We start from the raw sequence: 72,089 nt of genomic DNA on the forward strand, positions 1-72,089 counted from the left end.
TGCACATACCTGTCCACCTCTTTTTGCACAGACTCTGACCATGTCTTGACCACATGCAGGTGAACTGGGACATATCTAGACTGTTGCTCTCTTCAACCTTTAGTGACTTACAACACTCTTATACAGGATTTCCTACACAGTTATATTATGTAGCATAATGTAGGTTACAGTGATCAGTGTGATCAGTGATACCCTATTATTCAGAGCAACTGCAACACACAATTCCATACAATACCAGAGTAAACAGTACCAGTACAGTATTAAACTTATTTCTCGGCACAGTGTTCATATCTGATATACCTGTGGGAGCAATGTTTGTTAACACTACCTGAATGTTGCCACACACAGTACCAGATTTCACATTAGTATTATGCACATACATCACACTCTTTTACTGTACTCACTCTGGTCACAGCTTGGCAACATAGAGGTGTAGGTAGGACATACTTGGCTTATTACTCTCAACAGTTTCGGGAGTTGCTAGAGTAATAGGTTTGTTCTCATAGATGTGTGGCACTCAGTTGTATTCCCTGTTTGCTGCCTAAACATCTGGGATCATCCCACTGACTTCCCAGCGGGACAGAGTGACAGGCAGCAGATACGGACCCATATACTGGACATTCTGGTCTTATCTGTGCAATTGTGGGGTATGATTCTGTATGCAGCCTACATCCACTCCCAAAATTCAGACCATGGCTGTGTCTGCTAAAACTAAAATACTGTCCATCACAGTTGTGTGTGCTATATAGATATTGCTGTATATCTCCTATCTGCTTTCTGTCTTGTAATTCTCCTGTAGTTTTACATTCTGACCTTGTATTACAACACTCTTATACAGGATTTCCTAGACAGTTATATTATGTAGCACAGTGTGGGAGACAGTGATGAGTAATACCTTATTATTCAGAACAACTTCATCAGTCACAATGCCATACAATACCAAAGTAAATAGTACCAGTACAGGGTATCGTTCTTTTATTTCTGGACACAGTGTTCGTATCTGACAGACCTATGGGAGCAATGTTTGTTAGCACTACCTGAATTTTGCCACACACACTACCAGATTCCACATTACTATTATGCATATACATCTCACTGTGTTACTGTACACACACTGGTCACAGCTTCACAACATGGGGGTGTAAATGGCACATACGTGGCTTATTACTCTCATAAGATTTTGGGGAGTTGCCAGTGTGCCAGCTTTGTTCTCATAAATGTGTGACAATCAGTTGTATTTCCTGTTTCCTACCTATACGTCTGGGATCATCCCACTGATTTCCCAGGGGAACAGGGGGACAGGCAGCAGGTATGGGCCAATTTACTGGACATTCTAGACCTATCTGGACAGTTGTGAGGTATGATTCTGTATGCAGACTACTACCACTCCCAGGATTCGAACCATGGCTGTGTGTGCTAAAAATACAACAGTTAACGTCTCAGTTGAGTGTGCTATTTGGATTTTGTTGTCTGGCTTTTCAATGTTTTCTTTCTGTATGTCTCTCAGTTGTACTAAATGACCTCTGGGGATTACTCCAGTCATATACAGACATTCCTACACATTTTATTTATGTTGCATGGTGTGGATAACTGTGCTTAATACAACAGTACTATTAAGTGATTGCAGATCTACATTACTATATGATACCAGAGTATACACATGCAGTCCAGCAGTTAGACCTTTGTTAGGCTATTATGCTTCTATTTACATACAAATTATATGAGACTCTTCCTGCCATATTCCCTGGTGAATGCTGTACTTGCCTTAAACAATTCAGATTTTACACTGTCAATTACCTTACGAATGATTTTAGATTTATTTCCTATGACAGTACACGCAAGAGTATTACTGACCTGCCTCGTGTCGCAACCTCTGCAGGAGACAGCCATGGGCTTCCTGGTTCGCCACCCGCTCACTTGCCTCTGTGAAGGACATAAGAGGAATATTTAGACATACCTATCCATGATATACATTAGCAGGCAATTATTACACACATAGTGGAGTGATACTTACACACAGCTGGGACAGCCCCTGTCACTCTAGCCTTTTGGATCCACTGCTCCAAGAGGTCCCCCGTATGCCGCTTCAGGTTGGCATAGTAATGCCTGACCTGCTCACCAGTTCAGGGTATGCCAGTGGCACTAATGAGGTCACGGGTGCGACAGTCCCAGGCTTCTGCCTTATATTGGGAACCCTGGTACTGGCCCTGCAGCAGTCTCTGCTCATGGTCTTTGACAAGGAGTCCTGCCATGACTCTGGACTCCTGGATTCCCCAGCGCTGTGCCCGGAAGTGCACTCCCTCTCCCCTTTCTGCCATGGTGCCTGCAAGGGGAAGCCACAACCAGCTATGAGATGTATTCACACCTGTTGGGTTTAAGTAGGGCCGAATTCCCGCACTTTGCTGTGATTGGCCGGTTTTGAAAAGGCTAAGCTATGGGCAAACCTGCTTACCAAAGGTTGGCATTGTTTAAAGGGGTATTCCACTAGGATCAGAAACTGTTTCGTTGTAGGAAACTACAACTAGAAATTTCGTATCTGGTGGAGTGTTTGAAAAAAGAGATCATTCCTAAGGGCCTCAGGCAGTGGAGGTACCCTGTTGGACTAGTTAATCAATCCGAGTTTCATTACAAACTTTTAGACTTATTTAATAAGCAGGGGTATGAGTTTATTAAAGCGTTAATTAACTATTATAAATCACAAGTTGTAACACTTAAAAGTGAACTGGAAATCTTGGAACATGACATCAAGTCCAACACTGACTTTCCTCGTTATAAATATGAATACACGAGGATTTTTAACAGCATTGAAGCTACCATGATTAAATTAGCTAACGCTAAGAAAAGAAAAATACTGAGGGATGTTCAGTAGTATGCCACTAGATCTGCTTACCCCCTGCCGCCACCTGTTTCTTCCAATAGGCCTCAAGTTTTGTCTAACGAACATGTTAAATATTGGGGAAGAAAGTGAGGCCAATGACCCTGGTATGGAGACAAATTCTCTACCTAGCCAGAATGATATGCTACGAAGGAGTGAAAGAATAAGAAATAATGGCAATAACCACCCTTCTCCTAACAACCAGACTGTTGGTAACAACAATAATAACAACAATTTTAATAATAACCAACCTACATCAAACTCCCATCAGGTTTTTCCAGTGCATCAGTCCAACTCATCGAACAATTTGAGAACGCCCAAATATCAAGGGCGCACACGGAATCGAAGGAACCAGCCCAAGAGATAGTAGCACCCGATGTACTTAATCCAGAAATTCTTTCTAACTCTGGTGGTGATTTTCACATATATAACTATTCTGATTTAATGTTTCCCCAGGAGATTATTGACTTTTTTGAATTGGGTTTATCTTTTGTCCCAGATTCAGGAATGAACTTAGTTAGCATGATAGTTGATCTTAAATTATTTGTTCGTAAGGTTAACCTCAGTGCTACTATGGGTTCCAATTCTGCTTTTACCAACTCACTCCGAGTCTCTAGTTTATTTAACCCACCCCTTCTCCCTAATATTCTTGCTTTCGAAAAAATGTGTGAAATAGACTTCAGGTCTTTTGCAGGCTTTAGAACTAGGAGAGGATGCTTTAATATTAGCGAAAAGGAACGTGATTTCATTAAACTTTTGAAGGATTGCAAGATTAGGGTGATGAAACTGGATAAGGGGGGTGGCTTGGTCTGTATGGACCACAATACATATGTTACTAGTATGATGGAGCATCTAGACAATTCAACTTATCAATTAGTTAGTTTAAATGAAGTCAACATAGCTTATAGTAAAATTAGGTCTACACTTGACAAACTTTTTATTGAAAAAGCTATTGATTTAGATTTGTTCAACTTTTTATCAATGCCAGCTCCTAAGATGGCATCATTGTTTGGCATACCTAAGATCCACAAGCAAGTTGTTAATCCACCTTTTAGACCCATTGTTGATGGGCGTGGATCTATTACATATGGTTGTGCTAAATATGTTGACAAGATTTTGAGACCCTTAGTTGAGCAGGAGCAACAAATATGTAGAGACTCGTGGAGTTTTTTAACAGAACTTAATAACATTCCCTTCCATCAGGATTACCAACTATTGACGGTTGATGTTAGGGACTTGTACATTGTGATCCCCCAAACGTTGGGGCTTGAGTGGATCAGGGACTTTTTGCAACTAAGGAAAATCAACAACAACACTATTTATGTTGTAGAAACCCTCCTAGAGTTAGTTCTTGTTAACAACTTTATGTGGTTTGAAGGAAAAATGTTACTTCAAAAATCTGGGGTTGACATGGGTTCTCCCTGTGGTGGCAGTTTTGCCAATTGTATAATGGCACAATGGGAGACTACCCTGCTTTTTGATAATCCTATTTTCAAGAACAATGTTGCTTGGTACACTCGTTACCAAGACGACATGTTCATATTATGGAAAGGCCCTATTGAAGTAATGCAGGACTTTATTAATTTTATAACTGCCTCAACTAACCTTTTGGAGTTTACTTTTAACCTGCAAAGTGAGACTATCAATTTTCTTGACATTCTTATTTATAAAGATCTTGTTAGAGGCAGATTTAAAAGCACTATTTGCAGGAAGCCCACCTACTCCAACTCATTCCTCCATTTTTCTAGCTGCCATCCCTACCACCAAAAGAGAGCAGTGGTTAAGGGTCAGATGGTGAGGGCAGCTAGAATGATTTCAGATGATTCTGACTTCATGGATGAATGTTGTTTGCTTGAGAAAATGTTTCTTAGGAGAGGCTATCCTTCAAGTTTAGTTTCTGGGATTTCCACTGAAGTCATTACTAAAAGACATTGTGGACATTTTAGGCCTTTATTACCTTTGGTTATTCTGGCGGAACAGGAAACCCTGTTAAACGAGGTCCAAGACTCTATAACCAACAAAACCCACTGTTACACTACTACTTTTTTATGCACTTACAACCTAGATTATTCTTTTATTAGGGAGACCCTTAATAAGAATTGGACTCTTGTTACTGAGGATAACACGTTGCACAAGCTTCTTGGCAACAAACCAAAAGTTACTTTTAGACGAGGTTGTAACCCTAAAACTTTATTACAATACTCATTTAAACCATCTGTTGTTAAGAACAAGGGTATGTTCAAATGTGGAGTGTGCCATCAATGTAAGCATTTAAGTTCTGCTTACCAATTTAAGATTAGGGACACCCTTTATAAAGTTATGGGGAAATTTTCATGTGACACAAAAGGAGTTGTTTACTGTGCTTGCTGCCAAGATTGCAAAGCTTTCTACATTGGAAAGACTGAAAGAAAGCTGAAGCAACGTATATATGAGCATCAGTATGCCATAAGTAGGGGGGATAAGACCAACGCTTTAGCTAGGCACATTATTGAGTTTCCAAACCACAGTTTTAAGTTCACTGTACTAAAGCAGATAGGGGTTGATGAGAGAGGTGGCCCTTGGCAAATTAAACTTGAAATTGAGGTGGCAAATCAATACTGCAGCCTACTTGCCCCCAGGTCTTAATGAAACAGTTTCAATTAAATGTTTCCTTAAGCTCCTGGCTTTAAATAGATGAATTTTAAAAAGATGAAATTATGTATGGCCATTTTTATCAATTTTTTACTTGTCTGGTAACCCCTTAGGGATTATTTATTGGTCATATGTTTATTAGTATTTTCACCTAGTTTACTTAATAATAATGATGCAGTAGGTTGTTACTTTATTGTTTTTTATTGCAAGTTGTTATTTTTGTTGTGGCAAATTATGTGAAATTTATAATTTGTTTAAATTGGGGGTTGTTTTGATGTGTTTGACTTTGGCTTTATTGCAAGTCTTATTTGGTTTTTAACTTTTTGGAAAGTTTATAATATATACATTTTTTCACTTTAAATGGAGTATCTTTTAACTTAATTGTTTAATTATTACGTAGATTATTAAGTTTAAAAGTATCTCGAACTGTTTCTGGTTTGTCTGAAGAAGGAAAAGCATTGTCTATTTCCGAAAGTGCTAATTAAATTGGATTTTTTTCACGCTGCTCCAGCTTGTCTTGGTTTTTTGTTTTTATCAGTTTGTTAAGCTTGTAATTCGTTTTTCGTTTTGTTGAATTCCACTAGGCACATTGAGTCAGCTAAATATATGTCACAAACATTTCTGACCCAAAAGAAACCACTGACTGTGGTAAACAAAGAGGCCAAATAACAAAGCAAGACTTTTTATTCTTTTTATTCTTCTAGCGCTTCGGTGTTTCCACCTTCAAGGAATAACAAATTCTCAAAAAAGCACACACCTTTATATACCACATAATTAATTACATTCAATTAAGATCCCTGGGATCTCTTCTGTGTCCCTGCTTGACAGAGGTACAGTAAACTAACCTTAAAAAGGCTACCTTCTGTGACCTACTATACAGAGGCACAGTCAACTAATCTAAAAGGGTGGCAAAAGCCAAACACACTCTGGCTAGGCTTATAAATACCCTAGGGCAGATAGCCTAGTATCAGCCTATGAACCTATGAAACCAACATTATGTAGAAAATATTTGCAAGCTGAGATGATAGGTCTACCAGGAAGATTATCCATGTTCTTATGCACTTTAGGCAGGCAAAAGCAAACAGCTATCTCACTGTTTCTGTTAAATAACCTATCCCTAACAGCCTTCTCAGTGAAATAGCCTAGCCTAACACGTTTTCTAACATTTTTTCATATTCAGTCACTGCTTGTTCATATTTAATCCTATCACATTTCTCATACACGTTAACATTTTCCAGATGCTCCATACACATTCTGTAATATTGTAACGTGTTCATGATCACTATTTTATTCCCTTTATCCGATGGTTTTATTATTATATCCTTCCTATTTCTCAACACTTTCAATACCTGCCACTCTTTTAGAGTTAAATTATAAAGTATTTCATGTTTATTTTGCAAAACCCTATCACAAATATTCTCTCTTCCAAATCCTATCATAGAACTAAACTGAGAAATATGTACATTTTCAAATGGCGGCATGAATTTGTTGAACACCAGTATAGCTGATACATCAATTATACAATATGCATTAGGAGACATAATCTCATCATCATTAACATCAAACATTTTCTCAGCTTCTTCATGACAAGAAAAAAAACTCTCATCAGATTCACAAAGCAAAGAATTGTTGCTCACATTATTATTTTTTGAATGTATAGCAAAATGATATTTTAAATACAATTTGCGTATGAATTTAAACATTTCTTGCTTAACTATATGCCCTCTGGGTAGCACAGTGGGCACAAACTTAAGCCCCAAATTCAATACTGACACTTGTTCTTGTGTTAAATTACATTGTGATAAATTCAACACTAAACTTGGTTCAGTACATACCTCAACACTAAACTTGGTTCAGTACATACCTCAATGTCTAAACCTTTTGTTATGGTAATGTCCGTTACTATGTCCCTATTTGAAGTCTGTTCTGTAACCTGCTTCTGGATTACCGCCATTGGTTCTGTAATTCCTGTTCCATTTCTGCCCCTGCCGGTACTGCTGCTGGCTCCGAAACATCTATCGATGTTCTTCCGTATGTTGTGACTGAGGTAACTCGGGGAATTCCTGTACATCTCATAATGACTCTCCCATTCTGAAGATGCAAACGAAGTAGAAGCAGCATTTTAAAGCGAACGTGCTGACGTCACCGATTTCCTACTTTTGGATGGAAATGAAAAAGCACGCCCTACTTCATAGTCATTAATGTCCCTTATTAACTTGGAGTTTTTCTTTTCAACAAGATCCGATTCTAGAGAGAGAAATTTTTTATTAGTTTTCTCTAAAAAAGCATTGATGTTCTGCATATTCATATAACTGCTCATAGTCTGTGAAAGTGACGCCAGTTCCTGCTTCAATTTTTTATGCTTTACTTGATCTCTTTCCAACAAAATGTGTACCCATTCTATTACACATTTATGTGAAGCTTTTAGCCAGTGCTCTTTAAACTGTTTGTCTATGGGACAGTTCAAGTCAAAAGGGGTACTTGGATTTTTAATAAACCGGAGGCCTTTAGGTGTAATATCAAGGTCAATATAACATTGTAGTCCCAAAATATTCAAATAAGTTCTTGTTTCTTTCTCCAAAAGCTTTTCATATTTATCACATAGTTCCCTGTTCTCCGAAGGTATTACATTCAACATCTGCCCTACTGAATTAAAAGGGTCAGATACTCTTTTCGCCCTTTCCTTGATAAATACCTCAAACAAAGGACCAGTACCTGTATTAACTTGCCGGTTCACCATAATTGGTCCCAATACTTGCACCGAACCATTCAGATAATATTCCATAGTTCTCTGGGAGCCCACCTGGGATCCCAAACTTCCAGCTACTCCCAGCAAAGACGCAGACTCTTCTCGGGATACTCGAGGGACATCCACATTTGGATCAGAAGACATACCACGAAATGGAAAATGCAAAAACACTCTCTCCTGCCAAATATATGTCACAAACAACTCTGACCCAAAAGAAACCACCGACTGTGGTAAACAAAGAGGCCAAATAACAAAGCAATACTTTTTATTCTTTTTATTCTTCTAGCGCTTCGGTGTTTCCACCTTCAAGGAATAACAAATTCTCAAAAAAGCACACACCTTTATATACCACATGATTAATTACATTCAATTAATAATTAAACAATAAATTACCCCCTTAAAGTAAACACTTCCAATTCAACTCATTGTTTAGGCCTTTAGGCACTAATGTTTTATATTTTAAAATATAAATACTTTCCTTATACAATAACTTCTGTTTCAATACATCTTCGTTAATATATAAACATTCCACTCTCTCTAAAATTGTGCATTGTAATAAATTAATATCATTGTTACGCAACATTTTAAAATGTAAAGCAATCATTTTATCTTCCCTTATATTCTTTATATCCCTCAAATGCTCCATGAATCTGATGCAAAATTTGCATTTTGTTTCCCCTATATAATATAACTGACATGGGCACCTCAGGGCATATATAACTCCCTTGCTTCTACAAGAAAAAGTGCCTCTGGGTTCCATCTTAACTCCATTCATGCTGTGAAACACATTTACAATATGTGTACATATACTGCATTTGTCACAACATAAAGTTCCTCTGACTGACGGTGTATCTGGTACTGTATTGGGTTGTTTGTGACATATATTTGGCAGGAGAAAGGACATTGAGTCAGCTAGCCTACACATTGCTTACACCTCCTAAGCTGGCATGTGCAATGCTTAGCATTGCTTAAAATTGACTTTGCATTATATTTGCTTTTTGGCATTGATTTATTATTTATTATATCTTATATATATGTCTGGTATCCATGATTCATGTGTACGTACACTGTATGGGGTCCTTGTGTTTAACTGGGGACTTCAACACTCTATTACATTTACATCTCCCATCTGGGCTTACTGCTGTACTCCAGTTCACATATTTATGTTATGTAGTGGGTTATAGAACATATGTCTGTATACTGATTCCTTTCACATGTTCAGTTTGATTTTAGTATAGTGAGAATTTGTTTGGTGATACCTCATTCTTATGTACTGCTGTGACGGCTTGGTGGTTAACTACTGTGACTATAGTGTATAGGGTCCTGGGTTCAAGACCTGCAAGGCTGTTTATTTTGTTGCTGGGCAGAACAAGGGCCATTGGATATAGAGTGATTAAGGCAATTTTAAGCAGTTGTAAGCAGGTTTGCACGGTGGTAAGCACTGCTATCTTCCGGTTAATGATGCTTACCGAGAGTTAGCTTCAATATTGCTTAATCTGTGTTCGCATTGCTTACCCCCACGCAAATGGGCTTAAACTCACTTACCAGTGCTTACATATGCTTACTACTGCTTAGTAGTGCTTACATTTGCTTACTAGTGCTTATTCCCGCTTACAACTGCGCTGATTTAGACAGTAATGTCTAATGGTTCTTGGGACTGGGGGATTTGGAAGGTGTATGGAGTTATCATTCATTACACATTTTACCTTCCATTTGTATCCATGATTCCTGTGTACATATACTGTATAGGGCACATGTGATTTTCTGTGGACTTTGCAACATTATGACACTAACACCTCACATCTGCATTTAATGCAATACTCCAGTTCACAAATATGTTATTTAGTAGGTTATGCAACTAAAATATTGGTCATAACATGATTTGACATGGAAAATGGAATGTGCTACAGTGGGACTCGAACTGGGAATGCCTGCTCATAAGGCGAATGCTCTGCCCACTACATTATTGCTATACTGCTTCATTTGCATATATCTTCCTTATTATCCTCTTCAGCCATTTAAGCTGCATTAACCGTAGCTAAGCGATGGGCAAACTCGCGCACCTATGGTTAAATTTAATCAGATTCATCAAAAAAAATGGTATGTTTATTTTGTTTGTATTTACTATTTCTGTTGTACACATGGGAGGATGTTGCTGAGGGTATGCGGACACCTATGAGTGGTCTCGCTCATTCTTTGGGCCTTTCTGCTTTTCTTCATTGCGGGGGCATGTATATTCTGAAAGCTCTGCTCTCTGACATGCCCCCTGCACTCTTACACGCTCTGTATACGATATGTAGCTCAGGCAGAGCGCCTTCATTAATATGCATTGTGTGCTGCCGTCCTGCTCCTAAATGGCTGCTTCTTTGCAGGGCTAAGCTAGTCCTGCATGGAAGATTAGTAAATCCAGGAGGCAGTGTTTTTTTTTTAATTGGTTTTATGATTTTTATGCTGTTTAATATTGTGAAAGGGATTGTTCACTTCTTGAGATGCCATTATTATAGTAAACCAAGAAATACATGTTTTGTCCTGAATACAGCTACTGAAGCAAGTATTTATAGCAATGAGTACTTGCACATCAGGAGCTGGTATGAAAAGATAGAAAGAGAATTAAACTGCCAGTATGCTCCTTATAAAAAAAAAATAAAGGTAGTGATGTTTCGAGCCCCTTTCATGGGAACTATAAAAGTAAGAAAAAGTGTTACTTTTTAAGGCCATGGAAGGCAAGGAATGGAGCATGAAGTCACAGGCTGCTTTTTGACAGCAATGTAATAATAAATAACACAATGTTACATAGTGTGGTTAATGAGTGCATGAAATATCTTTTCTAATTAGGAGGGTGAGTCAAACATGAGCCCACCTTCCCTAATTATGGTTGCATTTATTTGTTTCCCTAAAAGATACAACAGCCATCACAAGGAGGGGATGCCATCACTTAAGCCCATAGCCGGCTTTAGGCACCAGAAAACCCTATGGTTGCTGGGATCTCCCCAACTACAGCAAGTTGTCTTATTTTAATATTTTGTAACATGTTTTTCTTCATTTGCACATCTGTCAACATGGCGTACTTCCAAAAAATTACTAGGCAAGCTTTAACAACCACTGAAACATGACTTTGTAATGCACAACTCATGCTCAACCCCAAAATAGACCAAATTACTACTTTTTTCCCCAAATCCCCTTCTCATGAAACAAACACAATTTAATGTCTTCTCTCTTGATAATACAACCATTGAAGTCACTTCTCATAGAAAATTATTAAGGGTGATAATGGATGATAATTCAACCTGTATATACAAAATTGCTTAAAAAAAGTCTCCTCAAACTAGAAATGCTTTACAGAGCCAAAATCCTTCTCACTGATGCAACTGAAACTACACTTACCTCTACTGATCTCCTCCCCACACTTCTTTATGACCTCCCATCCGTACTAACCTCCAGGCTTAAAAAAAAATAAAATTTGAACAGTGCTGTAACAAAATTGCTAAATTTTCAACAAATACTCCTTTCATAACCTACCACTGTATAGCACTGTTCTTCTTTCGGCTTTTCCCGGTTAGGGGTCGCCACAGCAGAAATCCGGTCCGCTAATGATTAGCAGTAGATTTTTACAGTGCCGAGGTGCAAGCTCGACGCCCAACCTACAATGAAGGCACGCCCATTCACGCATGTCTTTCCAAGGCCACTCGACCACGGGGAGGACATGCAGACTTCACACAGAAGGCGCTCCAACCAAGAATCGAACAGGAGAACCTCTTGCTGTGAGGCAACAATGCTGTCGCTGCACCACCGCGGCTGTACCACTGTATAGCATACTAGTACTGCCACACCAGATCAATGGTGGTAAGAAGCTGTGTATATGTTAGTTCATGAGGCAGTTCTAACCAATTTAGGCTTTTAGGGCTACCTCTGTATAGCACTAAATGCCTAAATTGGTTAGAACTGCCTCATCAGCTAACATATACACAACTTCTTTCCACCATTGATCTGGTGTGGCAGTACTAGTATTGCACAGCGTATTGCTGTTTGGTGAAATCAGTGTAAAACTGGTATTGCTATGACTTGTGCTTGTGTGTGTTTTGCAGTGCAGTAAGTAACAAGCTAGCTGTAATTTCGTTGCTAGCACAAACATCACCCTTGTGTGTGTGTGTGTGTGTGTGTGTGTGTGTGTGTGTGTGTGTGTGTGTGTGTGTGTGTGTGTGGAGGGGTGGTGGTGGTTGTAGTTCATTTAAGAGTAATAAGCTAGCCATATTTTCATTCACTTACGATCACAAATTTAAACGACCTTGCATGTGATAGTTGTACATCTTTGGTGGTATGGCTAGAAGTGGAGGTGTGAGTGTGAAAGCAACTGTTCATTACCATTATGGTGCAGTGAAGAGCATTGCTGTTTCATGGTGCTTTGCTTTCTTTGATGACTTGACTTGTTTTTTTCTGTGTGAAGTTTGCATGCCTTTCCTGCCTGTGTGTGTCTATGTGTTCTGCTTTCTTCCAGAGTATCAAGAACATGTAGCAGGTGAATTGAAATTCTTCCAGTTTTACTGAAGGTGGACATGCAGTGTATGTAAAATAAATACAACTGTTTTTTATCTGTGTACACATACATTAATGCCAGCCACATATATAACCCTTCTGGATGGCAGTAAAAATGCAGTTAACAAGTAGTCATATTTTAAAAGTAAGGCATAAAATATATCATAGAGCATTTAAACACTTAAGCTTCTACAAGACTAGTAAACCCCCATAGCCCAGACTGTATAAATTGATTTTAACATGGACTTGGTGGGTGCCTTTACCCTCAAAAGCATCAGTTCTAAAACCAGCCTTGCTCAGAGGTTTGTACAGAAAGTTTCTGAAAGTTGTGTGTTTGGGGAGGGTGGCTGGGAATAGTGTTTTAATTACTTTAATTTTCATCACAATCAAACCTCAAAGATGTGTGCAGTAGGTCATTATAGCTTGTGTAGGGTCTGGGAACAGTGTGGTTATTGCTTCTTTTACTTTTCTAACAGACCTCAGAGGTGTACGAAGAAGGTTACTATAGCTTGTGTAGGGGCAGTTTACTGTCTTGGAGCAACTCCATTGAATACATTACAGAACTCATTATATTTTCACTTTCTTCACAATCACACATTAGGCATGTATATAGGTGGCTGCCTTTGGGAGGTAGGGTTGTGGAGTGAGTAGGCATACTGTGTATTTGTATGACAGTGGTCACTTGAAATACATGACTGTGGCCATTTGAACCTCTGCTTACATCCAAATGTAACATTCGAGGGATGCACAGTCCGTGTCTGTCTTTTATTTATTTATTTTTGGGAGTGGGGGTAGGTGATATTCCCAGACAGGATTTGTGAAGCCTACAACAATTTTCCAGCAATTTTCTCAGTTTATTGTGAGCTACTATTTTGTCACATTAAGCCTTGGACACAACTTATGTCTTCCTTGAAATAAAATAACACTGAAATTCTTTTCTTCCTCATGATTTTTTTCAGGCCATCCTTGGATTAAAATGTTGTGAAAATGTTCTAAAATATACCTTTCAACACCTAGAACACTATGGCTTCTGGTTGCCCCATCTTGAGTTATTTTCTAAATGGTTATTACTTTGGTGTCTTTTTTTTTTCAAATACCTTCATTGAATTATCAGTTGTGACATAGGCAAATTTACATTCACATGAAAGGAATCACACTATAATTAACCAAACAAACTCCCTCTCTCCCCAACCTAAGAACAAGTCAAACCAAACAAATAGTATAGGGTACAGTATTAGTCAGGCCTAATTTTAATAGTAAGTCTCAAGCAACCAGAAATTGCAGATGTGAAGTTGTTCAATCTCGCCGTTCATTCTTCACTGATGGGTTCGAAGCCGATCCTCGGCTCCAACACGGCCGACTAGCAAGCTCAAAGTTCTCCAGTAGCTCGAGACCCAACCCCTTATCCCACAATGCACTGCTGGAATTACCCCAGATCTAGTTTGCCATGGCACGAATCTCTTGGTTTCCAGCATTGCTAGAGAGTATTATTGGGAGTTTTCAACTTTCAGCAAGTTTTATATTTCAGTTTTTATGTATCTTTGATTATTATATAATACTAGATATTACTAGCTAGTAAATAGTTGTTTTCTGTGTTCACACCCCTTTCCTCAGTAAAATCTTTCTTTGCCTTCGGCCCTTTGGCCTTAGGATCTCTTCTTATAGTTGTTAGTTAGTGTTCCCTTTTTGGGATTTTTGTTATTGGATTGCTTAATCCTGTTTATCTTGATATAGCTATTAGTTGCCTTTTTGGGCTGAGTATGTATTGTGTGAGTTAGTTAGATTTCTTCTTAAATAGCTCATAATTAAACAATGTGATCCATTTTATTGTATTTTGTGAAATGTCTGAAGAGAAGGGAAAACATCCAAAGTCTGGGTTTAAAAAATGCCCAGACTGTGGACAGAAAATGTCCATCATGGATGCCCATGTGCTGTGTGTTTACTGTTTGGGTGAGGTGCACCTGCAAGAGTCATGCAGTATCTGTCACTCCTTTTCCACCAGAGTGCTTGCAGAAAGGAAGAGGAAGTTATTGTCTGACCAGGATGGGGCCAGCAAATTGTCCAAATCTTCCTCTGAATCCAGGACTAAAAAAAGAAAAAGGTCAGAAAGTGTGATGACTTCAGCTCCACTGCCTTCGGAGCCGACAGTTTGTTCTTTTTGGAACAGGGACACTGCTCTGTAACCGGTTGTCGAAAAACCTCCATCGATACTGCTCCAATCGGCTCCATCTGTTCACTCTTCCAGGTCTTCTGTCAGCCTTTCTGATCTGGATATGGACTGATTGGTTCAGAAACTCTTAAAGGCACCAGGCATAGCTAAATTGCTGTTGGCTCAGACCAAACTGTCAGAGCCGAAGACCACTACTCTTGAATTGTCTGCTCCTCCTCCGAGCCATACCAGACCTTCGGAGCTGGAGGAGGCTGACCTGATGATTGTGGATCCCTTGAAGCCGACACCTGCTCCAGTGTCGTCGGCTTCATCTGCTCTGATGTTCTCTGCACTGACCGGGGACTCTAGGAGCCGACACTCTCCGGTCGGGTCCAGGGAGGATAGTCACACCGACTTGTCGGTGCTGACTCTTCCTCTCGGGGCCTCGGCTTGGGTGAGTTCAGCTTCTACCTTGGGCTTGGAGCCCATGGCTTCGGTGCAGGAGGAGATCATGGCTCCATCAGATCCGTCGACTCCTACTCATCGGAGCCGAGGTGCATTCGAAGCCATGAGGAGAGTGTTGTCTCCTAAGACTTCCTCATCTCAAGGTCTCGCCTCTTCTTCCCCTAAAGTGCCTGTGTCAGTTTCTGTTTCCTCCGGTCATCCCAAGTGTAGAGACCCTGAGCCTCAGGTAGTCCCACAGGGTGCTCCCTGCTCATCTGATACCTTTCCAGAAGTTCCCCCTGAAGATGTTCCCAGGAAGAGATTATGCAAGAGGAGGCATTTGGACTCCCCACAGGAGTCTCTCACATCAGACACCGACCTGGGTGAATCAGAAAGGTCCCCTAGATCCCCCTCTGAGGACATCTTCTTTGCGGAGATTCTTGAAATTCTTAGGCAGAGGGGTGATTGGCAGTCCAAGGGCCCCACTGAGGATGAGTTGGTTCTCCTGAAGGTGTTCAGATCTCAGACTTCCAATTCTTGAGTATCTCCGCCCTATGATGAGCTTATGGATCTGGTCTCTTGTAGGGCATGGGAGTCTCCAGAATCTATGGAACCTGTTTCTAGGAGGCCTAATAAGTTTATTTCTGCCCCCGTGGATAAGTCCTTTTTGACCAAGGGAGTTCCTGTTGATGCCATGGTGGTGGTGGCAGCCACCAAAAAGGAAATGTCTGAAACTTCCTCATCTATGCATCCTCCTAACAGAGAATCTAGGATCATGGATAGATATGGGAAATGCATGTTCAGTTCAGTGACTTTCTCACTCAGATCACTGAACTACTTGACACATTTTACCAGACTGCAGAGAGATCTCCTTAAGGAGTTGGGAGAGAGATCTCCTTAAGGAGTTGGGAGATACTCTTCAGGGTGCTGTAGCTAAAAGTGTATCCGACAAGATTGCCACTCAGCTCTCTACCCTCAATTCGATAGTCAACTCGTCCATGCGTCTGGTATCTTACGCAGCTGATGGTTCGAGTAGAGCTGCAAGTACAGGAATTGCTCTTCGTAAGCATGCCTGGATGTGACTCTGTTCCTTTGCGGAACCCTTCAAGTCCTCCTTTACGAATACCCCATTTGATGGCTCATCTTTGTTTGGGCCAAAGGTGAAGGAGACTTTGACCAGTTGTGAGCTAGAGGGAAAGACTCTATCTGCAGTGGGAGTCTGTTTTTCCACCCCCACTCGACACTTTCCTAAAGGTCAGAGTGGAGGAAAGATGTGGTTCCAGAAAGCCCAAGGAGCCTTTCAAGACACATGTGGAGAGCCCCCCCTCCAGAGGCAGAAGAGGGGGTTTCAATGGAAGATGCTGCCCTCACGGTAGAGGGGGTTCACAACACCAGGATGACAGAGATCACTTCTCCGGTCAGTCCTACCAGCACTTCTGAAGGGAGGCCCGGCTGTCCTTCTCTGGAGGCAGTCGGGGGTCACTTGTCATTGTACCCAGAAGCCTGGCTAAATATAACAAATGACATTTGGGTACAAAGTATCATTTCCAGAGGGTATTTCATATCATTCTCCACCCAGTCCCTTCCCATCAAAAAAATCCCGGACATTCCACCCAGTCACATGGGACAAGCAGCAATAGAGGTACACTGATTGCTAGAAAAAAAAGAGTCATCCAGCCAGTCCCAGCAGACCAAACAGGATTTGGAACTTACTCAGGATTCTTTTTGGTTCCAAAGAAAACAGGGACTGGAGACCCATTTTGGATCTCAGCCGACTCAACCAATTTGTGAGAAAAGAGAAGTTCCAAAAGGTCACGCTACAGTCCATACTCCCGTTTCTAGGGAAGGACCATTGGATGTGCTCAATCAATCTCAAGGATGCGTACTACTGCATAAAGATGGCCAGGCCATCCAGAGATCACCTGTGTTTCCGGCTGGGAGCCAATCATTATCAATAATGAGCTGTGCCCTTTGGTCACACTACAGCCCCCAGAGTGTTCACCAAGTGCATGGCAGTAGTCACAGCTCACCTGAGGCGTCTAGGATTCCAGGTGTTTCTGTATTTAGATGATTGGCTCCTTACCTCCACTACCAGGCATTAACTTCTTCAAGTGAGAGAGGCTACTCTGACACTCTGAGATCAGCTAGGCATTACAGTCAACTTTGAAAAGTCTGCCTTGTTGCCATTGCAGCATATCGTTTTTATAGGGAAAGAATTAGACACGTCAACCACCACTCTTCGTCTTCCACCAGAAAGGATTTGTATTCTTCGCCAACACATCATGTCCCTGATATCAAAGAAGAGAGGGCCAGCTGCAGAGGTATTGAAAGTTCTAGGATTGATGGCAGCAGCAATTTTAGCAGTCCCATTAACAAGGATGCATATGAGAATCCTTCAATGGCTTCTATTCATGCAATGGTCTTACCAAGAACGTCCAATGAGTCATATGATCCTGATAATGAATTCCTGCAAGAAGGATCTTCAGTGGTGGTTGACGTCTCTTCATGTCACAATAGGACGTCCCTTTATGCTCCCCCCTCCAGTTGCCACTGTAACCACGGACACTTCCCTGATAGGGTGTGTGTGTGTGTGGGGGGGGGGGGGCTTTTTCAGGGAAAGACTGCCCAAGGCACATGGACAGATCAAGAATCACATCTGCATATCAATGTCCTGGAGATGAGAACAGTACTTCTAGCGTTGCAGTATTTTCAGGACTCTCTTCCTCTAGGGACAATTACAATACAGACAGACAACATATCAGTGGTCTGGTACCTGAACAAGCAAGGTGGGACCAAGTCTTATCCCCTTTGCTGAGAAACCCTCAGAGTATGGGTACACCCCTGGTAGCTAGGATTTTCAAATTTGTACTGACAGCTCTCAAACTGCTACCCCCCTCCCCAGCCAAGCTACGGCCATTCTCGTAATTCACGGTTTGCTCTTTTAGTGTCGATGAAGAGGCATTCGCTGTAATGCCTCTTCAGTAATATAATATAAATTCAGTCAAACTCGGTTCCTTAAATTAAAAATTAACCTGAAATGTCAGTTCTTTGAAAAATGCAGCATGGTAGTTGGGGTAGAGACTTTATGCTTTTGTTTTCTGTAACTAAGGTACAGGTTTTGAGCTTGAGTAAATTACTAACCACCTGCTACCACTAACTAGGATGTTTCATTCACACACACACCCCTACCTACCTCTTAGTGCAAGAAATATGGACAAAGCCTAAAATAAACAGGGACAGATATTAAATAATGTTCTCGTGAACTTAGAAAGTTGCTAGAATAACAGGATTTGTGCTAGTATGAATTTTTCTAAAGGACATGAAGTCTGAAGCTCAAATGTCTGTCATTATTTAGCAACTTCAGCCTTCAATGATTTTCTAGAAAATCACAAAATTTATGAGGAACAGACAAAAAATATGGGGCAAAAATCTAGACATTCTGCAAAATGTGGACAGTTGAGAGGTATGCTACCTACCACACACACACACACACACACACACACATACACACACACAACCTCTCAACCTCTTACAGCAACAAACTCATAAATAAAACTGAGGCAAAGGCCCAAAAATAAGGACATTTTTTTAAATATTGCTCTTATAAACTTAGAAAGATAATAGAATAGTAGTAGGTCTTGCATCAGTACGAATTTTCTGAAAGGTATGAAATCTGAAACTGAAATGTCTGCATTATTTTCTAACTTCAGTCTTTAACAATTTGCCACTAATTTGCCAGAAAACTGCAATTTTATGAAAAACGGACCAAAAATGTGATGCAAAAATATAAAATTGCCAGACAATATAGCTGGGAACCTGTCAAAGGAGGGACACCATTTTAATATGAGCACAGTTAACTTAGAGCAGCTGACAAAATTAGAGAATCTACATGCATTTCTGAAATAAAAGTAATGTATAACTCTGATCATTACAGTTATTTATAAAAGTAAAGTAAACCCTCTATGTTTTTGTTAGAAAAATCTATACATGCTGCTTAGAAAATATATTTACATACATGCTGCCTAGAAAAATATATTTACAATGTGTGCTGCTTAGGAAGATGTGTTTTTAAACATTCAAACACATATAAGTTGTATGATCAAATATATAGAGAAATGTGTGCTTTAGTTAGGAATAAATGTACTTAAATCCATAATAGAGAACAAAGTTTATGTAATGCATTTAATTCTGTCTTACTAGAATAATAGTAGAAATGAACCTGCATATTATTGCTTGAAGCACAAGCTGCAGTGTAATCAGGAATTTGGCCTTGGCAGCGTGCAAGCACAGCTTGGCTCATGTCTTTCAAGTAAAGATTATTTTGCAAAGTTAGAAAATAATAAATCTGTTCGCACGTGTATCTTCTTCCTGCTTCCACCAGGAGAATAGCCTTGTGCTCACTATCTCTGATAGTGCGCAGCTGGTAAAACAAGAAAGACAAAGAGAAGTATTAAAGAAAAACTGCACCCATTGTATTCGAACTAATCTGAGAGCCTTGAATTGGCTACATCCTCAGGAGGTCATCGTGACTGACCAGATGCTTACAAGGCTGTAACATTCTCATGGGAAAGAGACTTTTTTGAAAAACACAATGTCAGCACTTTTTACTAAGTTACTATGATGTAAAGACCCTGTCACTGACCACGTCAGTGAGGTGGGCAAAAGCTGATTGTAAATGATATAAAATGGCAAACACTGTACGAATAAACTAGTCAAAATTCTATACAAACTTTGTGTATGGTTTTTTGCCTCCTAATGTACATTAGAGCTTTAAGATATCTGAGATCTCCTGCATTATTGTTTGTTATTAATTGACATTGTGTTTGAATAACTCAATGATTTTTACAGTCTGACTCTAACAAATTTATTTAACATTTTGGTCCTTCGAGCCGGAATTCCCTTGGTAAGCTGCAGGTCACAGAGTGCATAAGTGCTAATAAATCTGCGCAGGAGAAGCTGCCGAAAAGAATGGTTCTTCTTAAAGTGAAAAGACCTCCGACTGAATTGTTGTGTGTAAAGAGGCTGTCCACTTTCTGATCTGTGGCTGAAAAGCGGAAGACTGGGCCCCAAGGATAAACAGTAAGAGCAGGAGGCTCAGGTAAGAAGAATTTCCCTCTTTGTCTTTGTTTTAGATCAGGGACCAGGTTACACTGTGCTATTGCTAAGGTTTGTGATAGCAGGGAGAGAGAGTCAAGTATTGTATCTTGAGTCATAGATCAGGGAATAACAAAGCAAAGTAAACAGTCATTCTAGACACTACTGTGGATATGGGGAAATAAGATACCACGTGGTACAAGAGAAGGGTTACGTAACAGTCTTTTTAAGACATGGGAAATCAGTGCACTAAGAGATCACGAGATCCGCCCTAACGGATAATGTGAAGCATATGCAATTACAGTAAGCAAATAATGTGAGATATTTTGCAAAATGTGTTAACAACTATAAATTTGATAGTAAACTAGATAAACTTTCACTAGTTAAACTCCTTAAACAAGCTTTAATCTGATGCAGGGCGTCAGGCAAAAGAAAAACAGAAGCTTAAAAAATTCTGAAACATTTTTAGACAACAGAGTGAAAGGTCTAACAGACAGAATCTCTGAAAAATGAAAACTTAGAGCAGACTGGACTTGCATTAATTAATGCATACAACAGGAAAATAAGACAGTAGATGGATATTATGCTAGATTATTAAAATGCTTAAAATAACAATTAAAAAAAAATATATATATACATTTTTAAAAGGTTGCATTGCCTCTGTTAGTAGTTTTATTACAAGGCATATGATAAATCACTGAACAAGCAGGCTGCAAGCCTTACTTGAGTATGCTAGACGTACTGAAAGACACCTTAATAGTAAAAAAAAAAAAAAAAAGGCACAAGTCTTCACTGCTGAAGACGGAGCTGAAGTATTTGTATTACAGTCAGGTAAAAAGGGCATCTAGCTGGGGACTATAAACAAAATAAGAAAGCAATAACAGAAGATAAAGGAGATGTGGGCTGACTATATAATAGTGATAATAACCAAAAATCATCAGGAAAGGTTAATAAACAAAAAGAAAATGTGAATGTAGTAGAGGGAATAGAGGAAGTACAAACAGATGTAGAGAATAAAAATGAAAATAAAATTTTAGATTTAGCATTGTTGAGCCTGGAGCTCTACCTAGCAAATACAAAACCAGAAGTAACACTTCTGGTGGAGGGAAGAAAGGTCAAATTCCTGTGTGACTCAGGAGCGTCACAGACTTTGATACACCCCTCCAAGTTACCAAAACATTCTAAATCACCTGATTATATATTAGTAAAAGCAGCAAATGGACAGCTATACAGGGAACCACTTTCCCATAATATAGCAATAACTGACCCTGTTTCAGGTATGACTCAGAAAAGTAAAATTGTAGTTTCTGCAAAAATATCCAGTAAACTTACTGGGAAAAGACCTTGTGCAGATATCTGGCATAGCAGTAGTTCCTACCATGCAGGGTATGGAAGCACAAAGACAAATGAATGCTCTTGTGGTGTGATCAGAGAGGGAAGCCTATTATTGGTACAGCCAGGACCTAGTTATAATTGGTCCAGGGGCAGTAACCAAAGAACTGATAAACGTAGCCATCAGTAAGGTACCCTCCCTTGACACTGATCAGCAGCACTTGTTACATTGTACTCCATACTACTGTAGCACACCAGGACCTAATAAGAAATATAAGTAAAAATCCTGCTGACAAATTAATATTACAAACTTTATGCTGGGATACTGAGGGAAACAGTGTAGTAAGCTGTTCATTACCTCAGGAGTTCATGAGATTGTATAAGTCCAATAGACTGCCACATGTCAGCTTGACAAAAAAACAAAAGTGTTAAATGGGCAGACTTAGAGAAAAAAAAAAGGGTAACAAAATGGGAAAACAAAACTGAATTGGTTGACACAGACACATACAGCTGTACACTTGCAATCTAGTAAGGACAGCTGATTAGCATTTTTATTAAAAGAAAAAGAAAAGGCCTTGTGTAAAATTCCAACAACTCTGTGGTCAACAGGCAAGTTAAATGTAGGGCTTATTCAAGCAGCAGGACCAGTTACAATTACCCCAAAGTCAGCTTTTAAACCACAGAAAAAAACAATACATTTTGGAAAAGAATGCAAAAGTAAAAATTAAGCCTATAATAAGCAGCATTACTCAAAAAGGAGTACTGGTAGAATCTCCTGATTCACCATGTGATACACCCCTATTTCCTGTTAAAAAAAAAAGCAAACGGGGAATGGCAGATGGTACAAGATTTATAAGCTGTGAATAATGCAGTAATACCTAAAGCACCTACGGTGCCAGACCCACATACCTTGTTAAATTATTTAAAGCCACAACAGAAGTATTTTACTGTGGTAGATATAAGCAATGCTTTCTTTTCAATACCTATACATCCTGATAGTCAATATTGGTTTGCATTTACATTTCAGGGTAAAAGGTATACATATACTCGACTACCACAGGGATATTGTGAGAGCCCAATAATATTTGCACAAAAAATGGCTAGCAATCTGGCAGGGTCTACCCCACCAGAAAGTAGTCAAATTTTACTTTATGTAAATGACATCTTGCTAACAGCACCCAGCAGCAGTGCAGGGTGAATACAGTAGCATTGTTAAAATTTTTAGTAATACAAGGACACAAAGTAAACAAGAGTAAGTTACAAACTTTGGGAAAAAACACAGGTTAGATACCTGGGATATGTGATATTCAATAAAGGTAAAATACTAGATAGTGGGAAAGAGAAAAGAGAAAAAAAAAAAAAAACAGCAATTTTGCAAGCACCCAAACCAACAACTAAAAAAGAAATAATGTCTTTCCTAGGTACAACTAATTTTTGTTGGAACTGGGTACCAAATTATTTTACAATGAAAAACAAAAGCAGAAATGGCTTTCTGCAGGTTGAAGCAGTTAATAGCTTCTTCATTAGTTTTAACACTTCCAAGTTATCACAAACGTTTTTTTTAGACCATAGATTGTAAGCAATGGTACATGACATCAGTATTAAAGCAACAACATGGGGATAAGCAATGCCCCATAGCTTACTATTCATCACAGTTAGACCCAGTGGTGCAATCTTTGCCTCACTGTGTACAAGCAGTAGTTGCAGCAGCAATGGCAGTACAAGCTTCAGCCTCAGTGGTGTTATTCCACCCTCTCACATTGAGAATGCCTCATGCAGTTGCAATAATTCTGCTACAAGAAAAAGTTGCATACCTTTCTGCTGCTAGACATCTTTCATGTATGACCATACTGCTGAGTCAACCTCATATAAACAGTTAGCTTTACCTAGACAAGATCTTACAGATATGCCCTTGGATAATGCTGAGGTGACATATTACGTGGATGGCTCATGCAGAAGGGGTCCTACAGGAAAAAATCTAGTGGGGTATGCAGTAGTTACAGACACTAAAAATTTAGAAGCACAAACTTTGCCACACAACTAGTATGCTCAAGCAGCAGAACTGGTAGTTTTGACAGGAGCATGTATTTTAGTAAAAGGCAAAAAAAAAAAAAAAAAAAAAGTAAACATATATGCTGATAATCAGTATGCTTTTTCTACAGTGCATGTGTTTGCACAATAATAAAGAAAATAGAGGGATGATTACATCCAGTGAAAAATCTATTAATCATGCGCAATTTATTTTGGAGCTATTAGAATCTATTCAGTTGCCTACCAAAGTAGCTATTTGTAAATGTGTAGCTCATACAAAACAATAGGATAAGATTTCAAAAGGTAATGCACGAGCTGATGCAGCTGCAAAGCAAGCAGCCTCAGACTCAGAAACTTTATTTTTAAATGAAAAATTACAACCCTTTAAGATTTTAGATTTAGACATGTTAAAAACAATGCAAATGCTTACTACAAAAGCAGAAAAACAAAACTGGGTAAAACAAGGTGCAATTTTTGAGAATGGACTGTACATTTCCAAAGGGAAAAAAAAAAAAACAATATTACCGTCTAATTTATTTAGATATGCAGCTTTGTTGAGCCATGGGCAGAGCCATGTCTCAACAGGGGGGATGGTACAGTTAGTAAATAAAATATTCCAAACATATGGATACATAAATTATACAATAAAATTTTGTGCAGCTTGTCATACTTGTAACAAGCACCATGCACAAGGAGCATTTAAAAACAAGCAAGGGAGTTTCCCTACACCACCATATCCATTCCATACTATTTGTATGGACTTCATAGAGTTGAATAAATGTGAAGGAAAGAAATACTGTTTAGTGATCATAGATATGTTTTCAAAATGGGTAGAAGCTTTTCCAACCAGGAATCCAAATGCAGCAACAGTGGCAAAGGCCCTAGTAAAGGAAATAATTCCTAGATTTGGCATACCGGAAAGAATCTATAGTGGCAATGGGACATATTTTGTCAATCAGACAATTCAACAACTTGGGAGATTTTTTTGGGTTTTCCTTAAGGAATCACTGTACTTACCACCCACAGTCAGCAGGACTGGTGGAGAGGTACAATGGGATTTTTAAAAAAAACAAGTTAAGAAAGTTAATGAGTGAGACTCAGAAGAATTGGATTTGCTGTTTACCTCTAGCATTGCTGAGCATGAAAACAGTAACAAATGTAAAGGGTTTGATCCCCTTTAAAGTAGTATTTAGAAGGGCATATTATGTGCCTCAGTAAAAAGCCCTCATGCCTGCAGAGCTGGAGGCTGACGGTTCACTAGCTAATTAAAGAAACTGTTATAAATAAATCTGTTTTGCAGTTTAACTCTTTTTCAGACAAAAGAACTTTCAGCTGAATAAAAACTTTGTGACTGATACACAAGGGCAAAATGGCCAAGAGTAAAGAAAACAAAAAAGCAGAGCAGCCCAAGAACTATTGCATAATTATTTTAACTGTGTATTTGTTAACTATAAGTGTGACAATTTTTCTCTTATTGTGGTTTTTTCCTGCACTCAACCACACAAGTGAAAGTGAGAAGACGTGATGAACTGTTTATAGACTGGCATCCAAATTTTAACACGTACCTGGCCATGAAGCAAGTGTATACAGAAACTATGCACATTTCAAATTGCTGAGTTTGTACAGCTATACCAACAAAATATAATAGACTTTAACGTCCTCTGTCCCTCTGGGGATAAAATAAGACTTTGGAAAGTTTTTTTTTATACAGAAACTGTGAGATCACAGGACAAAATTGCTTTATTTTTACCTGTTCACACAAAAAGGAGTTGTATGTCTCTACAAAAGTAATACCCTCCAGGTGGGCTGGAGTAATGGTAATATAACAATGTCTTATAAATGTTACATTAAAGTCAAAAGTGGGGGTACTGTTTGTAATACTAACCATGATTCATATCTGAGTTCAATGAAAACTACATTAAATGTAGTATGTGACAATCCAGTCTTAACTAAGCAATTGTCTATTAAGAATAGAAAAATGTTTCATGCAGGGATAACACGTATCAGTACCAAAGTAATGATTTTATTTGTGGGAAAAAGGCATATAAATGGTTACCTGAGAATTGGTCCGGCAGTTGTTTTTTGGGTTATCTGGTTTCAGCAATAAGACATACTGCAGAATTACCTTTGGGTAAGATACGAAACGTAAGGAAAACAGCTTGAGAATCTGAAGGTCCAGTGAAAAAAACCTGTGAATCCAGTTGGTAAAATCGAAGCTGGTTGAAAAGGCCATAATTCAGTGAAAGACAAAAGTAAATTGACTCATATGAACTTGGGCAACAGTGTTATATCCAGGGCAGAAATACCACCAGCCTATGGAGCAGTCAAATCGATCTGGGAGCTGAGGAAGCTGTCAAGAAGTCATGAGCAATGCAACTTTTTCCACCCTAGAATTGGTGACTAATGAACTGAATGCAATAAAACTGTTGTGCTACAAAATCGAATGGCTCTTTACTTCACCCTAGCGGCAAGAGGTGGTACACGAAGAAGAATGCTGTGCGTACATTCCAGACAACCAACATGAAATCAATGACCACCTAGAGGTAATTCAGCAAGTATCAGCAATGACTAAAACCAGGCCCAAACCCACTGACGGACTTTTTCCAGAATCTGTTTGGGGGGGGTGGGGTTCCATCCTATTAAACATTTAATTGCTATTTGTGTGGGTATACTCCTAATAGGAACATGTGTTTACTGTGAAATTCCCTGCATGAAAAGATTAATCAAAAATTTGTTGATATATCTGCTACTGAAACTTTTTACCAAAGTGTTGAAATTAAAAGATTAATTTCAAATGATGCTTTTTCTGAAATATAAAACCAATGACTAACTTAGCTGAAAGTCCTTGAAAGGAAAAGGCTAAGAAATGAACTAATACTGTTTATGTTTCAAATAGCATTAAATGCATTAAGAGGAGGGAGAATGTTAGAAAAATCTATACATGCTGCTTAGAAAATATATTTACATACATGCTGCCTAGAAAAATATATTTACAATGTGTGCTGCTTAGGAAGATGTGTTTTTAAACATTCAAACACATATAAGTTGTATGATCAAATATATAGAGAAATGTGTGCTTTAGTTAGGAATAAATGTACTTAAATCCATAATAGAGAACAAAGTTTATGTAATGCATTTAATTCTGTCTTACTAGAATAATAGTAGAAATGAACCTGCATATTATTGCTTGAAGCACAAGCTGCAGTGTAATCAGGAATTTGGCCTTGGCAGCGTGCAAGCACAGCTTGGCTCATGTCTTTCAAGTAAAGATTATTTTGCAAAGTTAGAAAATAATAAATCTGTTCGCACGTGTATCTTCTTCCTGCTTCCACCAGGAGAATAGCCTTGTGCTCACTATCTCTGATAGTGCGCAGCTGGTAAAACAAGAAAGACAAAGAGAAGTATTAAAGAAAAACTGCACCCATTGTATTCGAACTAATCTGAGAGCCTTGAATTGGCTACATCCTCAGGAGGTCATCGTGACTGACCAGATGCTTACAAGGCTGTAACATTCTCATGGGAAAGAGACTTTTTTGAAAAACACAATGTCAGCACTTTTTACTAAGTTACTATGATGTAAAGACCCTGTCACTGACCACGTCAGTGAGGTGGGCAAAAGCTGATTGTAAATGATATAAAATGGCAAACACTGTACGAATAAACTAGTCAAAATTCTATACAAACTTTGTGTATGGTTTTTTGCCTCCTAATGTACATTAGAGCTTTAAGATATCTGAGATCTCCTGCATTATTGTTTGTTATTAATTGACATTGTGTTTGAATAACTCAATGATTTTTACAGTCTGACTCTAACGAATTTATTTAACAGTTTTCTTCCAAAATTGCTATTTTGTGGAGGGATCATTAGGGGAAAAGCAACATTTTGAGCCAAAATCAGGGACAGTTGAGGTTTGGCTATGCCTAATTCTATAAAGCAATTTATTTGCATGTACCTCTCAACCTGTTAATGCAATAAATCTGGACAAGGCCAAATATATTGAGGGAACATATAAACAGTACTAAAAATTGCTCTTGTATAAACTGGGACAGTTGATAGAACAGGTCTTATTTTAGCATGCATTTTTCTGAAGGTTATAAAGTCTGAAACTAGTGTGTCATTATTTAGTGACTTAATTCCTAAATCATTTGCCGGAAAACCACAAATTGAGGAACAAACCAAAAATAAGAAGCAAAAAATCTATTCATTCTTTGAAAATCTGGACAGTTGGGAGGTATAGTTCAGCTGGGGCTGTCTAAGTTTGCCGCCCTTCCCCCTCACAAAACCATGGTCGAATGGATCCTCCCCCTGCAGCCATTCCAATGATCCATTACTTTGCTATTTCACTCCATTTACCATAAACACTAATGTACATACTGATTTACTTCTATGATGATTTGAACTTCATTTGAAAGTTTTATTTTGCATTTTACAGCACAAACACTAAGACATCTGCTAAACAAACTTGGCATTAAAACTTCTCTGCCCTTAAAACTCACATTCACTGAAACAACATTAAAACCCACATTCAAAGAAAAATACATTTTACCCGTAGCAGATAAGAATTAATTCTGGGCTGCTTTTAAATCATAGGCCCCTTGCATATGAAGCATACATGTGCTCTTTGATACACCTTCCTATTGCTTTGAACATTTTTCCAGTAAACAATGAAACAAAACTGCCCAATTCAGAACATTTCCATCATAAAAGTCTAGTCAAACTTTTACAGTCCACCATTATCAGTAAATAATATGCACAATCTCTGAAGTAGTAAAAAAAGTAATCTAAATAATTCCACGTTAAATAAATCTAACTAATGAAGAGGTTGCTGCTAGCAATCACCTTTATATTTCATGACTTCACCGAAAAATAAAGTGTCTGATGCCCCTGAGGAATAAATTGCCTAAATTACATTAATAATAAGCTAGTAATATTGCAATAGGAAATGGATGGCAAACTGATAACAGGCTCATAGTTAGTGTCTTAACTTTCAGTACAGCAGCATTCACCCCTTATGGGAGTAGAACCAACAACCTTCTGCATTAAAAGCAAGTACACAACATTTTGTGCTACTAGCAATGTGAGCCAACTTAGCATAATCAGCACTAAACTTCTCTTCCCCTGCAGCTCTCAGCTCCTTGTAAAATCTACGCAATACTCAACTACATCTCAACTTCGCAGCACAAGAAGTCTGGAAAAAGCCAAATTTATTGGGGTGGGTCAAAAGGGCAAAAAACAGGAACATATTAAACATTGCTTGTATAATCTTGGAAAGCTGCTAGAATAAAATGCTGTGTTACCATCATACATTTTACTGCCAAGGTCACTGTGCAAAATAGTCAGAACAACATAGTTTTCTGGATTTTTTGTGGCAAATCAGTGGGGACTGAATTCAATAAATAAAGGCAGGCATTTGAGTTTCAAACTTCATATCCTTCAGAAAATGCAAGATAAAACAATACCCTTTTATTCTAGCAGCTTTCTAAGTGCATAACAGCAATATTTAAATGTTTTCCTTATTTTTGTTTTGTCAAGAACACAGATTTTGAACCTAATCTATGTACGTCATTCAAAACATAATATAAATCCAGTAGCACATCAGTACAACTATGTGAGTACACTATAAAACAAACAGCTGTGAACAAGACTGAAATTAGCAATAATCTGTGCATTTTGCAGATTATACAGCAATCAGGAGAGGAGTAATATTTACTCAAATTATGCATCTTAATGATTCATTACTAAATGGTTATGTTACCAGTTCTAAATAAAGTTATTTTTGTCTGGGTTTTATCTGTAACTGACTGCTATAACACTTAACATGAGTAAAAATAATGGGATTAAATTGCTGGAATTGTGAGTTATGAATTTAAGTATTTAGACTGTACACAAAGCTATAGACATTTTGTTCAATTTTTTAAGCATAATCATCACAAATTATATCTTTATGAATTATACTTATGAAAAATGTCTTTCCCAAAAGAAAATTTCAAATAGTTGCACAGACAATACATTTCTATACTGAACTGTGCAATATCTGAATAGCTCATATGGCTGAAATCAATGGAGTATGTACTAAAAACTTTAGGTGAAAATTGTGATGTTAGGCATCTGCCAGATTTCTTCCCAACTCTTCTGTAAGTAGGAAAGTTAACTGAAATATTGTATGATTCACTAGTTTGTGGATTGTTGTGAAAGAATGATGGTGCTGATGATGATGATGGTAGAGCTTTGTAAGGAAGATATAGTTTAGAGAGGAGTGAGGTGGTAGGTGTACAATCAGCTAGCCTGATGATGGTGGGATTACAGCTAATCATGGACAACTTTGTTTAAGGAATAACAAATGTATAAGAAACTGATGTACATTCACTGGCAGCTTGGGATACTGCAAGTGCCATAATGTGAAGAAAAGAGGTCAATGGGGAATCGGACATCCCTCAATAGTGGCTCAATATAGAAAGGTACTGGATGATGAAAAATGCAAAAAGGGAAAACAGTTCTGCCACCAAAGCAGTACAAATAACCACCCACAAATCTTAGCACAACAATGTATGAGCAGCAAGCAATTAAGGATGACAAATAAGGTGAAAATCCGTCGTTTAATAAATATGAACGCTCAACAAACAATCCACATTTTCGTCCTGAATAAACGGACTTCATCAGATAAAAAAACATACTCATAAGCCCTAGTTTAAGTATATTTTCAAAACATTTCCAGAGAGACACACACACACACACACACACACACACACACACACACACACACACACACACACACACACACACACACACACACACTACTCACCAGCCCCTTGGTTCTAAATAAAGTCTTTGACGTGAGACCAACAAATCCTCCTGCTTTAAGTCCTTGAAATCCTCCCGCTTCGACCAACATAACGCTTGCATCCTAAACCGCATTTTGAACTGACGCGCGGTGAGCTCCATTCCGACTGGCTGCCCTGATGTGCTGACGTCATCGTCGTGCACTAGTAAAGCGCAAAAACTTTAAAATGCTAAAGCGCGAAAACTTTGAAATGCTACCCCCCCTTCTAAATACGTTGTACTGAAATCAGTACAGTGCGTATGCCTTCCGACGTCCCTGCTTTGCATCATGTCTCTTGAGCTTCAATTTAGTCAGTAGGTTGAAACCTTTGTGAGTATCTCCTTTTCTACATGTTTTGTTAGTGTTAGTATAGGTCCGCAGTGGAAATATGATCAAGAATGTGGTTTCCCAGGGTGAGGTTCATCCATTGTACACCTGGGTGGGTTGACTCCTTTGGAATACTCAAATGTGTGAAATGCAGCTGCATAATTCTTGGTAGTCCGGAACAGTCTTTGTGCAGTTCTGTGAGATTAAGTTAAACAACACATTTATTTTTGTTTTTCTAGCACATTTAGCTTATAAGCCCATATGTCTGGCCAATGTTTTACATACATTTCTGTAAGTCAGAAATAGTAAATTGTTTACTCTTATATACAACACTTTCCTTTTAACCAAATGTACTCCTTTTCTCTCCAAACAGGCCATGCTTCCCTTTTTCTACATTCCATACTGTCTTTCCTTCTGTGATGATTGGGGAGAGATGGGAGAAGGCTGCCAGCCTAGTCAAATAGAATTTGATATATAACTCTGGCATTTGTAAATAAATGTAAAATACAGGCATGTTTTCTTGAGTGTAAAAGAATACTGTCAAATGTGGAACTGCAAAATATGTGACAACATTGCACTCTACTGGTCCAGTGAAGCATGTTGTGACCCTTTCATGTTAGAATTCGGCTCCAGTGAGTCTAGATGAAGGTTTTATGCCCATTGTTTTAAGGCTAAAGTTTATGACCAGAATTTACATGTGGATGGTGCTTTATTGCTCTAGTTTATGTTAGAGTATACATGTGAAATGTCTTTTATTGTTGTAAGTTTCTGAGCAGGTGTTATATTGCTAAATAATGCAGTTTGTGGCCTGAGAACTCAGAACAGGTGTCAAGATGATGCAATATGAATACTGGGAAAACCTAAGTGTCAAAATGATGTAATTTTGGAGGGCCTCAGCAGAGCTGTTGGTTAGTGTTTAAAAACTATTGTTCAACAAGAGACTGGGAGCATTTTGATCTTGATATCCAACTTATCAGCACTCTGCCTTATACTCACATGTAAGTTTTAGCACTGTGATTTCTTGTAGGAATACTTAAAGCTAGTAAAGATTAATTAGGCATTTTTCTTTGAAATCAGACCTGTACTACTGTATTATTTTAAGTTTCTGTGTTATCTCTGAACTATTGGATATCTCTGTGGTGTAGTAGTTTTGTCTTGTGTTTTAATTCTTTATTATTAAATATTTTTAAAAACTTCTACCTGTGGCTGGTTTATGTAGAGATAAATTATACTTTAGAGTACATTATATATTTATAGAGTTTACTGTCTAAGCCCTTCCAATAAGCCTTGACTGATTGGTCATACTACCAATTGGATAATAATATTGCACAGTAATAATTGAACACCCTTTTAAGGGCCTTTGAGTAGCTGATAATTATTAGTTGGGTGGTGGCAGTAATTACTATCATATAGTCAGGGTAAAGGGGCACAGCTAGAGAACCTGTGCCAGCCTTTTTCCAGGAGGGTCTGTGTGGTTGTATAACCTCTTTTCAGTGTGTGTGTGGTGTGTCAGTTACTTGGCAGGGACACGAAGCACTGGTTGGACAGAGAGGGTACTGGATGTTCTAGCTTGCCCAGCTAGGCTGAGACCTGGACCCTATAGCTGTGCCAGTGGGGAGTCTTATTGGGGACCTGGTGAGCAAAGGAGCAACCAGCCCCAGAGTGACTGTGATCTCTGTGTGCACTTAAGGGAAATTGTACTTTACTGTGTGTATTAGTTATCCTTTCCTCTCTTCTGTGAGACAACCTCCCTGGTGTTAGTGGTGAGGATTGAGGCTCCTTGATTGCTGGGCAAGGACATTGTCATCACAGGTGTTTGGCAGTGGTGGGATCTACTTCACATACTAACTGGCTTGTAGTGGTGTGGGTAGAGCAAATTCCTGTAGCTTATGTACAGTGATCTCTGAAAGTGTTTTGTACTCTAAAACAGCCACGCAGTGTATACTCAGAGTTTAGATCACAAGTGTTTTATTTCTTTTGTTAGCTTAGTGTTAGTCAGGGTGAGCAGGCAGCATGTCAGCAGAGAAGTATGGAAAGCTGACAATGAGCCAGCTGGCAGAGATGTGCCAGGTTAGGGGACTGGTGCATGGAAACCTGACTAAAGCAGACCTGATTACAGCCTTGGTTACAGCTGCATCAGAAAACAGCAGCTTGGAGGACAATCAGACTGACAGTGGAGATATTATATCCTCAGAGAATGGACAGCTCAACCTTTCTACAGTGGACTTAAAAATCCAGCTGGAGCTAAATAGACTTGAGATGGAGGCCAGGCGTATGGAACTAGAAGCAGCTGAGAAAGTGAGGAGTCTACAAGCTGAGGAAAATGAAAGGCAGAAGAAGCATGAGAGGGAAATGCTGACTCTTCGCCAGAGTCATGGAGGTAATGGGGAAGGGAGTAACTGGTCCCAGAAGCACAAAAGGTCAGTAAATTTCTTCCACAGTTTAAAGAGGGGGATAATTTTGATAGCTTCATTCATATGCTTGAGAGGGTATGTAAATAGTATGAAGTTGACCAAGGGCTCTGGGTACGATTCCTGACCCCATTACTCCATGGTAAAGCTGTAACTTCTTTAGCAAAAATGCATGACACTGACTGTTTTGATTATACTGCTGTAAAAAGTCACTTGTTGGAATGTTTTAGGCTAACACCTGAAATGTATAGGAAAAAGTTTTGTGAGCATAGACGCAAGGCAGATGAAAATGTATGTGAATATGTTGCTGAACTGAGCACTTAATTTCATAGCTGGGTGAGTGGATGTCAGGTCACCACTTTTGAAGGGCTGGCAGATGTTTTGGTAAGGGAACAAGCCCTTAGCACTTTGCCTGAGGGCATGAGGATCTGGTTAGCTGAAAGACAGTGTGCTACTTCAGAGCAGTTGGGGAAGAAGGGAGACCTATACCTAGCAAGCAGGGCAGCCCTGTACAGGAAAGGGACCTCCAGTACTGCTCATGGGACTAAAGGAACCCATGGTGGGCAGCACAGACTGCCCCAACAGAATCCACCAGTAGCAAGGGAAGCCACTAGTCCAGATACACATCCAGGAGCTAGGGTTAAATGTTTTGAATGCAACCAGTGGGGCCATGGGGCATACAAATGTCTACGTAGGTAATGTGGGGAACCAAAGGTGAGGGAGCCAGTAAGTGGGAAAGACAAAATGCCTATAGTGGGTTGTCTTGAGACAACAGGTGTATGGAACTACCATCCTGCAGATGTCTTGAGAGAGGATTTGGATGAGGCAGTACTATGTACTTATGCAGTTACACACAGTCAGGCTTGGAGACAAGCAAGTAAGTCTGGCAGCCTGGGGGATACCCAGACAGACTGCATACTTGCAGCCAGGACTGCTGAGGTGGTTACTTCAGGGAGTGAGCTGCTCTGTAGCAGTGAGACTGAATGTGAGCCACAGCTGCTTGTGGGTAGTGATGGTCCCTTTGGCAGAGTGACTGCAAAGGTAGAGGTGAGTAGTAGTACCTAGGCTGACAGTGAGGCACCACTGTCAGAGGATGCCAGACTTCCAGTGGAATGGGAGCTGGGAAGGGTTACAAGGAGAGACTTGAGACAGGATCAGCTCTCAGACCCTATGTTGCAAGGCCTGAGGCAAGTAGCTAGGGAGGCACCTGATTCTCAAGGGAAGGGAGAATCTGTATACTAGAACAAAGGGTTACTGTACAGAGAGTGGACCCCCTGAGGGAGGGCTAGAAGGTGAGAGAGTACAGCAGTTGGTAGTGCCTAGAGCTTACCGTCTGGCGCTTCTAGCCATAGCCCATGATATTCCCTTTGCAGGTCATATGGGCATAAAACGTACAAAGAGGCATATTCTGAGACCTGGACCCTATAGCTGTGCCAGTGGGGAGTCTTATTGGGGACCTGGTGAGCAAAGGAGCAACCAGCCACAGACTGACTGTGATCTCTGTGTGCACTTAAGGGAAATTGTACTTTACAGTGTGTATTAGTTATCCTTTCCTCTCTTCTATGAGACGACCTCCCTGGTGTTAGTGGTGAGGATTGAGGCTCCTTGATTGCTGGGCCAGGGCATGGCTGTCGCACCTTAACTTGCTTTTTCTTTTGCATATGACATCTACAGTCTTTCCTTTTTATTTTTTTATTTTCTTTCCTTTATCCCTCCTGTCCATTTTTTCTTCACTGTGGGCAGTCCTTGCCTATGTGATATGTTCTGTCCCTCTCCTTGGAAGGGGCAATATTACGACTTCTCCTTCTCCTTCACCCTCTGCTGTGATTCCCCCCGACCATTGCTCAGACTTTTCCTTTCGCTCGACTGCACATGCACAGCTAGTTGATGGGCTGAAACCCACTTCTGTGACTATCCTCATACACCATTGAAAAACAACTCACCAGGCATGTCATAACATTTACAACACTAGACCTGATGCCTTTTGGTAATCAGTTAACACTTTCCAGCAGTGGAAATATGATCAAAAATGTGGTTTCCCAGGGTGAGATTCATCCATTGTACACCTGGGTGGGTTGACACCTTTTGTTCCTCCGAATGTGGGAAATGCAATTGCACAATTTTTGGTTGCCCGGAACAGCCTTTGTGTAGTTCTGTGAGCTTATTTAAACATCACATTTATTTCTGTTTTTTTAGCACATTTAGCTTACAAGCCCATATGTCTGGCCAGTGTTGTACATACATTTCTGTAAGTCAGAAATAGTAAATTATTTGCTCTTATTTACATCACTTTCCTTTTTACCAAATGTACTCCTTTTCTGTCTTTTTCTCTCCAAACAGGTCATACTTCCCTTTTTCTACATTCCATACTGTCTTTCCTTCACTTGCTTTTTCTCTTGCATATGACATCTACAGTCTTTCCTTTTTATTTTTTTCTTTGCTTCCCTCCTTCCTTTATCCCTCCTGTCCGTTTTTTAAGTATTTATGCATCTTTCTTCACCGTGGGCAGTCCTTGGCTATGTGATGTGTTCTGTCCCTCTCCTTGGAAGGGGCAAGATGACTTCTTCATCTCCTCTTCTTCCTTCACCCTCTGCTGTGATCCCCCCAACCATTGATCAGACTTTTCCTTTTGCTCGACTGCACATGCACAGCAAATCATTGGATTGAAACCCACTTCTGTGACTATCCTCATACACCATTGAAAAACAACTCACCAGGCATGTCATAACATTTACGTCACTAGACCTAGTGCCTTTTGGTAATGAGTTAACACTTTCCAGCAGTGGAAATATGATCAAGAATGTGGTTTCCCAGGGTGAGGTTCATCCATTGTACACCTGGGTGGGTTGACTCATTTGGTTTTCCCAAAATGTGGGAAATGCAACTGCAAAATTTTTGGTAGTCCGGAACAACCTTTGTGCAGTTCTGTGAGGATAAGTAAAAAATCAAATTTATTTTTGTTTTTCTAGCACATTTAGCTTTCAAGCCCATATCTCTGGCCAATGTTGTACATATAGTTCCCTAAGTCAGAAATAGTAAGTTGTTTGCTCTTATTTACAACACTTACTTTTTACAGAATGTACTTCTTTTCTCTCTTGTACTCTCCAAACAGGTCATACTTCCCTTTTTCTACATTCCATACTGTCTTTCCTTCACTTGCCTTTTCTCTTGCATATGACATTTACAGTCTTTCCTTTTTCTTTCTTTTTTCTTTCCTTTATCCCTCCTGTCCATTTTTTTAAGTATTTATGCATCTTTCTTCACTGTGGGCAGTCCTTGGCTATGTGATATGTTCTGTACCTCTCCTTGGAAGGGGCAATATGACTTCTTCTTTTTCTTCTTCCTCTTCTTCTCCTCCTCCTTCACCTTCTGCTGTGATCCCCCCAACCATTGCTCAGATTTTTCCTTTTGCTCGACTGCACATGCACAGCCAATCTTTGGGTTGAAACCCACTTCTATGACCAACCTCATACACCATTGAAAAAACAACTCACCAGGCATGTCATAACATTTACAACACTAGACCTGGTGCTTTTTGGTAATCAGTTAACACTTTCCAGCAGTGGAAATATGATCAAGAATGTCATTTCCCAGGGTGAGGTTCATCCATTGTACACCTGGGTGGGTTGACTCATTTGGTTTTCCAAAATATGGGAAATGCAACTGCAAAATTTTTGGTAGTCCAGAACAGCCTTTGTGCAGTTCTGTGAGCATAAGTTGTTGTTGTTCTTCTTTCGGCTTTTCCCGGTTAGGGTTTGCCACAGCGAAACTCTGGTCCGTTAATGATTGGCAGTAGATTTTTACAGTGCCGAGGTGCCAGGTCGGCACCCAACCTTCAACGAAGGCATGCCCATTCACACACATCTTTTGAAGGCCACTCCACCATGATGAGGACATGCAGACTCCACACAGAAGGTGCTCCAGCCGAAAATCGAACGGGAGAACCTTTTGCTGTGAGGCGACAATGCTACCGCTGCACCACGGCAGCTTCAAATTTAGTTTTGTTTTTCTAGCACATTTAGCTTTCAAGCCCATATGTCTGACCAATGTTGTACATATAGTTCCTTAAGTCAGAAATAGTAAATTGCTTGCTCTTATTAACAACACTTACCTTTTTACTAAATGTACTCCTTTTCTCTCTTTTACTCTCCAAACAGGCCATGCTTCCCTTTTTCTACATTCCATACTGTCTTTCCTTCACTTGCCTTTTCTCTTGCATATGACATCTACAGTCTTTCCTTTTTATTTATTTTCTTTCCTTTATCCCTCCTGTCCATTTTTTCTTCACCGTGAGCAGTCCTTGGCTATGTGATATGTTCTGTCCCTCTCCTTGGAAGGGGCAACATGACTTCTTCTTCTCCTCTTCCTCCTTTACTCTCTGCTGTGATCCCTCCCAACCCTGGCTCAGACTTTTCCTTGTGCTCAAGTAAACGTGCAGAGCCAATTGTTGGGTTGATACCCACTTCTGTGACCAGCAGTAAGAAGGCCTCAGTAAGAAGCTGAGATCCTTCATAAAATCCTCCAAAGCTAGTTACGAAAATAAAATTGCCCAAGATTCCAAAGGCAACCACAAGGCATTCTATAGTTATGTCAAGAATCTAAATGGCAATGCTCAGATCTGCTCTGAGCTACAACAGAATGGCATTAAATATACTAATCCCAAGGATATTGCCAATATCCTGGCAGATCAATTTAGTGCCAACTTCACACCCCATCCCTTAAAGGGCCCATTCAATACCAAAAGATTGCCAAATTCCGGTAATCACAGGCACACAGGTAGAAACCGCACTCTCCAAAGCTAAGAATACAGCATCCATGGGACCAGATGACATCCCAGGCTGTGTACTACATGAACTACAAAATGAACTGGTACCTCACCTAAGTGTCATGTTTAATCATAGCCTCACCTCAGGATTCGTGCTCACCGAGTGGTGCACAGCTACAGTTATCCCACTCCACAAGGGGGGATCCACCTTGGATCCCGGGAACTACCGTCCCATCAGTCTGACGAGCCTGATCTGCAATGGCATGGAACTTATAAACAAAGATATTGGCAACCTTCAAACACTGGACCCCACCCAGTTTGGGTTCATGAAGGGCCGATCTTGTCTCCTGAACCTGATTGACTTCTTTGAATCAGTCTCCAGAGCTGTGGACAAGGGTAAGGCAGGCCACACAGCCTATCTGGACCTCACCAAGGCCTTCGACACCATCCCCCACTCTGGAATCATAGATAAACTTACTAAGTTGGGCATAAATCCCTACGTCACTTGATGGTTTGCCAACCGGCTTGCTGACAGAACCCAGACAGTAAAAGTAGCCGACTCCAAATCCAGCTCCAGACAAGTGACAAGTGGAGTACTTCAGGGTTCAGTCCTGGGACCACTCTTGTTTGGCATCTACTTCTCTGAAGTACAGGCCAACACTAAGGGAGTCTGGCTAACAAAGTTCACAGATGACTGCAAACTGGGAGCCATTATTGAATCCCCAAATGATGTGGATATTTTACAAAAGGTCCTTACAGAAACAGATGCCTGGTGCCAGAGCCATGGGCTCAAGCTTAATGCCAAGAAATGTATAAGTATCTCCTTTGGAAAAAAACATGTACCCTTGAATTACCAAATAGGTGGCAGTACACTAAACATCGAAAGTGTAATCAGAGACTTAGGGACACAGGTGGACAGTGGTCTCACCTTTGATAACCACATCGCCACAACAGTCAGGAAATCCTTCTATGTGGCACACCTCATTACTAAGGGCTTTTCATCCAGAAAAAAGGAGGTCATTGTCCCACTGTACACATCCCTGATTTGACCCATTATAGAGTATAATGCCCCGTTTGGTATGTACCTCACAAGACATCTGCAACAGCTGGAAAGGCCGCAGAAATACCTCACCAAAAGAATCACAGGCCTAAAACAGATGCCATATGCTGACCGTCTAAAAATACTCCAGCTATACTCTGTGGCATATCGTCGACTCAGAGGCGATCTCTGCTTAACATACAAGGCCATGTCAAACCCTGAGTTGTTAGACATGCACCACTTAAAGAAATCCCAATCCCTCAGAGCCATGCATTCCAGGGATCTAAACCTTGTCATCACAATGAACAAAACATGCTGATAAAAGTACAAATGTCTGCCATCTTGTTTATGCTTGTTAAATCTGACTGTTATTGATCATAAAAAATAAGTGCATAAAAGGAAAAATAAAGGAAATGACTCAACTAGCAAAAGTAAGTGCAGTACGCTTGCAAGGATTTGCCATTTTACTTTCCATCTCTAACTGTGGAGTACAAAGCTATGTTTAGCGAGTGTGGGAAAAGAAAGCAAAAGTAATGTGGTGTGTGTGTGTGTGTGTGTGTGTGTGTGTGTGTGTGTGTGTGTGTGTGTGTGTGTGTGTGTGTGTGTGTGCATGTGTGCGCGCATTAGTTATAGAAAGAGAGAGAGAGTATGCATACTTCTGAACTTCATTGCTCAAGGATTGTAGGGTTACAAAGACCTGAGCATTACAGGGAAATAACAGACCTACCAGGCTGTCAGACCTCACAACACTCCTGGGCAGTCTGTTATTTCCCTCTAGCACCCATTCTGTCAGTATTATTGCTTGCTTGCTTGTTTTCTGTCTCTGTTATTTTCTCATCCTCTTATACGTCCAGCTGTGGTGCATATTATGGAGTGGTGACAGGCTGATGGGACTACTCAAGCTAACATGCCTGGTGCTGAGTTACCAGTGATCCCGAAGCCTGCCTTTCAGCAGGGTGGTAAAGTATCACCCTGCTTAAAGTAGCCTAAATAGCACACTGGTGGCCTCTGTGGGCACCTCTCAGGGAGTGGGCCAGAGACTCCTGTTGTGACTGATATGTAGTGGCCCCTCTTGGTCACTCCACATCAGAAATGCTGGATGGTCACATATGAAGTGAGCAAGCAGCTGAATTTCTACACAGACATGACTAATTTCTGGGTAGGATCACCTCTAGACAAGTCAGACATGCCCTTTCTAGTCCATCATATGTATCATTGATTATCCATATTTGTCATTCTCCATTCTTTGTTTGTAGTCCAAACCGCCCCATCACCAGTTGTCCTTCCTCTGTATATCTGCTTCCATCCATTTATGTCCACCTTTTCTTTTCATATTGCCCTTGGCTAAATATGTATTTTATTTTTTTGTCTGCTCCTGCTGTCTTCCCTCGGGGTCTATATTATATATTCGAAGTTTCAAAACTTCGAACCTCATATGTTCGACAATATATGACCGAAGTTTGAAACATCGAATGTATAATTAAAAAAAAAAAATACCTTAATGCTCCGAGCAGGGGGGCAAAACCCCCTGCACCCCCCCACACCCCCTACTTAAATATACCAACTCTGAGACCACACTTCATTGCAGAAAAAGGAAATGTTTCCATTCTGCGCCGTACGGAGCCGTTGCTTTTCACTTTCAAACTTTTCAAAGTTCGATCATATGGTGTCGACCATATGACATTCGAACTTTGAAACATTCGTTTATTTAATAGGGACCCCCTGCCTAGTCCCTCTTTCCTTCTCACACAATCTGCTTGTTACCTTTCCCATCCATAATTCTTTTTATAAGTTGGGCACCCCCCCTAAAAATAAATCTCCTTCCTTTTGCCAAACCTATCTTTCCCTAAAATTGTTATTCAATTTTTAAGTATCATTGGTTTACAATTAATTTCCAGTTCTACTCCTTTGAAAAAAATGGATTTATAGTGTGCAGTTTTATTTTTAGTTTACCTGTTTATTCAGTTTTTGTATAACCACACACAAAAGATGTCATGGTATATACTGGACAGCAATTTACGTACATCTTCTAATGGGTAAGCAAAATCAGCTTAGTTCTTTAGAAGATCAGCTTCTTGCTTACATTGTGGTTTTATTACTACACCTTCACATGTGAATTTTCAGTGTAAGGTGTTCCACCTGCTAGACCAAGACGACAAGTTGTCCCTCTAGGAAGTAAGAAACTCCCTGTTGATGCATTTAACATGGAATATGGCAGCTTATACATTATTTTTTTCTAATTAGGCATTGTGAGTTTAGTCCTTTGACATCATGCCAGGAGCTTTCAGCTGTATGAAAATTTTCACTTGAGTGTTCTTGTCAACAAAATTAAATACAAAACTCAGTTTTTGCATTAAAATCTTTATTATTTGGTAGAGTTGATGGTAAGGTGTTCATATCGAACATCAAGGGTTTGTTACTTAGACTTGATTCAGAAGGTGACCAAAACCCTTAAGGGTTACTCTTGTGTATGTCACTTTGATTGCTAGTTCCCTTCACTGCATTATTAACTCCCCCTCTTTCCTTCTCATCTAATGGAAAGAGTTTGTATTTTGCTGTGCTGGCTCTCTTGAGCCTGCTCAGGGTGCTCAAGTTGCTACTGTGAGGTACTTCATTTTTGCCTGAACATGCAGAAGAGCACATTACCATACCTCTTCACCTCTTGATGCAAGAAAGTGGAACAAAGCCAGAAATAAGGACACATATTAAATATTGCTCTTAGATAATCTTAGAAAGTTGCTAGAGTAACGGGTTTTGTATTAGCATGCATTTTCTGAAGGGCACAAAATCTGCAACTCAAATGGCTGTCTTTATTTAGTGACTTCAATACTCTATACATTGGCAGAAAAGCACACATTTTATGAGGAACAGGCCGAAAATATGAGGCAAAATTTGGACATTTGAGAGGTATGCACATTGCCTTAGTGTTCATGTGACACTGGTCACATGACTTTTCAGTGTGGCCACTTCCTTATTGTTCAGTAGGTGTGACTGCTGCTAGTAATACAGTTTCTCTAATTCGGTATGCAGCCCTTTTCTCAAAATGATGGTGCTATGCCAGTTGTACACATAAGCAGCACTGAGGTACTGCATGATAAGAAGTGATTAAAAAAACTTGAAGGCAAAAAAAAATAAAAAAACTTTAAAATGTAAGCTGCCAAAGAAACTTATAAATTCAAGAACTAGCAAACATGGCATGAAGAGTAGAAATCCACCTATGAAGTCCTGACTGCTTCACCACTCATCACAACCCTCATTTTCAACATTTAATTCATAGGCAAGCATACCTCTCAACTTGTTAGAACAAGAAATCTAAGGAAATCCTAAAATAATGTTGGGACAAAGGTCCAAAAATAGGGACAGATTTTAAATATTGCCCTTATAAACTTAGAAAGTTGTTAGAACAACATGTTTTCTGTTAGCGTGTATTTTCTGAAGGATATGAAATATAGAACCCAAAAGTGATGCCATTATTTACTGACTTCAGTCCTCAATTTTTTTGCCAGAAACCACAAATTTTATGAGGAACAGATCAAAAATATGAGACAAAAATCTGGACATTCTTTGAAAATCTGTACAGCTGAGTGGTATGCAGGTTAGTAGTAGGTTAGCTGCCATTGCAGGCCATTTTATGCCTAGCCAATTTCATTTTTAAAGGTGAGAATCAAACCCTGTACTTTGTGACTGTGAGGTAAATACCTTAACCATCATACTGATTCCAACCCCCAACCACCTAGTATTTAACTATACCTAGTGTGTGTGTGTGTGTGTGTGTGTGTGTGTGTGTGTGTGTGTGTGTGTGTGTGTGTGTGTGTGTGTGTGTGTGTGTGTGTGTGTGTGTGTGTGCGTTTGTGTGTGTGTGTGTGTATGCATATATATCTAAATATATATATATATATATATATATATATATATATATATATATATATATAGCCTATTGTACTTATTGAGACCAGTTGGCATAATAGTTAAGGAATTGTCCTCCCGTGTATAAGGTTCAGTCCTGACATCCAGCCAATACCTGTTTGATGCTTGCATTTTTGCCCTGCGTCTCTGTGGGTTCCTCCCACCTGCGAAAAACATGCTGAGTGTATCTCAAACTCACCAAAGAATGGAGCTGTGGCAGCAGTACAGACTCTACAAGGTGCCCTGTATTGGGAAGAGTTGTGTAGACCAGCCTCTTTCGGCATCTACTGTTATCTGCAGCATGCTATAGCAGGGCTAGCCACTTGCTGGTATAAAATATGGCTCTAGGTGATGTGGTCATGTTGACTAATGTTGCAATATGGGCATGGATATTACCAGTGATAAGTGGGTTGAGGACATGACCTACTGTGATCTACGTCAGTGTTCCATGCTAACACTGGGAGTGGTGTATGTGCCTGCCGTAAAGCCCAGCAACCCTGAGTCAATAAGTGTCAGAAAAATATGTATCCAGACATACAAACTGTTAGAAGAATATGTATTCAAATATATATATATTATTAGAAAAGTATGTATTCAAACATCTATAAACTGTTAGGGAAGTGTGTGCTTTAGACATGAATAAATGTGCTCAAATCTATATGAAGAGCAAAGGTTGGAAAATAGTATAATATGTAATGCATTTAATTCTGTTTTACTAGAATAATAGTAGAAATGAACTTGCATATTATTGCTTGAAGCTTAGCTGCAGTGTGAATAAAGCTTGACCCTGAAAGCAGCCAGCTCGGCTGGAACATGTCTTTCAGTGAATAATTATTTGCAAAGTTAGAAAATAATGAATCTGTCTGCATGTGTATCTTTTCCTGCTTCCACCAAGGAGAATGGCCTTGTGAACACTACCGGTGATAAGAACCCAGCTGGTGAACAGAGAGACAAAGAACTGTATTAAAAGACATTCATCCATTGTATTCGAACTAATCTAGGAGCCTTAGATTAGCTACATCTTCATAAAGACATTGTGACTGACCAGGTGCTTTGCAAGGCTGTAATATTCTCATGGGAAAGAAACTTTTCAAAAATTGTAATGTCAGCATTTTCCTTATGAATGGTAGTGATGTAAAGGGCCTGTCACTGACCACGTCAGTGAGGTGGGCAAAAAGCTGATTGTAAACATTATAAAATGGAGGGTAATTCCCTAATAAAATCAGTCAAAATTCTGTACATGCTTGTGTATGGTTTTTTGCCTCCTAATGATCATTAGAGCATATATGCATAATTGTTAGATATCTGAGCACCCTGCATTACTGTCTGTCATTTTTGAAATACCTAATGATTTTTACAGTCTGATTTAACAATTTATTTAACATTTTGGTCCTTTAGCCGGAATTCCCTTGGTAAGCTACAGGTCAGAGTGCATGTAATAAATCTACACAGGAGGAGTTGACAAAATGGTTCTTCTTAAAGTGAAAAGACCTCCGACTGAATTGTTGTGTGTAAAGAGGCTGTCCACTTTCTGATCTGTGGCTGAAAAGCGGAAGACTGGGCCCCAAGAAGACAAAACAGCAGTAAGCGGGAGGCTCAGGTAAGAAGAATTTCCCTCTTTGTCTTTGTTTTAGATCAGGGACCAGGTTACACTGTGCTATTGCTAAGGTTTGTGATAGCAGGGAGAGAGATAGTCGAAGTATTGTATCTTGAGTCATAGATCAGGGAATAACAAAGCAAAGTAAACAGTCATTCTAGACACTACTGTGGATATGGGGAAATAAGATACCACGTGGTACAAGAGAAGGGTTACGTAACAGTCTTTTTAAGACATGGGAGATCAGTGCACTGAAAAATCATGAGATCCGCCCCTAACGGATAATGTGAAGTATATGCAATTGCAGCAAGCAGATAATGTGAGATATTGTACAAAATGTGTTAACAACTATGAATTTGATAGTAAACTAGATAAACGTTCACTAGTTAAACTCCTTAAACAAGCTTTAATCTGATGCAGGATGTCAGGCAAAAAAAAAAAAAAGCAAAAAGCAGCACCAACTAGGCATACCTCAAGCACATAGGTGGATTGAGAAAGCAAATTGTAGAGAAAACAGAAGCTTAAAAAATTCTGAAACATTTTTAGACAACAGAGTGAAAGGTCTGACAGACAGAATCTCTAAAAAATGGAAACTTAGAGCAGACTGGACTTGCATTAATTAATGCATACAATGGGAAAATGAGACAATAGATGGATATTATGCTAGATTATTAGAATGCTTTAAACAACAATTAAAAAAAAAATAAAAAAATGCATTTTTAAAAGGTTGCATTGCCCCTATCAGTAGCTTTATTACAAAGCATATGATAGATCACTGAGCAAGCAGGCTGCAAGCCTTACTTGAGTATGCTGGACATACTGAAGAAAAAAAGCACAAGTCTTCACTGCTGAAGACGGAGCTGAAGTATTTGTATTACAGTCAGATAAAAAGGGCATCTAGCTAGGGACTGTAAACAAAATAAGAAAGCAATGACAGAAGATAAAGGAGATGAGGACTGACTATATGATAGTAATAATAACCAAAAATCATCAGGAAAGGTTAATAAACAAAAAGAAAATGTAAATGTAGTAGAGGGAATAAAGAAAGTACAAACAAATGTAGAGGATGAAAATGGAAATAAAATTTTAGATTTAGTATTGTTGAGCCTGGAGCTCTACCTAGCAAATACAAAGCCAGAAGTAACACTTCTGGTGGAGGGAAGGGAAGTCAAATTCCTGTGTGACTCAGGAGCGTCACGGACTTTGATACACCCCTCCAAGTTACCAAAACATTCTGAATCACCTGATTATATATTAGTAATAGCAGCAAATGGACAGCTATACAGGGAACCACTCTCCCATAATATAGCAATAACTGACCCTGTTTCAGGTATGACTCAGAAAAGTAAAATTGTAGTTTCTGCAAAATATCCAGTAAACTTCCTGGAAAGAGACCTTGTGCAGATATTTGGCATAGCAGCAGTTCCTACCATGCAGGGTATGGAGGCACAAAAACAAATGAATGCTTTTTTGTGGTGTGATCGGAGGGTAAAGCCTATTATTGGTACAACCAGGACCTAGTTATGACTGGTCCAGGGGCAGTAACCAAAGAACTGATGAACGTAGCCATCAGTAAGGTACCCTCCCTTGACACTGATCAGCAGCATTTGTTACATTGTACTCTATACTACTGTAGCACACCAGGACCTAATAAGAAATATAAGCAAGAATTGTTCAAAAGGGAAAAGAAAAAAAATCCTGCTGACAGATTAATATTACAAACTTTATGTTGGGATACTGAGGGAAACAGTGTAGAAAGCTGTTCATTACCTCAGGAATTCATGAGATTGTATAAGTCCAATAGACTGCCACATGTCAGCTTGACAAAAAACAAAAGTGTTAAATGGGCAGACTTAGACAAAAAGGTAACAAAATGGGAAAACAGACTGATTTAAAAATGTCAGGACAAGGGATACGAAAACAAAAACTGAATTGGTTGACACAGACACATACAGCTGTACACTTGCAATCTAGTGAGGACAGCTGATTAGCATTTTTATTAAAAGAAAAAGAAGAGGCCTTGTGTAAAATTCCAACAACTCTGTGGTCAACAGGCAAGTTAGATGTAGGGCTTATTCAAACAGCAGGACCAGTTACAATTACCCCAAAGTCAGCTTTTAGACCACAGAAAAGACAATACCTTTTGAGAAAGGATGCAGAAGTAAAACTTAAGCCTATAATAGCAGCATTACTCAAAAAAAAAAAAAAAAAAAGAAATACTGGTAGAATCTCCTGATTCACCATGTAATACACCCCTATTTCCTGTTAAAAAAGCAAACAGGAAATGGCAGATGGTACAAGATTTATAAGCTGTAAATAATGCAGTAATACCTAGAGCACCTACGGTGCCAGACCAACATACCTTGTTGAATGATTTAAAGCCACAACAGAAGTATTTTACTGTGGTAGATATAAGCAATGCTTTCTTTTCAATACCTATACATCCTGATAGTCAATATTGGTTTGCATTTACATTTCAGGGTAAAAGGTATACATATACTCGACTACCACAGGGATATTGTGAGAGCCCAATAATATTTGCAAAAAAATGGCTAGCAACCTGGCAGGGTTTACCCCACCGGAAGGTAGTCAAATTTTACTTTATGTAAATGACATCTTGCTAGCAACACCCAGCAGCAGTGCAGGGTGAATACAGTAGCATTATTAAAATTTTTTTTAGTAATACAAGGACAAAGTAAACAAAAGTAAGTTACAACTTTGGAAAAAAAAAAACACAGGTTAGATACCTGGGATATGTGATATCCAATAAAGGTAAAATACTAGATAAAGGGAGAAAGACAAGAAAAAAAAAACAGCAATTTTGCAAGCACCCAAACCAACAACTAAGAAAGAAATAATGTCTTTCTTAGGTACAACTAATTTTTGTTGAAGCTGGGTACCAAATTATTTTACAATGGAAAACAAAAGCAGAAATGGCTTTCTGCAGGTTGAAGCAGTTAATAGCTTCTTCATTAGTTTTAAGACTTCCAAGTTATCACAAACGTTTTTTTTTTCAGACCGTAAATTGTAAGCAAGGGTACATGACATCAGTATTAAAGCAACAACATGGGGATAAGCAATGCCCCATAGCTTACTATTCATCACAGTTAGACCCAGTGGTGCAATCTTTGCCTCACTGTGTACAAGCAGTAGTTGCAGCAGCAATGGCAGTGCAGGCTTCAGCCTCAGTAGTGTTGTTCCACCCTCTCACATTGAGAATGCCTCATGCAGTTGCAATAATTCTGCTACAAAAAAAAAAAAAAAAAAAAAAGTTGCATACCTTTCTCCTGCTAGACATCTTTCATGTATGACCATACTGCTGAGTCAACCTCCTATGAACAGTTAGCTTTACCTAGACAAGATCTTACAGATATGCCCTTGGATGATGCTGAGGTGACATATTACGTGGATGGCTCATGCAAAAGGGGTCCTACAGGAAAGAATCTGGTGGGGTATGCAGTAGTTACAGACACTGAAATTTTAAAAGCACAAACTGTGCACACAACTTGTATGCTCAAGCAGCAGAACTGGTAGCTTTGACAGGAGCATGTATTTTAGTAAAAGGCAAGAAAGTAAACATATATACTGATAATCAGTATGCTTTTTCTACAGTGCATGTGTTTGCACAACAATAAAGAAAATAGAGGGATGATTACATCCAGTGAAAAACCTATTAATCATGCGCAATTTATTTTGGAGCTATTAGAATCTATTCAACTGCCTACCAAAGCAGCTATTTGTAAATGTGTAGCTCATACAAAACAACAGGATAAGATTTCAAAAGGTAATGCACAAACTAATGCGGCTGCAAAGCAAGCAGCCTCAGACTCAGACACTTTATTTCTAAATGAGAAATTACAACCCTCTGAGATTTTAGATTTAGACATGTTAAAAACAATGCAGATGCTTACTACAAAAGCAGAAAAACAAAATGGGTAAAACAAGGTGCAATTTTTGAAACTGGACTGTACATTTCCAAAGGGAAAAAAACAATATTGCCGTCTAATTTATTTAGATATGCAGCTTTGTTGAGCCATGGGCAGAGCCATGTCTCAACAGGGGGGATGGTACAGTTAGTAAATAGAATATTCCAAATATATGGATACATAAATTATACAACAAAATTTTGTGCAAATATATGGATACATAAAATATACAATAAAATTTTGTGCAGCTTGTCATACTTGTAACAAGCACCATGCACAAGGAGCATTTAAAACAAGCAAGGGAGTTTCCTACACCACCATATCCGTTCCATACTATTTGTATGGACTTCATAGAGTTGAATAAATGTGAAGGAAGGAAGTTGATGAGTGAGACTCAGAAGAATTGGATTTGCTGTTTACCTCTAGCATTGCTGAGCATGAAAACAGTAACAAATGTAAAGGGTTTGATCCCCTTTGAAGTAGTATTTGGAAGGGCATATTATGTGCCTCAGTGGAAAGCTCTCATGCCTGCAGAGCTGGAGGCTGACAGTTCATTAGCTAATTATATAAAAAACTGTTAATAAATAAATCTGTTTTGCAGTTTAACTCTTTTTCAGATAAAAGAACTTTCAGCTGAATAAGAACTTTGTGACTGATACACAAGGGCAAAATGGCCAAGAGTAAAGCAAACAAAAAAGCAGAGCAACCCAAGAACTATTGCATAATTATTTTATTAACTGTGCATTTGTTGACTATAAATGTGACAATTTTTCTCTTATTGTGGTTTTTCCCTGCACTCAACCACACAAGTGAAAGTGAGAAGACGTGATGAACTGTTTATAGACTGGCATCCAAACTTTAACACATACCTGGCCATGAAGCATGAGTATACAGAGACTATAAACTTTTCAAATTGCTGGGGTTGTACAGCTATACCAACAGCATAAAAGACTGTTAATGTCCACTGTCCCTCTGGGGATAAAATGAGACTTGGGAAAGTTTTTTTATATACCCTCCAGGTGGGCTGGAGTAATGGTAATATAACAATGTCTTATAAATGTTACATTAAAGTCAAAAGTGGGGGTACTGTTTGTGATACTAACTATAATTCATATCTGAGTTCAATGAAAACTACATTAAATGCAGTACGTGACAATCCAGTCTTAACTAAGCAATTGTCTATTAAAGATAGAAAAATGTTTCATGCAGGGATAACACGTATTAGTACCAAAGTAATAATTTTATTTGTGGGAAAAAGGCATATAAATGGTTACCTGAGAATTGGTCCGGCAGTTGTTTTTTGGGTTATCTGGTTCCAGCAATAAGACATACTGCAGAATTACCTTTGGGTAAGATACGAAATGTAAGGGAAACAGCTCGAAAATCTGAAGGTCCAGTTAAGAAACCTGTGAATCCAGTTGGTAAAATCGAAGCTGGTTGAAAAGACCATAATTCAGTGAAAGACAAAAGTAAATTGACTCATATGGACTTGGGCAACAGTGTTATATCCAGGGCAGGAATACCACCAGCCTATGGAGCAGTCAAATCGATCTGGGAGCTGAGGAAGCTGTCAAGAAGCCATGAGTAATGCAACTTTTTCCACCCTAGAATTGGTGACTGATAAACTGAATGCAATGAGAACTGTTGTGCTACAAAATCGAATGGCTCCTTACTTCACCCTAGCGGCAAGAGGTGGTACACGAAGAAGAATGCTGTGCTTTTATCCCTGAGGATCGTCACGAGACAAATAATCACCTAGAGGTAATTCAGCAAGTATCAGCAATGACTAAACCAGGCCCAAACCCACTGACGGACTTTTTCCAGAATCTGTTTGGGGGGTGGGGTTCCATCCTATTGAACATTTTAATTGCTATTTGTGTGGGTATACTCCTAGTAGGAGCATGTGTTTACTGTGGAATTCCCTGCATGAAAAGATTAATCAAAAAATTTTTTGATATATCTGTTACTAAAACTTTTTACCAAAGTGTTGAAATTAAAAGATTGATTTCAAATGATGCTTTTTCTGAAATATAAAACAAATGACTAGCTTAGCTGAAAGTCCTTAGAAAGGAAAAGGCTAAGAAATGAAATGATATTGTTTATGTTTCTAATAGAATGAAATGCATTAACAGGAGGGAGAATGTCAGAAAAATATGTATCCAGACATACAAACTGTTAGAAGAATATGTATTCAAATATATATATATTATTAGAAAAGTATGTATTCAAACATCTATAAACTGTTAGGGAAGTGTGTGCTTTAGACATGAATAAATGTGCTCAAATCTATATGAAGAGCAAAGGTTGGAAAATAGTATAATATGTAATGCATTTAATTCTGTTTTACTAGAATAATAGTAGAAATGAACTTGCATATTATTGCTTGAAGCTTAGCTGCAGTGTGAATAAAGCTTGACCCTGAAAGCAGCCAGCTCGGCTGGAACATGTCTTTCAGTGAATAATTATTTGCAAAGTTAGAAAATAATGAATCTGTCTGCATGTGTATCTTTTTCCTGCTTCCACCAAGGAGAATGGCCTTGTGAACACTACCGGTGATAAGAACCCAGCTGGTGAACAGAGAGACAAAGAACTGTATTAAAAAGACATTCATCCATTGTATTCGAACTAATCTAGGAGCCTTAGATTAGCTACATCTTCATAAAGACATTGTGACTGACCAGGTGCTTTGCAAGGCTGTAATATTCTCATGGGAAAGAAACTTTTCAAAAATTGTAATGTCAGCATTTTCCTTATGAATGGTAGTGATGTAAAGGGCCTGTCACTGACCACGTCAGTGAGGTGGGCAAAAAGCTGATTGTAAACATTATAAAATGGAGGGTAATTCCCTAATAAAATCAGTCAAAATTCTGTACATGCTTGTGTATGTTTTTTTGCCTCCTAATGATCATTAGAGCATATATGCATAATTGTTAGATATCTGAGCACCCTGCATTACTGTCTGTCATTTTTGAAATACCTAATGATTTTTACAGTCTGATTTAACAATTTATTTAACAATAAGCTAATAAACTACTGTCCAGCCAGTGTCCAGTTGCTTAGTCTGGGCTACCTGGGATAGCTCTTTTGAGCGAAAGCTGGACATAAAACCAGTCAACCTGCCTGCCAAACTTGAACTAAGAGTTGCTGCACTCAATTTAGTTTCACTGCCAGGGCAGAGCATGACATGATGGTAAAGACAGAGCTTGGAAGTGGATGACATGATGGTGTGGAGGAAGTTAGAGGATGCTAGACATCCTATATATCCAAGAGACAAGATGGAAGGTCAGTGCAGCAAAGATATTTGGCTTGGGATTGAGTCTATTGCTCAGGAGGAGGATAGGCTAGAAATGGTGTTGGAGTTGTGGTGAGAGAGTGGCCTCAGAAGGCAGTGAGGGATGTCATAAGAATTAAGTGACAGACTCATGTGATCAGTGTAATGATAGGGCAGTATTCATAATCTCAGTCTATTCCCCACAACCCATTGTATTCATACAGCAGTTATGGGACAATATGAATTGGTATTGATAATGGATGACTTGAATGCATATATCAGGACAGACAGAACAGGACATGAGGACTGCTTGATTCCACATGGATGGAGGCAACTGGAATAAAGAAAAGGAGAGGCCTTTCTAGACTTCTGTCTAGCAAATGGCTTGAAAGTAGCCAACATATGGCTCAGAAAGAGAAACAGTCATAAGATCACGTATGAGTGACCAACATGCAACTCAGGTAGACTTCCTCCTTGTAAGACAAGGGCACTGGGGTAGAATCAGTGATTGCAAAGTAATTGAAAAAATTGCCCCACAACATAAACCACTGGTTGTGACAATAAGCTACAAGCAGTGGTCAGAGAAGGCTCTAAGGTCAACAAGAGACCAGGCTGAAGACCTGGACATTGACTGAAGAGAAAATACAACAGTTCAAGAAATTACTCAGGCCTCTAGCACCCCAAGAAAAATAAGAGGAAATAGGTGGCATTGAAGAAGAATGGCAGTGCGTTAAAACAGCATGTTTGAGGACTACAGAACAGCTATGTGGCTGAGCCAGGTATGGAAATAAGGTGCATAAGGAAAGTTGGTGGTGAAAGGCAGAAGTCCACAAAGTCATCAAAAGAAAGGAGGAGTGCAGGAAAAAGTGGGAGACAGAAAGCTGGACCAGGCTAGAAAGGAATACTGATTAGCTAACAAAGAAGCTAAGAAAGGAGTTTCAGTAGCAAATAATAGGGCAGTGGAGGAACTGTACCAGCTTCTGGAAGTGACTTAGTATGTGTCACAAATAAACTATATCAGATTGCAAGGCAAAGATAGAAAGATAAAGAAGATAGTCAGGCACCCTTCATAAGGGATGCCAGCAATAACCTGATTACCAGTCTACAGGACCTCAAATGCAGATGGAAGGTGTACTTCCAGCAGCTACTGAATGAAGACAACCCCACAGAAGCTGTACTGCCCCAGACACAGCCTACAGTGAGAAAAGACGAGGAGCCCACCCTACAAGAAGTAAGAATAGCACTAAGAAAAATGAAGTTGGGGAAAGCAGCAGATTCAGATGAGATCATGGCAGATATGATAAAGATGCAGGGTGAGACAGGAAGTAATAGCTCCAGAGGGTACCCATAGCAGTGTGGAGTGAAAGGCATATCCCAGATGACTGGAGAATAAGGATACTCATGCCAGTGTACTTGACCAAAGTGGACATCCACATCTGTGGGCAGTGCAGAGATGTCAAACTCCTGTCATATTGCATGAAAGCTCTGGGGAAGGGTGATCATAAAGAGATATGCAGAGTAGGAGAAAGTAAGATGGGAGATCAGCATTTCGGATTCAGATCAAGATGCAGCACAACTGACCCAATGTTTGCAATGAAACAGATAGTTGAGAAGAAGCTAGAGATGAAGAAAGAGTAACGAGGCATTCCTAGACTTGGAGAAAGCATATGACAGTGTCCCAGGAAAGCTGATTTGGGCAGTACTGTGGTGGTTTGAAGTCCCAGAAACTTTGGTAGATTAAAGTACAAGTACCGAAATGACTCAAGTACGAACAGTGTTCAGTCTCACAGAGGGGGTTCCCAGTGGGAGTGGGTGTACATAAGGGTGTAGCTCTGAGCCCTATGCTGCTCATACTGGTGATAGACTATATTAGCAAACAGGTGGGAAGGGACAGATCAACAGAAGTGCTGTATACAGATGATGTGGCATTGCAGGCAGACTCTGAGCAAGAACTTCAGCAAAGGCTAGGGGAATGGAATGCAAAAACTAAGTCACATGGGATGTAACTTAGTAGAGATATGACAGTGGTAATGGCAGCAAATTGTGGAAATCAGAACAAGGTGAGAATTGAGACAGGAGCGAAGACACTGGAATAGGTAAATAGCGTCAGATATCTGGGAGTGTGGTTGAAGAGAAGGGAAATCTGAATGAAGAGGTCAAAGCTAGAATTAGAGGGGCTGTAGTCAGCTGGTATAGAGTGTCAGGTGTTGTGTATTACAGAAGAATGCCAAAGAAACTGTAAAGTAAGGTGCACAAAGCAGTGGTGTGACCAGTACTACCGTATGGTAAAGAAACCTGGGCAGCAAAGGCAGCGCAGATGAAGAAGTTAGAGATGATGAAAATAAAGTGCCTGAGAATGGTGGTAGGATGCACACTCTGGGACAGGCAAAGAAATGAGGACACAAAAGCAGAAACCAAAGTAACTGCAATTGCTGAAAAGAGCATAGATAACAGATTACGGTGGTTTGTTCACTTGCACAGAAAAGCAGAAGACCATGTGGTGAAGAAGATTTGGGACAGACAGGAAGAAGATAAGAGGAAACGAGGGCACCCAGCAAAGAGGTGGATGCACTGTGTTAGAGAAGATCTGCAACAGTCAGGCATGAGTGTTGAAGAAGGCAGGAGTATAGCATTGAGAGATGGTGACAGTTAACACGACACCCTGACCCCATGTAGAAAATGAGGAAAAAGGGAGTTGATGTTGATGTTGAAACATTGCTTAGTCATTCATGTTGCTTGTGCATCAGATCTGTTCTTCCACATAGGGTGTTTACAGCTCACATTAAGTCAGAGATCCTTTCTTCCTCACAAACTTAAAAATCTGGAAAACTGCCACCATCTTGAAAAGTAATTTAGCAGGAGAATAACTCTTAAACACTGTAATACTTCAAAATAACCAAACAGGTATATAATAATATAAAAAAAAAATAAATGATCACGAGCAACACAAGGCCCATCTCAAATATATCCCTAGTCTCACAACACTGGATTTCATGTTTTAATGAAAATAAAATATTATATGATGATTTTAGGCTAGCTTCAAAATACTACTAATTTAGAAACTTAGTAGTACCTGAAGGACTACTGCCGAGTCCTTGTTTATTACTGCTACCTGTTCCCCAATAGAACCACACGATAGCACACAACATTTTGATGGAAGGGTCCCTTAAATGCCTACCCTAAAAAATTTCACACCTACCTTCTCCATAATTAAAAAGTTATATCCCACGCGGATGTATTGGGTAGTTAAAATTGGTGGAGGAAATATTTCACATAAAGTATATTATAAAGCATATAATTATTGTGTAAACTGCTAACTGTAAAATTCAAAAAGGAAAAAGATATGACAGGCCATTTTATTAGAGCAATAAAGCACCTGTGGCTGTGTATACTAAGTATATTGCAGTACATGGAACTCTCTCTCTCTCTCTCTATATATATATATATATATATATATATATATATATATATATATATATATATATATATATATATATATATATATATATATATATATATATACATGCATCTCTCTCTCTCTCTCTCTATATATATATATATATATATATATATATATATATATATATATAATATATACATGCATCTCTCTCTCTCTCTCTCTCTCTATATATATATATATATATATATATATATAGTTGTATGTATATCTGTATAGCCTCATATGTCACGCATGAACTATTTTGTACTGTATGCTTATAGAATGAGTTTCAGTGACTGATGAAACCCTGATTCACGGCCCAAGATTTATAATCCTATAGTACTAGATATTTCAAGTATTGTACAAACCAGTCCTTTATATGTCCCACATATTGTATTAATGTTTTTTGTTGGTGGGGACGGTTTCCCATAGAATGCAGTAATTATGTTAACTATCTACTGAATAGGATTTACTTAGGTTACACTGTTTTTTGTGAATGTATATGCTATAATGGGGGGGGGGGTTCTTCTCTAAAACTTAATTATGGTCTAGTTCTTTTATTTTTTGCATCATTTTGCCCCATTCCTGTTAAGTCATCCCTCTTCTCAGTCAAGCATACAGTGCCTCAGGTGGGCCATCATTCAGGGAGCCATGAGGTTGCTTTGTTCTCTCACCAGCTTCCTGGAAATGAGAGCTTTTTTTATTTGATGGTCTAACCCTGTCCCTGAAAGTGACATGAGTACTTATGTCACAGCAAGGGCTGTATTTACCCACTTGTTTGCACATGCATGCTGCACCACATAAACCAACAGGGGCTACCATCACTGGCATGTGTGGTCATTCCAACATCTTACCGGCACTGGCTCCCTGCATAGTGATGGGCCAACAGAAGAAGCTCCATTATCAGAGCAATTACACGAGCCAGGCATAAACCACCATCCCTCTTCCCCCTGATGGGCATACCCTGTCTTCACTGCCTGCACTGTCAAGCTTCTGAGATGCTAGTTGAACTTGGATTGCCTGGGCTTTATGCCTGTACAACACTAGCCCATGCTGAATTTTGGTTTTATTTAGTAATGTAGTTGAGAATGTTATACAGAGCCATAGTTAGCTCATCTTGTGCCCTGGGAAGTTCCTTTAATTGGTGCCTGCTCAACTCTAAGAGAAAGAAATGATGTGAGGTTGTTCAATCTCACCTTCATTCTTACTGATGGGTTCAGAGTCAATCCTCTGCTCTGAGTCGGCCAATTTCCAAAGCTTGAGGTCTCTAACAGCTCGAGGCCAAAAGAATTTTACATACAATTTTCAGAGTTTAGATAAGCTTGTGTTTAGGATCGATTATCTGTTTCGGTTTCTCTCTGTTTCTTTTATAAAACCTTCTGTTCTCATTGTTGGGTGTTGGCCCTTTTGGTTTCTGTGTTTTCAGCCGGTTTGGCTGTTATTGCCCTATCCTTTTGCCGAGTTAGGCTTTTTGCATTTGCTACAGTTTTTGTTAGCCGGTTAGGCTCTTAGCCATTTTAGGCTGTTTTCAGTTATTTATCTTTAGCCTGTTAGGCTTATTCTGTGATTGCTGCTACAGTTAAGCTCTGCCTTTTTGTACTCGTAGCTGGTTAGGCTTAGTTTCTTTTTGCTAACAGTAGATTGTTGTTTTCATTACTGAGGTTGCACTGTATCATTATCATTATGTCTGAGAAGGCCAAATCGGGATTTAAGAGATGTCCTAAATGCAACCAAAAGATGTCTATAACTGATGGCCACTTCACCTGTGTATATTGCTTGGGAGAGGCCCATCTCCAGGACGTTTGCTCCATTTGCCATGGATTCAGCTCTAGGGTTTTGACTGAAAGGAAACAGAAATTAGTGGAGTGTGGCTTGATTAAGTCTGCATTTCAAGTCAGACTTGGATTCTGCTCCACGAAAAACCAAAACCTTCTTCTCCAGCTTCTTTAGCAAGTTCGGGTCCGAAGGGCTCTTCGATTCAGAAAGTATCCAAGAAATCTCCTGTCTCGGCTCCACTGACATCGGAACCAACTAAACAGGTAGTTGGAAGGAGCTGGTCCCCAGTCTTGGAACCAGTATCTCCTACTTGAGATCCCCGATTCTGGGTTCACCGGCTCTGTCGGTAGTTTCCTTTCGGGCTTCCAGATTGTCTGATTCGGACATGGATCGTGTGGTACGGAGACTGTTACAGGATCCAGCGCTAGCTAAAATTCTGTCAGCTTCGAATCAAGCAGCTTTGGAACTGACAAAGTCCTCTCCTGTAGTTTCTGCTCCTCCTCCAACTCTAATTGAAACATTGGAGCCAGAGGAGGCTATTCAGTCGTTTGTGGAACCGTCGGTGCCGACACTCACTTCGGATCTGTCGGTACAGACAACCCTGAATCTGGGAGCTGACACTCTCCTGTCAGTTCTGGGGGGGGGGGTCGAACTGATATGTCAGTCCTGACTCTCCCCCTTGGGGCTTCGGCACGGATGAGTTCAGCTCCTACCTCTGGCTCAGAGCCAGAGGTTCTGGTGTGGGAGGTGTCTTTGGACCCGGGCACTTCCTTGCATCGGAGCCATGGAGCACCCCCCTGGGGGAACTCTGCTCTTCCGAGACCTCCCCAGAAGTTCCCACTGAGGAGATCCCTCAGAAGAGGTTATGTAAAAAGAGACATGTAGAATCCCCCCAGGAATCCATCATGTCGGACATTGATTTGGAGGAATTGGAAGGGTCCCCAAAGTCCCCCTCTGAAGATATCTCTTTTGGGGATATCCTTGATATCCTTAATCAGAGGGGTGACTGGCGGCCCCTGAACCCTACTGAGGATGAATTGGTGCTCCTGAAGGCTTTCGGGTCTTGATCCTCCACCTCTTGGGTGTCTCTGCCCTTCGATGAGTTGATGGATCTTTTGTCTCAAAGGGCGTGGGAGTCACCAGATTCTATGGAGCCTGTCTCTAGGAGGCCCAACAAATATATTTCAGCTCCTCAAGATAAGTCCTTCTTATCCAAACCCATACCTGTTGATGTCATGGTGATGGCGGTGGAAGCCATAAAGAAAGAGATGTCAGAGACCTCTATGTCTGTCCATCCTCCTAATAGAGAATCTAGGATCATTGACAGATACGGTAAACGCATGTTCAGTTCTATGACCTTTGCCTTTTGGTCTTTGAACTACCTAACCCATTTCATAAGGCTTCAGAGAGATCTCCTGAAAGAGCTTGGAGATGCTTTCCAGGATGCAGTTGCCGATTCAGTGGCAGACAAAGTGACGTCTCAGCTTGCTACCCTCAATTCTATCGTAAACTCTTCCATGCACCTCGTATCTTATGCAGCTGATGGAACAAGTAGGGCAGTGGGTACAGGAATTGCTCTGTGGAGACATTCCTGGATGCCCTTATGTTCTTTTGTGGAACCTTTTAAGTCGTCATTTGTGAACACCCCTTTTGATGGTTCTTCTTTGTTTGGACCAAAAGTTAAAGAGACCCTCACCAGATGTGAGCAAGACGGTAAGACTCTATCTGCCGTAGTCATCCATTTTTCTGCCCATACTAGACCTTATCCTAAAGGTCAACGGGGAGGGAAAATGTGGTTCCGTAAGACCCAAGGAGCCTTTCTGAACTCACAAGGTGAAGCCTCCTCCAGGGGCAGAGGAGGGGCAATGGCGGAAGATGATGACCACATGACAGAGGGGGTCTGCAGAACCAGGGTGACAGGGATCAATTCCTTGGGAAGCCCTATCAGCGCTCCTGAAAGGAGGCCTGACTGTCCTGCTCTGGAGGCAATGGGGTGACATTTGTCTTTGTACCTAGGCACCTGACTAAAAATCTCAGAAGACTGATGGGTACAAAACGTTATATCCAGAGGATATTTTATCCCCTTTCTTTCACAACCCAGGCCAACAAAAGGAATCCCAGACATTTCACCTAGTCTACAGGATGTGGCATCAATAGAGGTCCAAAAACTATTACAAAAAAAAGTCATCCAGCCAGTCCCAGCAGACCAGCAAGGATCCGGAACTTACTCAAGATTCTTTTTGGTGCCAAAGAAGACAGGGGACAGGAGACCTATTTTGGACCTCAGCAAACTCAACAAATATGTGGTAAAAACGAAGTTCCGGATGGTCACTTTTCAGTCCCTGCTCCCGTTCTTAGGGAGGGACAATTGGATGTGCTCTATAGATCTCCAGGATGCATACTACCATATCAAAATGGCCAGGCCATCCAGGGATCATCTGCACTTCAGGCTGGGGGCCAGTCACTTCCAGTTTCAGGCCCTGCCCTTTGGTCTCACTACAGCCCCCAGAGTGCTCACCAAATGCATGGAAGTGGTCATGGCTCACTTGAGACATTTAGGAATCCGGGTGTTTCCATATTTGGATGACTGGCTCCTCACTGCCCCCATAAGGCATCAACTTATTCGGGCAAGGGACACTGCCTTAGATCTATGTTTCCAACTAGGCATTAAGATAAATTCAGAAAAGTCTGCTTTATTGCCATCACAGTGTACAGTGTTTATAGGAGCAGACTTTGACATAGTCAGCATGTCCCTAAAGCTTCCTCCAGAAAGAGTGCTTACCCTATGGCAACAAATTGTGGATTTCCTGTCAAAACAGAAAGCACCAGCATCACAAATTCTCAAGTTGCTCAGCACAATGATAGCAGCAATTATTGCAATACCCCTAGCAAGATTTTACATGTGCATTCTTCAGTGGCTGCTATTCACACAGTGGACATTTCAGGACTTACCAATGAATCACCCAGTTCTGATAACCAACTATTGCAAGGATGATCTTTGGTGGTGGCCAATGTCCAACACGGTGACTATGGGACATCCATTTGTTCTTCTGGCACCAGTTGCAGCAGTGACCACGAATGCCTCCCTGATTGGGTGGGGGGGATATTATCAGGGACAGACAGCCCAAGGTACATGGCAGATTCATGAAGCTCATTTGCACATAAATGTCCTAGAGATGAGAGCAGTTCTCTTAGCATTGCAGTCCTTTCAAAACTCTCTTCCTCTAGGTACGATTGTGATCCAGTCAGACAACATGTCCGTATTCTGGTATATAAACAAACAAGGCAGAACCAGATCTTTCCCCCTATGTTGAGAGACTCTAAGATTATGGAAATAGGCAGAGTCCACCCAGCACTTTCTGATAGCAACGCACATCCCGGGGAAATCCAACGTGATAGCGGACAAACTCAGCAGAGCAATTCTGTTGCCTCATGAGTGGTCTCTCAAGAACGAAGTAGCGGAAATGATTTTCCACAGATGGGGCCAGCCTTGCTGCAACCTCTTTGCAACCCTCACAAACACCAAGTGCAACAAATACTTTGCCCTGATCCCTCAACAGGGACAACCCCTGAGGGACGCCCTCATTCACGATTGGCCTCTGGGACTCCTTTATGCTTTCCCTCCATTTCCCCTGATTCCCAAAGTTTTACAGAAAGCCAGTTTTCTGGGCAGAACACATCTTAATAGGCCCATATTGGCCTTGTCAAATTTGGTTCCCCTTTCTGAAACCTCATCTTCTGGTGGAGCCTTGGATCCCAGACCCAGTGCCAAATCTGTTGACCCAGTCATCAGGAGCTCTTCACCCTTCTCTCCAGTCCATCAAACTGACAGCTTGGCTGCTCCAATTCCCAGAATAGCCAGGTTCCAAAATTTATCAAAGAGACTCAACATATTCTCTTGTCTTCACATAAATCTTCAACCAGGAAACTTTATCTCAGTAAGTGAAAAAGGTTTTCCATCTGGACCCAGCAAAATAACATTGACCCTTTTGTAGCTTCCATTTTGGATATCTTGGAATTTCTGACAAAACTGTTCAATGAAGGAGCTGCAGCAGCAACCATTCGAGTGCAACTGGCTGCTATTTCTAATTTTCATATAGGTGAATCTGAAAATGGTATTATGTCTAACAAGTTGGCTAAGGCTTTTTTGAAGGGTACAATGCACTTAAAACCACCGATCAGATCTCCTACTGCTCATGGAATTTAAACCTAGTCTGTCCAAGATTATTCTCCCACCCTTTGAACCTGCCTCTTCTTGTGAGCTGAAATATCTTTTTTGGAAGACCATTTTCTTGGTAGCCATTACATCAGCACGCAGAATTTCGGAGTTATAAGCCCTTTCTATTAAGCAACTGTACTTGATATTTCACAAAGATAGGGTTTCCTTCAGAATGAGTCGTTCTTACCAAAAATTTGTTCTGAATTCACACTTAATCAAACGATTGAATTCCCTGTTTTTTTTACTAATTACTCAAATCAGTTGAAATATATGCTTCACAAACTTGATGTCCATAGACAACTTTGTTTCCATTTGGACAGGACAAAAGAACACAGAAGGACTGATCAACTTTTAGTCTCCTTCTCAATTTCTAGAAAATGTGCACCAGTATCCAAATCTACCTTGTCTAGATAGCTTTCTGATTGTATATCCTTTATTTACCATGAAGCAGGCATTACATTACATGACAGAGTCAAAGCTCATTCTACCAGAGCGGTTTCTACTTCTGTAGCCTTTTTGACCAGGCTACCTATTGATTCTATTTGTGCAGCTGCCACCTGGTCAAAGCCACATACCTTTATATCTCACTAGAAAGTAGACAAGGCCTCTAGGGACAGAGCTTTGTTTGGGTCTGCAGTCCTTAGGCAGGTACTCCCGTGAGCCACCCAAGATGATGGTGCTGGGGACACTACCTATCAATAAGAATGAAGGTGAGATTGAACAACTTCACATAAAGAAGTTATGTACTAACCATAACATTCCATGTGAGTTGTTCTTCTTCTTGCATTCATTATTACAACCCCCCCACCTACCCCCATCCACTGTCTGGAAGTTCGAGAGGTTCTACGTTGATTTTGGTTCTCCTGAGGAGTTTCCTCTCACTACTTGTCTTTATGATTTCCTTGAAATCTGGGGTAGGCTTAATGCTAGTTGGCAGTAAACAAGATCTAGGGAAGGCAGAAAAGTGTTGTGGGATAGGGCTTTGGCCTCGAGCTGTTCGAGACCTCGAACTTTGCAAATTGGCCGACTCGGAGCCGAGGATCGGCTCCAAACCCATCAGTAATAATGAAGGCGAGAAGAACAACTCACATGGAACGTTATGGAAAGTACAGAACTTCTTTTTTTCATGCTGTAAATGTGGCAAGTGGTATCACACACTGACACAAGCATTAATCCGCATTCATTTATTAGCGATGATATTCTCCTGGTTTCATAAATTAATAGTCGTTTTGCATTCTCATCCCCTGATATCTGCCAATCTTGTTCCCTATCAGTTTTCACCTAGGTCAATGAAACCCTTCACCTTTTCCTAGTTATGGTCCTGTTTTATGTTAAGGTAAGATCTGATGTTGTCAGTCTTTGATCATTCTTGATGAATGGGATATGGTTCCGATCTTCAGAATTTGCTCAGCCTTTATACAGCTTGCTCCAGCCAAAAAACTCTTGAGCTAAGACTCTACTCACAATGCTCCTCTCTTCATTACCACAGATCTGATGTTACCCATGTCACTATCCCTCACTCTTGGGTCTTGGACCCAACAGCTTCTAGGTTTGAGCTCCTCCCACTCCCAAGATCCCTTGCTGCCCTGTAACCCCTCAGATCTAATTTGCTGCGATTAGCTACAGACGCAGATTTCTGGGCTCAGGTTCCTGAGTGGGATAAGTAGTTCTTTTCAGCATTTCTTCAACCTTTTTCTTTAATAGTATTATTTCTTGATTGTTAGTGAATAGTGTAGTGTTAGAGTTAGTTTAGTCCTCCTCTCCCGTTTATATTTAAGTTCTGTTGGTTTGTTTTGAAGCACTTTTTTTCCTCAGTGGCATGGTAGTTTCCCATTGAGTGTTTTGTTTGCAGTTGTGTGTTTACTAGTGTTTATAGTTAATTCTAGCAGTGTGTGTATCTCGATCATGTATTCCCAGTGCTGACTTGGGCCTTTCCTTTGCCGACTCAGTTTTTTGCATGTCCCCTTGGCTGTAGGTGCTTTGTCATGTTTGACAAGCCTCCTGGTTTTAAAAGGTGTTCCTTGTGTGGTCAGACGATGTTTGTCTCCGATTCGCACTACTGTTTGTGGATGTTGAGTGGTGACATTCGTGCCACATTCAACCCCAGAGCTTTAATCGAGCCGCGAAACAAACTCCTCTTGAAAGGTCTAGCTCATGGGGGTCCCTTGGCTCAGTCCTCTGCCAAGCCTGGATTGTCTGAGCACAAAAGGAAGGTCCCTCTGCCTCTGGGGTCACTGTCTTCTAAAAAAATGAGGTTGTCAGATCCTAAGAGTTTGGATCCTACCACAGCCTCAACTCAGCCAGATCTGAAGCTGTCTGATCCCAACATCCACGACTCTAACGGGTCTGAGGCTTCTGCTTCAAAGTCATTGGATCCGAGGTCACGGGAGTCCACTTCTGGATCCAAGGTCTCTGGTCTGAGGCCTTCAGCTGCATTCAGATCTGGACCAGCCACAGATCTGGTTTCCTCGGATACGAGGCATGTGGAATCCAAGTCTTCAGATCTTAATGTGTCTCTGGGTCCTGGGAGGTTGGTTTCAGGATCAATGTCGGAACCCAGCATTGTCATTGAGGATTCCCCCTCAGGTTCTGGCTTGGAGTGGTCCCCTTCCATCTCCAAGCACAGAAGTCATTCTTTAGAGGGATGGCTCTCCAGATCTCGGCACCCATCCCCTGCTGGGTCCTCCACCTCATCTAGATCCTCCAGGAGTTTACTCCCTTCCAATATGGACAGGATGATGAGGTCCGTTCTCAAGGCTAGATTGAGTTGGGGCTCCTCATGTTTCCTGACCATCTGGCTAGGGGACCATCTCCTACCCCTCTTTGGCTTCTCCTTGTCCAACCAGGTTGGTTTTGGATGTTTTGGCCCTGGATCGTACAGGAAGGGAGATGGAGATTCCTAGGGAACCTTCTGTCCCTACCCCATCTGAGTCCTTGACTACTTCTGCTTGGCCTTCCACTGGGCAGTTGGAGTCCTGGGCCCAAGCGGTCACCATGGAGTCCTTGGGTGTGGGTTTAAGACTTATTTTTTCGGACAGTCCCTTCTCTTTGGTGCTTCATCTGTTGACAGCTCGGGGATAGTTCTGTCCGGAGGTCTGAAGGTTCTGGCTTGCTCCAATCATTCTCCCCAGCCAGGCTTTCCTGCCGTGAGTGTAGATGGGGCATCATCCAGTCCTTCAGGCTTTCCAAGTCGTAGAGAGGACTTTTTGCTTCCAGAGAGTTTCCTCCCCAGCCTTCCAGAGACCATGCCAGCCCCATCTTGTGAACCCCACTACTCCTGCCTCAGGTCAGCCCTCCCTTGTTAGCCTTCAGGTGGGAGCTGCCCCACTCGGGGTTCCCCTCTCTTCTGAGTCCTCCCGCTGAGCCTCCCCTGGAGGAGGTTCCTCTGAAGAGATCATGTAAGAGGAGACACTCACCAGCATAGCAGGTATGAGCAAGCAAAATCTGAGGGTAATGCTACTCAAAGATAGAAGTCTAAACCTCAAAATGCACTCACTCGAGGCACTCCTTAAAATGGAGAACATCGACATCTGTGCAGTGACGACCTGGATCAAGGCTCCAGAGAGCACCCCTGAATTACCAGGCTATAACTCATACCACACCTTTCGGCCACCTGGACCGAAACACTAAAGGAGGAGGTGTGTCCATATTCATTAAGGATATCCACATCTCCAGGCTAGTTGCTCAACATAATGCATCCAAAATTATCCAAGTGCAACTTACACTGGGCAAGACTGCAATCCAGGTTGTAGCTTGTTACAGGTCCCCTGCCATGCCACAGGATGCCCACTCCACATTTCTTGATATACTGGGTAATATTATGGTAAAGTCCAGTACCCTAATAATGGGCAATTTCAACTACCCCACCATCAACTGGGAAAACTACTCATGTACTAACTCATTTGCTCAAAGCTGTCTGGAATTCATAAATTCCAACACCTTGGATCAGCTTGTCCATACCCCCACCAGGGGCAGCAATATCCTGGACCTGGTCATTACTGATATGGGCAACCGATGTTCCACGTCACAGGTCAGCTCCTCGCTGGTCAGATCCGACCACAAGCTAATCACCCTAGACATCAATATCCTGCCCCCCCAGCCCCATTAAGGAAACCACCGCAAAAAACTTCTCCAAAGCCAACTTCATGCTTTTTAAGACAGAAGTGGCAAGCTTCCCGACATGCATACAGACTGAGGTATGACTGCTGAATCCTATACAAATGCACTGTATAAGCACATACACGAGTGCATGGATTGTGCCATCCCCAACAGAACAAAGATGCTATCCTCCAAAAAAAGGAAGCCAATCTGGTGGTCCCTTGCTGTAAACAAACTCTACAACAGAAGGAAGAAACTGTTGCAAAAAAGAGTAAAACTCCTTGATTGCAGGAACTCCCTGGTCACCCTCAGTAAGAAGCAGAGATCCCTCATAAAATCCTCCAAAGCTAGTTACGAAAATAAAATCGCAACTGATTCTAAAGACAACTGCAAAGCATTCTACAGCTATGTCGAGAATCTCAATGGTGACACTCAGATCTGCTGTGAGCTACAGCACAATGGCACTAGATATACAGAACCAACTGATATTGCCAACATCCTGGCAGATAGGTTCAGTGCAAATTTCACCCCCCCACCCCCAAAAGGCCCATCACTATACCGGAGTAATGCAAAGCCCCTGTAATCACAGCTGTACAAGTAAAGACTGCAGTCTCCAAAGCCAAGAACACAGCATCCATGGGACCTGACAACATCCCAGGCTACGTTCTGCATGAACTACAGAACGAACTGGCACCCCACCTAAGTATCATGTTCAATCATAACCTCAGTTCAGGCTTTGTGCCTACTGAATGGTGCACAGCGACGGTTATCCCATTCCACAAAGGGGGCGCCACCACAGACCCTGGGAACTACCGCTCCATTAGCCTGATGTGCCTGGTCTGCAAGGCTATAGAATGTATCATCTTGGGGCTTATAAAGCAAGGATATAGGTAACCTCCAAACTCTGGACCCCACTCAGTCTGGGTTTGTAAAAGGTGGGTCATGTCTCCTAAACTTGATTGACTTCTTTGAAGCAGTCACCAGAGCTGTGGACGAGGGTAAGGTGGTGCACACAGCCTAACTTGACTTCGCCAAGGCTTTCAACATCATCCCCCACTCTGGAATTATAAATAAACTCACTAGACTGGGGATAAATACCTATGTCACAAGATCGGTGGTCAACTGGCTCAATGACAGAACCCACACTGTGAAAGTAGCCGACTCCAAATCCAAGTTCAGACCAGTGACAGTGGAGTACCACAGGGTTCAGTCCTGGGTCCTCTCCTGTTTGGCATCTACTACTCCGAAGTCCAGGCTAATACAGTAGGTCTTTGGCTAATGAAGTTCGCAGATGACTGCAAACTAGGTGCCATAATAGAATTGCCTAATGATGTGGACATTCTACAAAGGGGCTTCACTGAGACTGATTTTTGGTGTCAGAGTCATGGCCTCAAGCTTAATGCCAAGAAGTGCATTGTCATCCCCTTTGGGAAAAACACTGTACCAATGAATTATCACATAGGCGGTAGCCTCCTAAACACCAAAAGTGTGATGAGACCTTTGGACACAGGTGGACAGTAGTCTCTCCATTGATAATCACATCGGCATAGTAGTCAGGAAATCCTTCTATGTGGCACACCTCTTTTTTCTGGAGGTTGAACCCCTTTGTGATGACGTCATTGTTTCTCTCTACTCATCCCTCATCAGACCCATTAATAGAGTACAATGCCCCATTTGGCATGTACCTTGCAAGACATCTACAACAACTAGAAAGGCCACAGAAGTACCTCACTAAGAGGATTACTGGCCTCAAACAGATGCCATACACAGACCATCTCAAAAAACTCCAGCTCTGCTCTTGTCACCTATTGCCTACTCAGAGGCGACCTCTGCCTAACATACAAAGCCATGTCAAACCCAGATCTGTTGGACATGCTACACTTAAAGAAACCCCAATCCCTCTGAACCACACACTCTGGGGACCTAAACCTTGCCACCACAATAAACTGAACATGCTGGAGGGATAGATTCCTGTCCCAGAGACTTCCCATGCTCTGGAACAGACTACCCATTCATGTCAAGCAAAGCTCCTCATTAGCCCTTTTTAGAAAAATCTCGACAACTGGATGGGAAATAGAAAATTCACCCTGGGGATCACTTCTGTGTCTCTGCTAGACAGGGTTGCAGGAAAATAACTTTCTTGGGTGGTGAAAGCCAGGGAACTTTTTTGGCTAGGCTTATATAGGCTGCAGGGCCGATAGCCTAGTACCTACCTATAAACTCCCCTGCCGAGTCACTCACCAAGGATATGGACCTCGAAGAAGGGGATGGGTCCCCCACGTCTCTGCCCGAGGATGTCTCCTTTGGGGACATCTTGGAAATCCTTAGGCTTAAAGGCGGTTGGTCTTCCCTCACCTATCCTCCGAGTACTCCATCTTTCTGAAGGCTTTTGGGATGGGACTATCTACCTCCTGGGTTCCCCCTTGCAGATAAACTTGTAGACCTCATTGCCACTAGGGCATGGTAGGAGCCGGATACTCTGTTGCCTGTCCCCAAATATGCTGACAGGTTTTAGTCCCCCTTCTGATGAGCAGTTGTGGTCAAAAGGCATGCCAGTCGATGCAATAGTGGTAGCTGCCCCCACCAAGAAAGAGCTGGCAGAGGAGAGCATATCTGTCCTCCCCCCAGCCATGAGTCCTGGGAGATTGACAAGCATGGAAAGCGGGTGTTCTCCTTGGCTACATTCAGTCTGAGGGCACTTAACTACCTGGCACATTTCACTCTACTACAAAGGGACTTGGTCAAGGAGCTTACCACATCCTTTTCTGAGGTACTTCCTACTACTGGGGCACTAAGCAAGGATTTCCCCAAACTATCCACACTTTTTTCCCTGGCTAATTCTTCAATGAGGGTGATTACCAATGTGATGGAAGGATTCTCTTGACTGGCCGGCACAGACATTGCTATTTAGCATCTTGCCTGGTTGCACCTTTGTGGATTTGCGGAGTCTTTTAAGGCGTTTTTCACCAATGTCCCCTTCCATGGTTCTACCATGTTTGGCCCTGCAGTCAAAGAGACTTTCACCCGCAGTGAGCAGGAGGGCAAGAGTTTGTTGGCTTTGGGAATCAGGTTTTCCAACCCTCAGTGCTCCTTTCCAAGATGCAGCAAGGGGCTAGAAGATGTGGTTTCGCAAGTCATTTGTAAGAGCAATGTTTAATAAGTGTTCCTATTTTTGGGACTTTGTCCCAGTTTTACTTATGGCTTTGTCCAGATTTCTTTCTCTAAGAGCTTGAGGAGGTATAGCAGTCTGCCTTCCCTCCTCCAGAGACTGTGGGAGAGGGTTCAATGGCAGAAACTGCCACAGGGGCAGAGGGGGGTCCACAAAATTAGGGCTCCAGGGATCCCTTCACTGAGAAGCCCCAACAGCGCTCCTGAAGTGCTACTCGACTGTCCTGGAGACAGTCAGGGCTCATTTGTCTTTACAGCCTTTAGCCTGGGCAAGTATTACAAAAGATCATTGGGTGCTAAACATAATTTACAGGAGTTATTCTATTCCTTTTTCCCAGCCTCCCCAAGTCAGGAGATACCTACCTGATGATCCACCCCATCAGCTGGAGCTAACTCAGGAAGAAGCACTCAAGCGTCATCAAAAGCGAGCCATCCAAGTGGTCCCTCCAGGACAACGAGAATCTGGAACTTACTCTTGCTTCTTTTTGGTGCCCAAAAAGATGGGGGACCTGCATCCAATCCGGGACTTCAGCAAACTCAATCTCTCTGTAAAGAAGTCCAAGTTTCAGATTGTCACCGTCCAGTCTGTCGTGCCTTTGTTGCACAAGATTGGATGTGCATCGTAGATCTCCAGGATGCATACTATCATATAAAACTGGACAGGGGCTGCAGGAGACATTTCTGCTTTCGAGTAGGGGTCAATCACTACCAGTTCAGGACCCTGCCCTTTGGTCTCACCACAGCCCCCTCCCCTTGGCTGTTCAAGTGCATGGCAGTGGTTGCGGCTCACCTGAGACTGCAAAGATTCCAGGTGTTTCCCTATCTCAACTTCTGGCTCCTCACAGCTCTCATGAAGCATCAACTGGCCACTACCTCTCAATACCTACTACAACTTCTCAGCCAGCTAGGCATGAACCTGTTCAAATCCAACCTCACTCCATCCCAAAATCTTTACTTCATCAGGATTCAGCTGGACACTGTGTCAGAGAATGCAGCGCTCCCACTCTGTCGGGTACACCTCATCAGATCTCATGTTCAATGTCTTCTCAGCCTGTCTTATTCCCAGGCCCACCTTTTTCTCTGGGCCCTAAGGTCCATGGCGGTAGCAATCTACCTAGTGCCGTTTAGCCAGATTCTACATGAGGGTTCTGCAGTGGACTCTAGCAGTTCAATGGTCTCCCCTGGTTAATCCTATGTCAACTCTGATCTGCCTCACACCAGTCTGTAGGCTTCATCTCCTATGTGGAATCAGTCTCCCAATCTCCTTGCAGGCAGACTATTCTGTCTTCCTCCCCTCAGACCTACAGTTACCACTGATGCTTCCCTGATGTGGTGGGGACATTTTCAGGGACAGACAGTCCAAGGCACATGGTCAGAAGCAGAGACCAAACTGCACATTAAAGCCCTTGAGATGAGGGCAGTTCTCATGTTGCAAGGTTTCCAGGACTGCCTTCCTCCGGGTACTATTGCAGTTCACAAGGACAACATGGCAGTTGTGTGGCATGGTTTACCTTTAAAATGTTGACTATACACAGTCGAACGGCTGGACCACTGAAATGTGTCTGGAAAACTGTACCGCCTAAATGTCACAAACTCGAAAAAATATCGAACATTGACATTTCTGACTGCACGACACCTACAAACAAGTGCTAACATGGGTCAAAAAGGGGGTGAGATTTTGCGGGTTGGACCATTGGCATTTGAGGTTTTGAGCAGATGCAGTTCAGAGTTCGGGTTCAACGTTCCGACTTTCAGCATTTTGAAGGTAAACCCGTGGCACTTCATCAAGCAGGGGGAACGCGTTCATATCTGCTTTGTCACAAGGCCATGAGAGTGTGAGCATGGGTGATGTCCTTGGGGCACTTTCTTATTGCAATTCACATTCCCAGAGTCCAACATGCTGGTGGACAGACTCAGCAGGCAATTCTGAGTCTTCACTAGTTTTCCCTAAATCTTTCGTTGGTGAAAGAGATCTTCCTTCCCTGGGGTCAGCCGAGCTGTGATCTGTTTACTTCCCCTCTCAACAACAAGTGCAGCTGGTATTTCACCTTGATTTCCCCCCAATGGGAAGTCCCCCCGGGGTGTTCTGGTCCTGATTGGCCTCCGGGTCTCCTTTATGCCTATCCTCCCTTATCTCTCATTCCCAGATCACATCAGAAAGCCTGTGTACTCAGGCCACTTTGATCCTTATCGCCACCTTTGGCAGGTGAGGTTCTCCTTCTTCAGTCTCATTTGAAGTACCCCCCATTAGGTACTAGATCCCGTTCCAGATCTAATTTCCTGTCCCTCTCAGCTTCCGATCCCCAACTTACAGATGTTTCATTTGACGGCATAGTTTGTCTACTTCCAGTAATTCTGAATCAGGCCAGGCTACCTTCTCCTGTGAGCTGTGAGGAACATTATTCTGGCCTCTCAGAAAGCTTCCACCAGAAAGAATTACTCTATTAAGTGGAAATGATTTTCTATTTGGGCTAGGCAGCGCAATCTTGATCCTACTTCGGCTTCCATTTCTGATATTTTGCTCTTCTTGTCTTTACTGTTTCAGGATGGATCTAGCTTCTCAGCTATCAACGTGCAGTTGGCATCTATTTCCAACATCCATGTTTGTGAGGACACCGGCTTCTCTCAGGGCAATCAGAGCTCATTCTACTAGGTGAATAGCTACGTCAGCTGCCGATCTTGCCCATAATTCCATAGATGACATCTGTGTGGCAGCCAGTTGGTCTTTTCACACTTTTGTTAGTCATTACAAACTTGATATTGTCTCTAGGAACAGTGCTTCCTTCAGCTCCACAGTTCTTTGGCATGTCCTTCCATGAGGCTAGCTGGGTAGTTGTGGACTCTGACCCAAGAGTGAGGAATAGTGACATGGATAACATCAGACAGAGTTATGTACTTACCATAACTTGACATATGTGTTATCCTGTGTCACTATTTATCACTATCCTTCCCTCTGTTTTAATGTCCTGTTGGTTCTAGAAGATGTAGGGATGTCCTATCTGGTGGTCTAAGTCTCCTGTCTAGCCTGGGGCAAACTCGATCTGAGAGGTCAGAGGGCAGCAAGGGATCATGGATGTGGGAGGAGCTTGAGCCTAGAAGCTGTGTAAAAGTTGCTGGCTTGCATTCAGTATTGGATCCAAGACCCAAGACTAATGAATAGTGACATAGGATAACACAGATGCCAAGTTATAGTAAGTACATAACCGTTTATCTCATTTGCTGCTGTGATAGGAAGATGCATCAGCCATTGCTCTTAGCCAAGTCTTTAAAAATTTATTTTTTCTAAGATATATATATATATATATATATATAGTGTGTGTGTGTGTGTAGTCTTATTTCTTTATAACTCTTGTTACTGTGTGTGTTTGAATACCCTATAACTTTATTTACCCTTATTATTAACCCCTCTCCCGCCTTTCTTACCTCTTATGGTATTTCTTAGTACCATTGTTGGTACGTCTTTTCTTTCATCCTTGTACCATTTTGGT

The 72,089-nt window shown here is 40.8% G+C and overlaps 4 non-coding genes across 4 annotated transcripts; all 4 read left to right on the top strand.

Annotated features, from left to right (window-relative positions):
* Positions 1-31,028: 31,028 nt before the first annotated feature.
* Positions 31,029-31,186, top strand: LOC122814587. The gene has a single exon (XR_006366829.1). It is a non-coding gene; the product is annotated as a U1 spliceosomal RNA (small nuclear RNA).
* A 4,209-nt stretch (positions 31,187-35,395) lies between these two features.
* Positions 35,396-35,555, top strand: LOC122814581. Its single transcript, XR_006366825.1, has one exon. It is a non-coding gene; the product is annotated as a U1 spliceosomal RNA (small nuclear RNA).
* A 611-nt stretch (positions 35,556-36,166) lies between these two features.
* LOC122814574 lies at positions 36,167-36,327 on the top strand. The gene has a single exon (XR_006366819.1). It is a non-coding gene; the product is annotated as a U1 spliceosomal RNA (small nuclear RNA).
* A 619-nt stretch (positions 36,328-36,946) lies between these two features.
* On the top strand, positions 36,947-37,106 carry LOC122814570. Its single transcript, XR_006366816.1, has one exon. It is a non-coding gene; the product is annotated as a U1 spliceosomal RNA (small nuclear RNA).
* The last annotated feature ends 34,983 nt before the right edge of the window (positions 37,107-72,089 follow it).

The sequence above is a fragment of the Protopterus annectens genome, chromosome 10.part0 (genome assembly GCF_019279795.1).
Source record: "Protopterus annectens isolate FY-2018-M chromosome 10.part0, PAN1.0, whole genome shotgun sequence".
NCBI lineage: Eukaryota > Metazoa > Chordata > Ceratodontiformes > Protopteridae > Protopterus > Protopterus annectens.